This window comes from Castor canadensis, chromosome 2 (assembly GCF_047511655.1).
Source record: "Castor canadensis chromosome 2, mCasCan1.hap1v2, whole genome shotgun sequence".
Lineage (NCBI taxonomy): Eukaryota > Metazoa > Chordata > Mammalia > Rodentia > Castoridae > Castor > Castor canadensis.
In genome coordinates, this window is record NC_133387.1 from 154,512,498 (window position 1) to 154,584,586 (window position 72,089).

The following is a 72,089-nucleotide window of genomic DNA, read 5'->3' on the forward strand; positions in this document are numbered from 1 at the left end:
AGCACAGTGTTTTTATTCGAGAGTTACATGTGTTTCTCAGCCTAGCTGAATAGTCCTATTTGGCACAAAATGAGCTGATATCCACCTTGGAAACTATGATTTTCACCAAGTATTTCTGTCAAAAGCTAACGCAATTCTCACAGTTGCACCATGTGCTACAACTTTCTTCTTCTAAGACAGATGGTTTAAGTCGACAGATTCTTGTGTTCCCTCAACATAGCTGAATAGGCCTTTTTGCAGGGAAATGAGCTATTCTCCACATTGAAAACTATGATTTGCAGGAAGTATTCCTTCCAAAACTAACACAATTCTCACAATGAAACAATGCCCAAATATGGTGCTGATAACATAGATTGTTTTCTTTAGAGAGACACATGTATTTCTTAAACTCAGCTGAATATTCATATTTGGAGCAAACATCACCTATCTCCGCCTTGAAAGACCTAAGCTGTAGGAAGTACTCTTTTAAAAAACACCTCAATTCTCACAGGGAAACAAAGTGCTAGATGCTCTTTCATCTAACACAGATGGTTTTCTTCGAGAGATACATGTGTTTCATCAACTTAGTTGCATAGGTCTATTTGCGGCAAAATTAAAGTATCACCACCTTGAAAACTATGATTTGCAGGAAGCATTCCTTTCAAAAACTGACTCAGTTCTCACATGGAAACAATGTGTTAGATGCTCCTTCCTCTAACACATAGGGTGTTCTTTTAAGAGATATAGGTGTTTCTTCTATTCAGCTGAAGGTGCCTATTTTGATAAACTGCACCTATCTCCACCTTGAAACACCTAAGTTACAGGAAGTATTTCTTTCAAAAACTAACTCAAGATTTGCAGGGAAACAATGTGCTAGATGCTTCTGCTTCTAGCAGAAGTTTTGCAACAAAATGAGCCTTTCTCCACACTGAAAACTATGATTTGCAGGTAGTATTCCTTCCAACACTAACTCAATTCTCACAGGGATACAGTACACTAGTTTCTGTGCTTATAAAATAGATTTTTGTCTTTGGAGAGATACATTTGTCTCTTCAACTCAGCTGAATAGGCCTATTTGGAACAAACAGCACCTATCTCCAATTTGAAATACCTAATCTGTAGCAAGTATTTGTACCAAACACTAACTCAATTCTCACAGAGGAATAATGTGCTAGATGGTCTTGCATCTAACAGAGATGGTTTTCGTTGAGAGATACATGTGTTTTTTCAACATAGCTGAATAGGCCTATTTGAAACAAAATGAGCGTTTCTCCACATTTAAACCTATGATTTGCATGAAGTATTCTTTTTAAAAACTGACTCAATTCTCACAGGGAAACAATGTGCTAGATGCACCTTCTTCTAACACAGATGTTTTTCTTTCAAGAGATACATGTGTTTCAACTCAGATGAATAGGACTGTTGAAACAAACAAAGCCTCTCTCCACCTGGAAACATGTAATTTGTAGGGAGTGTTCCATTCAAAAAGTAACTCTATTCTCACAGAGCAACAATGGACTGGATGCTGCAGCTTCTAGAATACCTTGTTTTCTTTGGAGAAGTACATGTGTTTCTTCAACTTAGCTGTATACACCTATTAGGAACAAAATGAGTTCAATTCAACTCATTTGTGTTCAATTTCACACACATTGTGAGTGTGAAATTTCACACACATTGAACACAATTCAATGTGTTCAATTTCAACACATTGAAAAGTATGATTTGCATTAAGCATTCCTTCCAAAACTTACTTATTCCTCACAGGGAAACAATGCACTAGATGCTGCCGCTTATAACATAGATGGTTTTCTTGGAAGATAGACATGTGTCTCTTCAAATCAGATGAATAGTCCTATATGTAGCGAAAAGTGTCTATCTCAACCTGGAAACACCAAAGTCGGAGGAAGTATTCCTTTCAAAAACTAACTCAGTTCTCACAGGGAAACAATGTGCCAGAGGCTCCTGCTTCTAACACAAAATATTCTCTTCGATAGACACATGTGTTTCTACAACATAGCTGAATAGGCCTTTTTGCAACAAAATGAGGCTTTTTCCACAATGAAAACTATGATTTGCAGGTAGTATTCCTTCCAAAACTAACTCAATTCTCACAGGGATACAGTACACTAGTTTCTGTGCTTATAAAATAGATTGTTGTCTTTGGAGAGATACATTTGTCTCTTCAACTCAGCTGAATAGGCCTATTTGGAACAAACAACACGTATCTCCAACTTGAAATACCTAAGCTGTAGGAAGTATTCCTATCAAAAATTAACTCAATTCTCACAGAGGAATAATGTGCTAGATGGTCTTGCATCTAACAGAGATGGTTTTCTTTGAGAGATACATGTGTTTTTTCAACATAGCTGAATAGGCCTATTTGCAACAAAATGAGCGTTTCTCCACCTTTAAACCTATGATTTCCATGAAGTATTCTTTTGAAAAACTGACTCAATTCTCACAGGGCAACAAAGTGCTAGATGCTCTTTCATTTAACACAGATGGTTTTCTTCGAGAGATACATGTGTTTCATCAACTTAGTTGTACAGGTCTATTAGCAACAAAATGATCATGTCACCACCTTGAAAACTATGATTTGCAGGAAGTATTCCTTTCAAAACCTAACTCAATTCTCACAGGTAAACAATGTGGTAGATGTTAATACTTCTAACACAAATCATTCTCTTCGATAGACACATGTGTTTCTCCAACATAGCTGAATAGGACTTTTTGCAACAAAATGAGCCTTCTCCACACTGAAAACTACCATTTGCAGGTAGTATTCCTTCCAAAACTAACTCAATTCTCACAGAGATACAATATACTACTTTCTGTGCTTGTAAAATAGATTGTTTTTTTGGAGAGATACATTTGTCTCTTCAACTCAGCTAAATAGGCCTATTTGGAACAAACAGCACCTATCTCCAATTTGAAATATGTAAGTTGTAGGAAGTATTCTCTCAAAAACGAACTGAATTCTCAGAGTGTAAAAGTGTGCTAGATGTTTCATCTTCTAACAGAGAGGGTTCCTTGAAGAGATACATGTGTTTCTTCAACTTAGCTGAGTAGGCCTATTTGGAACAATAAGAACATTTTTCCACCTTGAAAACTATGATTTGCAGGAAGTATTCCTTTCAAAACCTAACTCAGTTCTCACAGGTAAACAATGTGCTAGATGCTCCTGCTTCTCACACAAATCTTTCTCTTCGAAAACATATGTGTGTCTACAACATAGCTGAATAGGACATTTTGCAACAAAATGAGCCTTTCTCCACACTGAAAACTATCATTTGCAGGTAGTATTCCTCCAAAAACAAACTCAGTTCTCAAAGGGATACGATACACTAGTTTCTGTGCTTATAAATAGATTGTTTTCTTTGGAGAGATACATTTGTCTCTTCAACTCAGCTGAATCGGCCTGTTTGGAACAAACAGCACCTATGTCCAATTTGAAATACCTAAGCTGTAGGAAGTATTCTTATGAAAATTAACTCAATTCTCAAAGAGGAATAATGTGCAAGATGGTCTTGCACCTAACAGAGATGGTTTTCTTTGAGAGATACATGTGTTTTTTCAACATAGCTGAATAGGCCTATTTGCAACAAAGTAGTGTTTCTCCACCTTTAAACCTATGATTTGCATGAAGTTTTCTTTTTAAAAACTGAATCAATCTCACAGGGAAACAATGTGCTAGATGCTCCTTCTTCTAACACAGATGGTTTTCTTTCAATAGATACATGTGTTTCAACTTAGATGAATAGGCCTATTTGAAGCAAACAAAGCCTCTCTCCATCTTGAAGCATGTAAGTTCCAGGAAGTGTTCCATTCAAAAAGTAACTCTATTCTCACAGAGAAGCAATGGGCTAGATGCTGCCGTTTCTAAAATACATGGTTTTCCTTGGAAAGGTACATGTGTTTCTTCAACTGAACTGTATAGGCCTAGATGCAACAAAATGAGCATTTCACCACATTGAAAACTATGATTTGCAGGAAGCATTCCTTCCAAGACTTACTCATTCCTCACAGGGAAACAATGCACTAGATGTTGCAGCTTATAACACAGATGGTTTTCTTTGGAGAGATACATGTGTGTCTTCAAATCAGATGAACAACCCTATTTGTAACAAAAAGTGTGTATATCCACCTGGAAACACCAAAGTTGGAGGAAGTATTCCTTTCAAAAACTAACTCAGTTCTCACAGGGAAACAATGTGCTAGAGGCTCCTGCTTCTAGCACAGTGTTTTTATTCGAGAGTTACATGTGTTTCTCAGCCTAGCTGAATAGTCCTATTTGGAACAAAATGAGCTGATATCCACCTTGGAAACTATGATTTTCACCAAGTATTTCTGTCAAAAGCTAACGCAATTCTCACAGTTGCACCATGTGCTACAACTTTCTTCTTCTAAGACAGATGGTTTAAGTCGACAGATTCTTGTGTTCCCTCAACATAGCTGAATAGGCCTTTTTGCAGGAAATGAGCTATTCTCCACATTGAAAACTATGATTTGCAGGAAGTATTCCTTCCACAACTAACACAATTCTCACAATGAAACAATGCCCAAATATGGTGCTGATAACATAGATTGTTTTCTTTAGAGAGACACATGTATTTCTTAAACTCAGCTGAATATTCATATTTGGAGCAAACATCACCTATCTCCGCCTTGAAAGACCTAAGCTGTAGGAAGTACTCTTTTAAAAAACACCTCAATTCTCACAGGGAAACAAAGTGCTAGATGCTCTTTCATCTAACACAGATGGTTTTCTTCGAGAGATACATGTGTTTCATCAACTTAGTTGCATAGGTCTATTTGCGGCAAAATTAAAGTATCAGCACCTTGAAAACTATGATTTGCAGGAAGCATTCCTTTCAAAAACTGACTCAGTTCTCACATGGAAACAATGTGTTAGATGCTCCTTCCTCTAACACATAGGGTGTTCTTTTAAGAGATATAGGTGTTTCTTCTATTCAGCTGAAGGTGCCTATTTTGATAAACTGCACCTATCTCCACCTTGAAACACCTAAGTTACAGGAAGTATTTCTTTCAAAAACTAACTCAAGATTTGCAGGGAAACAATGTGCTAGATGCTTCTGCTTCTAGCAGAAGTTTTGCAACAAAATGAGCCTTTCTCCACACTGAAAACTATGATTTGCAGGTAGTATTCCTTCCAACACTAACTCAATTCTCACAGGGATACAGTACACTAGTTTCTGTGCTTATAAAATAGATTTTTGTCTTTGGAGAGATACATTTGTCTCTTCAACTCAGCTGAATAGGCCTATTTGGAACAAACAGCACCTATCTCCAATTTGAAATACCTAATCTGTAGCAAGTATTTGTACCAAACACTAACTCAATTCTCACAGAGGAATAATGTGCTAGATGGTCTTGCATCTAACAGAGATGGTTTTCTTTGAGAGATACATGTGTTTTTTCAACATAGCTGAATAGGCCTATTTGAAACAAAATGAGCGTTTCTCCACATTTAAACCTATGATTTGCATGAAGTATTCTTTTTAAAAACTGACTCAATTCTCACAGGGAAACAATGTGCTAGATGCACCTTCTTCTAACACAGATGTTTTTCTTTCAAGAGATACATGTGTTTCAACTCAGATGAATAGGACTGTTGAAACAAACAAAGCCTCTCTCCACCTGGAAACATGTAATTTGTAGGGAGTGTTCCATTCAAAAAGTAACTCTATTCTCACAGAGCAACAATGGACTGGATGCTGCAGCTTCTAGAATACCTTGTTTTCTTTGGAGAAGTACATGTGTTTCTTCAACTTAGCTGTATAGACCTATTAGGAACAAAATGAGTTCAATTCAACTCATTTGTGTTCAATTTCACACACATTGTGAGTGTGAAATTTCACACACATTGAACACAATTCAATGTGTTCAATTTCAACACATTGAAAAGTATGATTTGCATTAAGCATTCCTTCCAAAACTTACTTATTCCTCACAGGGAAACAATGCACTAGATGCTGCCGCTTATAACATAGATGGTTTTCTTGGAAGATAGACATGTGTCTCTTCAAATCAGATGAATAGTCCTATATGTAGCGAAAAGTGTCTCTCTCAACCTGGAAACACCAAAGTCGGAGGAAGTATTCCTTTCAAAAACTAACTCAGTTCTCACAGGGAAACAATGTGCCAGAGGCTCCTGCTTCTAACACAAAATATTCTCTTCGATAGACACATGTGTTTCTACAACATACCTGAATAGGCCTTTTTGCAACAAAATGAGGCTTTTTCCACAATGAAAACTATGATTTGCAGGTAGTATTCCTTCCAAAACTAACTCAATTCTCACAGGGATACAGTACACTAGTTTCTGTGCTTATAAAATCGATTGTTGTCTTTCGAGAGATACATTTGTCTCTTCAACTCAGCTGAATAGGCCTATTTGGAACAAACAACACCTATCTCCAACTTGAAATACCTAAGCTGTAGGAAGTATTCCTATCAAAAATTAACTCAATTCTCACAGAGGAATAATGTGCTAGATGGTCTTGCATCTAACAGAGATGGTTTTCTTTGAGAGATACATGTGTTTTTTCAACATAGCTGAATAGGCCTATTTGCAACAAAATGAGCGTTTCTCCACCTTTAAACCTATGATTTCCATGAAGTATTCTTTTGAAAAACTGACTCAATTCTCACAGGGCAACAAAGTGCTAGATGCTCTTTCATTTAACACAGATGGTTTTCTTCGAGAGATACATGTGTTTCATCAACTTAGTTGTACAGGTCTATTAGCAACAAAATGATCATGTCACCACCTTGAAAACTATGATTTGCAGGAAGTATTCCTTTCAAAACCTAACTCAATTCTCACAGGTAAACAATGTGGTAGATGTTAATACTTCTAACACAAATCATTCTCTTCGATAGACACATGTGTTTCTCCAACATAGCTGAATAGGACTTTTTGCAACAAAATGAGCCTTCTCCACACTGAAAACTACCATTTGCAGGTAGTATTCCTTCCAAAACTAACTCAATTCTCACAGAGATACAATATACTACTTTCTGTGCTTGTAAAATAGATTGTTGTCTTTGGAGAGATACATTTGTCTCTTCAACTCAGCTGAATAGGCCTATTTGGAACAAACAACACGTATCTCCAACTTGAAATACCTAAGCTGTAGGAAGTATTCCTATCAAAAATTAACTCAATTCTCACAGAGGAATAATGTGCTAGATGGTCTTGCATCTAACAGAGATGGTTTTCTTTGAGAGATACATGTGTTTTTTCAACATAGCTGAATAGGCCTATTTGAAACAAAATGAGCGTTTCTCCACCTTTAAACCTATGATTTCCATGAAGTATTCTTTTGAAAAACTGACTCAATTCTCACAGGGCAACAAAGTGCTAGATGCTCTTTCATTTAACACAGATGGTTTTCTTCGAGAGATACATGTGTTTCATCAACTTAGTTGTACAAGTCTATTAGCAACAAAATGATCATGTCACCACCTTGAAAACTATGATTTGCAGGAAGTATTCCTTTCAAAACCTAACTCAATTCTCACAGGTAAACAATGTGGTAGATGTTAATACTTCTAACACAAATCATTCTCTTCGATAGACACATGTGTTTCTCCAACATAGCTGAATAGGACTTTTTGCAACAAAATGAGCCTTCACACTGAAAACTACCATTTGCAGGTAGTATTCCTTCCAAAACTAACTCAATTCTCACAGAGATACAATATACTACTTTCTGTGCTTGTAAAATAGATTGTTTTTTTGGAGAGATACATTTGTCTCTTCAACTCAGCTAAATAGGCCTATTTGGAACAAACAGCACCTATCTCCAATTTGAAATATGTAAGTTGTAGGAAGTATTCTCTCAAAAACGAACTGAATTCTCAGAGTGTAAAAGTGTGCTAGATGTTTCATCTTCTAACAGAGAGGGTTCCTTGAAGAGATACATGTGTTTCTTCAACTTAGCTGAGTAGGCCTATTTGGAACAATAAGAACATTTTTCCACCTTGAAAACTATGATTTGCAGGAAGTATTCCTTTCAAAACCTAACTCAGTTCTCACAGGTAAACAATGTGCTAGATGCTCCTGCTTCTCACACAAATCATTCTCTTCGAAAACATATGTGTGTCTACAACATAGCTGAATAGGACATTTTGCAACAAAATGAGCCTTTCTCCACACTGAAAACTATCATTTGCAGGTAGTATTCCTCCAAAAACAAACTCAGTTCTCAAAGGGATACGATACACTAGTTTCTGTGCTTATAAATAGATTGTTTTCTTTGGAGAGATACATTTGTCTCTTCAACTCAGCTGAATCGGCCTGTTTGGAACAAACAGCACCTATGTCCAATTTGAAATACCTAAGCTGTAGGAAGTATTCTTATGAAAATTAACTCAATTCTCAAAGAGGAATAATGTGCAAGATGGTCTTGCACCTAACAGAGATGGTTTTCTTTGAGAGATACATGTGTTTTTTCAACATAGCTGAATAGGCCTATTTGCAACAAATTAGTGTTTCTCCACCTTTAAACCTATGATTTGCATGAAGTTTTCTTTTTAAAAACTGAATCAATCTCACAGGGAAACAATGTGCTAGATGCTCCTTCTTCTAACACAGATGGTTTTCTTTCAATAGATACATGTGTTTCAACTTAGATGAATAGGCCTATTTGAAGCAAACAAAGCCTCTCTCCATCTTGAAGCATGTAAGTTCCAGGAAGTGTTCCATTCAAAAAGTAACTCTATTCTCACAGAGAAGCAATGGGCTAGATGCTGCAGTTTCTAAAATACATGGTTTTCTTTGGAAAGGTACATATGTTTCTTCAACTGAGCTGTATAGGCCTATTTGCAACAAAATGAGCATTTCACCACATTGAAAACTATGATTGGCAGGGAGCATTCCTTCCAAAACTTACTCATTCCTCACAGGGAAACAATGCACTAGATGTTGCAGCTTATAACACAGATGGTTTTCTTTGGAGAGATACATGTGTCTCTTCAAATCAGATGAACAACCCTATTTGTAACAAAAAGTGTGTATATCCACCTGGAAACACCAAAGTTGGAGGAAGTATTCCTTTCAAAAACTAACTCAGTTCTCACAGGGAAACAATGTGCTAGAGGCTCCTGCTTCTAGCACAGTGTTTTTATTCGAGAGTTACATGTGTTTCTCAGCCTAGCTGAATAGTCCTATTTGGAACAAAATGAGCTGATATCCACCTTGGAAACTATGATTTTCACCAAGTATTTCTGTCAAAAGCTAACGCAATTCTCACAGTTGCACCATGTGCTACAACTTTCTTCTTCTAAGACAGAGGTTTAAGTCGACAGATTCTTGTGTTCCCTCAACATAGCTGAATAGGCCTTTTTGCAGGGAAATGAGCTATTCTCCACATTGAAAAGTATGATTTGCAGGAAGTATTCCTTCCAAAACTAACACAATTCTCACAATGAAACAATGCCCAAATATGGTGCTGATAACATAGATTGTTTTTTTTAGAGAGACACATGTATTTCTTAAACTCAGCTGAATATTCATATTTGGAGCAAACATCACCTATCTCCGCCTTGAAAGACCTAAGCTGTAGGAAGTACTCTTTTAAAAAACACCTCAATTCTCACAGGGAAACAAAGTGCTAGATGCTCTTTCATCTAACATAGATGGTTTTCTTCGAGAGATACATGTGTTTCATCAACTTAGTTGCATAGGTCTACTTGCGGCAAAATTAAAGTATCACCACCTTGAAAACTATGATTTGCAGGAAGCATTCCTTTCAAAAACTGACTCAGTTCTCACAGGGAAACAATGTGTTAGATGCTCCTTCCTCTAACACATAGGGTTTTCTTTTAAGAGATATAGGTGTTTCTTCTATTCAGCTGAAGGTGCCTATTTTGATAAACTGCACCTATCTCCACCTTGAAACACCTAAGTTACAGGAAGTATTTCTTTCAAAAACTAACTCAAGATTTGCAGGGAAACAATGTGCTAGATGCTTCTGCTTCTAGCAGAAGTTTTGCAACAAAATGAGCCTTTCTCCACACTGAAAACTATGATTGGCAGGTAGTATTCCTTCCAACACTAACTCAATTCTCACAGGGATACAGTACACTAGTTTCTGTGCTTATAAAATAGATTGTTGTCTTTGGAGAGATACATTTGTCTCTTCAACTCAGCTGAATAGGCCTATTTGGAACAAACAGCACCTATCTCCAATTTGAAATACCTAATCTGTAGCAAGTATTTGTACCAAACACTAACTCAATTCTCACAGAGGAATAATGTGCTAGATGGTCTTGCATCTAACAGAGATGGTTTTCTTTGAGAGATACATGTGTTTTTTCAACATAGCTGAATAGGCCTATTTGAAACAAAATGAGCGTTTCTCCACATTTAAACCTATGATTTGCATGAAGTATTCTTTTTAAAAACTGACTCAATTCTCACAGGGAAACAATGTGCTAGATGCACCTTCTTCTAACACAGATGTTTTTCTTTCAAGAGATACATGTGTTTCAACTCAGATGAATAGGACTGTTGAAACAAACAAAGCCTCTCTCCACCTGGAAACATGTAATTTGTAGGGAGTGTTCCATTCAAAAAGTAACTATTCTCACAGAGCAACAATGGACTGGATGCTGCAGCTTCTAGAATACCTTGTTTTCTTTGGAGAAGTACATGTGTTTCTTCAACTTAGCTGTATAGACCTATTTGCAACAAAATGAGTTCAATTCAACTCATTTGTGTTCAATTTCACACACATTGTGTGTGTGAAATTTCACACACATTGAACACAATTCAATGTGTTCAATTTCAACACATTGAGAACTATGATTTGCATTAAGCATTCCTTCCAAAACTTACTTATTCCTCACCGGGAAACAATGCACTAGATGCTGCCGCTTATAACATAGATGGTTTTCTTGGAAGATAGACATGTGTCTCTTCAAATCAGATGAATAGTCCTATATGTAGCGAAAAGTGTCTATCTCAACCTGGAAACACCAAAGTTGGAGGAAGTATTCCTTTCAAAAACTAACTCAGTTCCCAGAGGGAAACAATTTGCCAGAGGCTCCTGCTTCTAACACAAAATATTCTCTTCGATAGACACATGTGTTTCTACAACATAGCTGAATAGGCCTTTTTGCAACAAAAATGAGGCTTTTTCCACAATGAAAACTATGATTTCAGGTAGTATTCCTTCCAAAACTAACTCAATTCTCACAGGGATACAGTACACTAGTTTCTGTGCTTATAAAATAGATTGTTGTCTTTGGAGAGATACATTTGTCTCTTCAACTCAGCTGAATAGGCCTATTTGGAACAAACAACACGTATCTCCAACTTGAAATACCTAAGCTGTAGGAAGTATTCCTATCAAAAATTAACTCAATTCTCACAGAGGAATAATGTGCTAGATGGTCTTGCATCTAACAGAGATGGTTTTCTTTGAGAGATACATGTGTTTTTTCAACATAGCTGAATAGGCCTATTTGCAACAAAATGAGCGTTTCTCCACCTTTAAACCTATGATTTCCATGAAGTATTCTTTTGAAAAACTGACTCAATTCTCACAGGGCAACAAAGTGCTAGATGCTCTTTCATTAACACAGATGGTTTTCTTCGAGAGATACATGTGTTTCATCAACTTAGTTGTACAGGTCTATTAGCAACAAAATGATCATGTCACCACCTTGAAAACTATGATTTGCAGGAAGTATTCCTTTCAAAACCTAACTCAATTCTCACAGGTAAACAATGTGGTAGATGTTAATACTTCTAACACAAATCATTCTCTTCGATAGACACATGTGTTTCTCCAACATAGCTGAATAGGACTTTTTGCAACAAAATGAGCCTTCTCCACACTGAAAACTACCATTTGCAGGTAGTATTCCTTCCAAAACTAACTCAATTCTCACAGAGATACAATATACTAGTTTCTGTGCTTGTAAAATAGATTGTTTTTTTGGAGAGATACATTTGTCTCTTCAACTCAGCTAAATAGGCCTTTTTGGAACAAACAGCACCTATCTCCAATTTGAAATATGTAAGTTGTAGGAAGTATTCTCTCAAAAACGAACTGAATTCTCAGAGTGTAAAAGTGTGCTAGATGTTTCAACTTCTAACAGGGAGGGTTCCTTGAAGAGATACATGTGTTTCTTCAGCTTAGCTGAGTAGGCCTATTTGGAACAATAAGAACATTTTTCCACCTTGAAAACTATGATTTGCAGGAAGTATTCCTTTCAAAACCTAACTCAGTTCTCACAGGTAAACAATGTGCTAGATGCTCCTGCTTCTCACACAAATCATTCTCTTCGAAAACATATGTGTGTCTACAACATAGCTGAATAGGACATTTTGCAACAAAATGAGCCTTTCTCCACACTGAAAACTATCATTTGCAGGTAGTATTCCTCCAAAAACAAACTCAGTTCTCAAAGGGATACGATACACTAGTTTCTGTGCTTATAAATAGATTGTTTTCTTTGGAGAGATACATTTGTCTCTTCAACTCAGCTGAATCGGCCTGTTTGGAACAAACAGCACCTATGTCCAATTTGAAATACCTAAGCTGTAGGAAGTATTCTTATGAAAATTAACTCAATTCTCAAAGAGGAATAATGTGCAAGATGGTCTTGCACCTAACAGAGATGGTTTTCTTTGAGAGATACATGTGTTTTTTCAACATAGCTGAATAGGCCTATTTGCAACAAATTAGTGTTTCTCCACCTTTAAACCTATGATTTGCATGAAGTTTTCTTTTTAAAAACTGAATCAATCTCACAGGGAAACAATGTGCTAGATGCTCCTTCTTCTAACACAGATGGTTTTCTTTCAATAGATACATGTGTTTCAACTTAGATGAATAGGCCTATTTGAAGCAAACAAAGCCTCTCTCCATCTTGAAGCATGTAAGTTCCAGGAAGTGTTCCATTCAAAAAGTAACTCTATTCTCACAGAGAAGCAATGGGCTAGATGCTGCAGTTTCTAAAATACATGGTTTTCTTTGGAAAGGTACATATGTTTCTTCAACTGAGCTGTATAGGCCTATTTGCAACAAAATGAGCATTTCACCACATTGAAAACTATGATTGGCAGGGAGCATTCCTTCCAAAACTTACTCATTCCTCACAGGGAAACAATGCACTAGATGTTGCAGCTTATAACACAGATGGTTTTCTTTGGAGAGATACATGTGTCTCTTCAAATCAGATGAACAACCCTATTTGTAACAAAAAGTGTGTATATCCACCTGGAAACACCAAAGTTGGAGGAAGTATTCCTTTCAAAAACTAACTCAGTTCTCACAGGGAAACAATGTGCTAGAGGCTCCTGCTTCTAGCACAGTGTTTTTATTCGAGAGTTACATGTGTTTCTCAGCCTAGCTGAATAGTCCTATTTGGAACAAAATGAGCTGATATCCACCTTGGAAACTATGATTTTCACCACGTATTTCTGTCAAAAGCTAACGCAATTCTCACAGTTGCACCATGTGCTACAACTTTCTTCTTCTAAGACAGATGGTTTAAGTCGACAGATTCTTGTGTTCCCTCAACATAGCTGAATAGGCCTTTTTGCAGGGAAATGAGCTATTCTCCACATTGAAAAGTATGATTTGCAGGAAGTATTCCTTCCAAAACTAACACAATTCTCACAATGAAACAATGCCCAAATATGGTGCTGATAACATAGATTGTTTTTTTTAGAGAGACACATGTATTTCTTAAACTCAGCTGAATATTCATATTTGGAGCAAACATCACCTATCTCCGCCTTGAAAGACCTAAGCTGTAGGAAGTACTCTTTTAAAAAACACCTCAATTCTCACAGGGAAACAAAGTGCTAGATGCTCTTTCATCTAACATAGATGGTTTTCTTCGAGAGATACATGTGTTTCATCAACTTAGTTGCATAGGTCTACTTGCGGCAAAATTAAAGTATCACCACCTTGAAAACTTTGATTTGCAGGAAGCATTCCTTTCAAAAACTGACTCAGTTCTCACAGGGAAACAATGTGTTAGATGCTCCTTCCTCTAACACATAGGGTTTTCTTTTAAGAGATATAGGTGTTTCTTCTATTCAGCTGAAGGTGCCTATTTTGATAAACTGCACCTATCTCCACCTTGAAACACCTAAGTTACAGGAAGTATTTCTTTCAAAAACTAACTCAAGATTTGCAGGGAAACAATGTGCTAGATGCTCCTGCTTCTAGCAGAAGTTTTGCAACAAAATGAGCCTTTCTCCACACTGAAAACTATGATTTCAGGTAGTATTCCTTCCAACACTAACTCAATTCTCACAGGGATACAGTACACTAGTTTCTGTGCTTATAAAATAGATTGTTGTCTTTGGAGAGATACATTTGTCTCTTCAACTCAGCTGAATAGGCCTATTTGGAACAAACAGCACCTATCTCCAATTTGAAATACCTAATCTGTAGCAAGTATTTGTACCAAACACTAACTCAATTCTCACAGAGGAATAATGTGCTAGATGGTCTTGCATCTAACAGAGATGGTTTTCTTTGAGAGATACATGTGTTTTTTCAACATAGCTGAATAGGCCTATTTGAAACAAAATGAGCGTTTCTCCACATTTAAACCTATGATTTGCATGAAGTATTCTTTTTAAAAACTGACTCAATTCTCACAGGGAAACAATGTGCTAGATGCACCTTCTTCTAACACAGATGTTTTTCTTTCAAGAGATACATGTGTTTCAACTCAGATGAATAGGACTGTTGAAACAAACAAAGCCTCTCTCCACCTGGAAACATGTAATTTGTAGGGAGTGTTCCATTCAAAAAGTAACTATTCTCACAGAGCAACAATGGACTGGATGCTGCAGCTTCTAGAATACCTTGTTTTCTTTGGAGAAGTACATGTGTTTCTTCAACTTAGCTGTATAGACCTATTTGCAACAAAATGAGTTCAATTCAACTCATTTGTGTTCAATTTCACACACATTGTGTGTGTGAAATTTCACACACATTGAACACAATTCAATGTGTTCAATTTCAACACATTGAGAACTATGATTTGCATTAAGCATTCCTTCCAAAACTTACTTATTCCTCACCGGGAAACAATGCACTAGATGCTGCCGCTTATAACATAGATGGTTTTCTTGGAAGATAGACATGTGTCTCTTCAAATCAGATGAATAGTCCTATATGTAGCGAAAAGTGTCTATCTCAACCTGGAAACACCAAAGTTGGAGGAAGTATTCCTTTCAAAAACTAACTCAGTTCCCAGAGGGAAACAATTTGCCAGAGGCTCCTGCTTCTAACACAAAATATTCTCTTCGATAGACACATGTGTTTCTACAACATAGCTGAATAGGCCTTTTTGCAACAAAAATGAGGCTTTTTCCACAATGAAAACTATGATTTCAGGTAGTATTCCTTCCAAAACTAACTCAATTCTCACAGGGATACAGTACACTAGTTTCTGTGCTTATAAAATAGATTGTTGTCTTTGGAGAGATACATTTGTCTCTTCAACTCAGCTGAATAGGCCTATTTGGAACAAACAACACCTATCTCCAACTTGAAATACCTAAGCTGTAGGAAGTATTCCTATCAAAAATTAACTCAATTCTCACAGAGGAATAATGTGCTAGATGGTCTTGCATCTAACAGAGATGGTTTTCTTTGAGAGATACATGTGTTTTTTCAACATAGCTGAATAGGCCTATTTGCAACAAAATGAGCGTTTCTCCACCTTTAAACCTATGATTTCCATGAAGTATTCTTTTGAAAAACTGACTCAATTCTCACAGGGCAACAAAGTGCTAGATGCTCTTTCATTTAACACAGATGGTTTTCTTCGAGAGATGCATGTGTTTCATCAACTTAGTTGTACAGGTCTATTAGCAACAAAATGATCATGTCACCACCTTGAAAACTATGATTTGCAGGAAGTATTCCTTTCAAAACCTAACTCAATTCTCACAGGTAAACAATGTGGTAGATGTTAATACTTCTAACACAAATCATTCTCTTCGATAGACACATGTGTTTCTCCAACATAGCTGAATAGGACTTTTTGCAACAAAATGAGCCTTCTCCACACTGAAAACTACCATTTGCAGGTAGTATTCCTTCCAAAACTAACTCAATTCTCACAGAGATACAATATACTAGTTTCTGTGCTTGTAAAATAGATTGTTTTTTTGGAGAGATACATTTGTCTCTTCAACTCAGCTAAATAGGCCTTTTTGGAACAAACAGCACCTATCTCCAATTTGAAATATGTAAGTTGTAGGAAGTATTCTCTCAAAAACGAACTGAATTCTCAGAGTGTAAAAGTGTGCTAGATGTTTCAACTTCTAACAGGGAGGGTTCCTTGAAGAGATACATGTGTTTCTTCAGCTTAGCTGAGTAGGCCTATTTGGAACAATAAGAACATTTTTCCACCTTGAAAACTATGATTTGCAGGAAGTATTCCTTTCAAAACCTAACTCAGTTCTCACAGGTAAACAATGTGCTAGATGCTCCTGCTTCTCACACAAATCATTCTCTTCGAAAACATATGTGTGTCTACAACATAGCTGAATAGGACATTTTGCAACAAAATGAGCCTTTCTCCACACTGAAAACTATCATTTGCAGGTAGTATTCCTCCAAAAACAAACTCAGTTCTCAAAGGGATACGATACACTAGTTTCTGTGCTTATAAATAGATTGTTTTCTTTGGAGAGATACATTTGTCTCTTCAACTCAGCTGAATCGGCCTGTTTGGAACAAACAGCACCTATGTCCAATTTGAAATACCTAAGCTGTAGGAAGTATTCTTATGAAAATTAACTCAATTCTCAAAGAGGAATAATGTGCAAGATGGTCTTGCACCTAACAGAGATGGTTTTCTTTGAGAGATACATGTGTTTTTTCAACATAGCTGAATAGGCCTATTTGCAACAAATTAGTGTTTCTCCACCTTTAAACCTATGATTTGCATGAAGTTTTCTTTTTAAAAACTGAATCAATCTCACAGGGAAACAATGTGCTAGATGCTCCTTCTTCTAACACAGATGGTTTTCTTTCAATAGATACATGTGTTTCAACTTAGATGAATAGGCCTATTTGAAGCAAACAAAGCCTCTCTCCATCTTGAAGCATGTAAGTTCCAGGAAGTGTTCCATTCAAAAAGTAACTCTATTCTCACAGAGAAGCAATGGGCTAGATGCTGCAGTTTCTAAAATACATGGTTTTCTTTGGAAAGGTACATATGTTTCTTCAACTGAGCTGTATAGGCCTATTTGCAACAAAATGAGCATTTCACCACATTGAAAACTATGATTGGCAGGGAGCATTCCTTCCAAAACTTACTCATTCCTCACAGGGAAACAATGCACTAGATGTTGCAGCTTATAACACAGATGGTTTTCTTTGGAGAGATACATGTGTCTCTTCAAATCAGATGAACAACCCTATTTGTAACTAAAAGTGTGTATATCCACCTGGAAACACCAAAGTTGGAGGAAGTATTCCTTTCAAAAACTAACTCAGTTCTCACAGGGAAACAATGTGCTAGAGGCTCCTGCTTCTAGCACAGTGTTTTTATTCGAGAGTTACATGTGTTTCTCAGCCTAGCTGAATAGTCCTATTTGGAACAAAATGAGCTGATATCCACCTTGGAAACTATGATTTTCACCAAGTATTTCTGTCAAAAGCTAACGCAATTCTCACAGTTGCACCATGTGCTACAACTTTCTTCTTCTAAGACAGATGGTTTAAGTCGACAGATTCTTGTGTTCCCTCAACATAGCTGAATAGGCCTTTTTGCAGGGAAATGAGCTATTCTCCACATTGAAAAGTATGATTTGCAGGAAGTATTACTTCCAAAACTAACACAATTCTCACAATGAAACAATGCCCAAATATGGTGCTGATAACATAGATTGTTTTCTTTAGAGAGACACATGTATTTCTTAAACTCAGCTGAATATTCATATTTGGAGCAAACATCACCTATCTCCGCCTTGAAAGACCTAAGCTGTAGGAAGTACTCTTTTAAAAAACACCTCAATTCTCACAGGGAAACAAAGTGCTAGATGCTCTTTCATCTAACACAGATGGTTTTCTTCGAGAGATACATGTGTTTCATCAACTTAGTTGCATAGGTCTATTTGCGGCAAAATTAAAGTATCAGCACCTTGAAAACTATGATTTGCAGGAAGCATTCCTTTCAAAAACTGACTCAGTTCTCACATGGAAACAATGTGTTAGATGCTCCTTCCTCTAACACATAGGGTTTTCTTTTAAGAGATATAGGTGTTTCTTCTATTCAGCTGAAGGTGCCTATTTTGATAAACTGCACCTATCTCCACCTTGAAACACCTAAGTTACAGGAAGTATTTCTTTCAAAAACTAACTCAAGATTTGCAGGGAAACAATGTGCTAGATGCTTCTGCTTCTAGCAGAAGTTTTGCAACAAAATGAGCCTTTCTCCACACTGAAAACTATGATTTGCAGGTAGTATTCCTTCCAACACTAACTCAATTCTCACAGGGATACAGTACACTAGTTTCTGTGCTTATAAAATAGATTTTTGTCTTTGGAGAGATACATTTGTCTCTTCAACTCAGCTGAATAGGCCTATTTGGAACAAACAGCACCTATCTCCAATTTGAAATACCTAATCTGTAGCAAGTATTTGTACCAAACAATAACTCAATTCTCACAGAGGAATAATGTGCTAGATGGTCTTGCATCTAACAGAGATGGTTTTCTTTGAGAGATACATGTGTTTTTTCAACATAGCTGAATAGGCCTATTTGAAACAAAATGAGCGTTTCTCCACATTTAAACCTATGATTTGCATGAAGTATTCTTTTTAAAAACTGACTCAATTCTCACAGGGAAACAATGTGCTAGATGCACCTTCTTCTAACACAGATGTTTTTCTTTCAAGAGATACATGTGTTTCAACTCAGATGAATAGGACTGTTGAAACAAACAAAGCCTCTCTCCACCTTGAAACATGTAATTTGTAGGGAGTGTTCCATTCAAAAAGTAACTCTATTCTCACAGAGCAACAATGGACTGGATGCTGCAGCTTCTAGAATACCTTGTTTTCTTTGGAGAAGTACATGTGTTTCTTCAACTTAGCTGTATAGACCTATTAGGAACAAAATGAGTTCAATTCAACTCATTTGTGTTCAATTTCACACACATTGTGAGTGTGAAATTTCACACACATTGAACACAATTCAATGTGTTCAATTTCAACACATTGAAAAGTATGATTTGCATTAAGCATTCCTTCCAAAACTTACTTATTCCTCACAGGGAAACAATGCACTAGATGCTGCCGCTTATAACACAGATGGTTTTCTTGGAAGATAGACATGTGTCTCTTCAAATCAGATGAATAGTCCTATATGTAGCGAAAAGTGTCTATCTCAACCTGGAAACACCAAAGTCGGAGGAAGTATTCCTTTCAAAAACTAACTCAGTTCTCACAGGGAAACAATGTGCCAGAGGCTCCTGCTTCTAACACAAAATATTCTCTTCGATAGACACATGTGTTTCTACAACATAGCTGAATAGGCCTTTTTGCAACAAAATGAGGCTTTTTCCACAATGAAAACTATGATTTGCAGGTAGTATTCCTTCCAAAACTAACTCAATTCTCACAGGGATACAGTACACTAGTTTCTGTGCTTATAAAATAGATTGTTGTCTTTGGAGAGATACATTTGTCTCTTCAACTCAGCTGAATAGGCCTATTTGGAACAAACAACACGTATCTCCAACTTGAAATACCTAAGCTGTAGGAAGTATTCCTATCAAAAATTAACTCAATTCTCACAGAGGAATAATGTGCTAGATGGTCTTGCATCTAACAGAGATGGTTTTCTTTGAGAGATACATGTGTTTTTTCAACATAGCTGAATAGGCCTATTTGCAACAAAATGAGCGTTTCTCCACCTTTAAACCTATGATTTCCATGAAGTATTCTTTTGAAAAACTGACTCAATTCTCACAGGGCAACAAAGTGCTAGATGCTCTTTCATTTAACACAGATGGTTTTCTTCGAGAGATACATGTGTTTCATCAACTTAGTTGTACAGGTCTATTAGCAACAAAATGATCATGTCACCACCTTGAAAACTATGATTTGCAGGAAGTATTCCTTTCAAAACCTAACTCAATTCTCACAGGTAAACAATGTGGTAGATGTTAATACTTCTAACACAAATCATTCTCTTCGATAGACACATGTGTTTCTCCAACATAGCTGAATAGGACTTTTTGCAACAAAATGAGCCTTCACACTGAAAACTACCATTTGCAGGTAGTATTCCTTCCAAAACTAACTCAATTCTCACAGAGATACAATATACTACTTTCTGTGCTTGTAAAATAGATTGTTTTTTTGGAGAGATACATTTGTCTCTTCAACTCAGCTAAATAGGCCTATTTGGAACAAACAGCACCTATCTCCAATTTGAAATATGTAAGTTGTTGGAAGTATTCTCTCAAAAACGAACTGAATTCTCAGAGTGTAAAAGTGTGCTAGATGTTTCATCTTCTAACAGAGAGGGTTCCTTGAAGAGATACATGTGTTTCTTCAACTTAGCTGAGTAGGCCTATTTGGAACAATAAGAACATTTTTCCACCTTGAAAACTATGATTTGCAGGAAGTATTCCTTTCAAAACCTAACTCAGTTCTCACAGGTAAACAATGTGCTAGATGCTCCTGCTTCTCACACAAATCATTCTCTTCGAAAACATATGTGTGTCTACAACATAGCTGAATAGGACATTTTGCAACAAAATGAGCCTTTCTCCACACTGAAAACTATCATTTGCAGGTAGTATTAGTCCAAAAACAAACTCAGTTCTCAAAGGGATACGATACACTAGTTTCTGTGCTTATAAATAGATTGTTTTCTTTGGAGAGATACATTTGTCTCTTCAACTCAGCTGAATCGGCCTGTTTGGAACAAACAGCACCTATGTCCAATTTGAAATACCTAAGCTGTAGGAAGTATTCTTATGAAAATTAACTCAATTCTCAAAGAGGAATAATGTGCAAGATGGTCTTGCACCTAACAGAGATGGTTTTCTTTGAGAGATACATGTGTTTTTTCAACATAGCTGAATAGGCCTATTTGCAACAAAGTAGTGTTTCTCCACCTTTAAACCTATGATTTGCATGAAGTTTTCTTTTTAAAAACTGAATCAATCTCACAGGGAAACAATGTGCTAGATGCTCCTTCTTCTAACACAGATGGTTTTCTTTCAATAGATACATGTGTTTCAACTTAGATGAATAGGCCTATTTGAAGCAAACAAAGCCTCTCTCCACCTTGAAGCATGTAAGTTCCAGGAAGTGTTCCATTCAAAAAGTAACTCTATTCTCACAGAGAAGCAATGGGCTAGATGCTGCAGTTTCTAAAATACATGGTTTTCCTTGGAAAGGTACATGTGTTTCTTCAACTGAGCTGTATAGGCCTAGATGCAACAAAATGAGCATTTCACCACATTGAAAAGTATGATTTGCAGGAAGCATTCCTTCCAAGACTTACTCATTCCTCACAGGGAAACAATGCGCTAGATGTTGCAGCTTATAACACAGATGGTTTTCTTTGGAGAGATACATGTGTCTCTTCAAATCAGATGAACAACCCTATTTGTAACAAAAAGTGTGTATATCCACCTGGAAACACCAAAGTTGGAGGAAGTATTCCTTTCAAAAACTAACTCAGTTCTCACAGGGAAACAATGTGCTAGAGGCTCCTGCTTCTAGCACAGTGTTTTTATTCGAGAGTTACATGTGTTTCTCAGCCTAGCTGAATAGTCCTATTTGGAACAAAATGAGCTGATATCCACCTTGGAAACTATGATTTTCACCAAGTATTTCTGTCAAAAGCTAACGCAATTCTCACAGTTGCACCATGTGCTACAACTTTCTTCTTCTAAGACAGATGGTTTAAGTCGACAGATTCTTGTGTTCCCTCAACATAGCTGAATAGGCCTTTTTGCAGGGAAATGAGCTATTCTCCACATTGAAAACTATGATTTGCAGGAAGTATTCCTTCCAAAACTAACACAATTCTCACAATGAAACAATGCCCAAATATGGTGCTGATAACATAGATTGTTTTCTTTAGAGAGACACATGTATTTCTTAAACTCAGCTGAATATTCATATTTGGAGCAAACATCACCTATCTCCGCCTTGAAAGACCTAAGCTGTAGGAAGTACTCTTTTAAAAAACACCTCAATTCTCACAGGGAAACAAAGTGCTAGATGCTCTTTCATCTAACACAGATGGTTTTCTTCGAGAGATACATGTGTTTCATCAACTTAGTTGCATAGGTCTATTTGCGGCAAAATTAAAGTATCAGCACCTTGAAAACTATGATTTGCAGGAAGCATTCCTTTCAAAAACTGACTCAGTTCTCACATGGAAACAATGTGTTAGATGCTCCTTCCTCTAACACATAGGGTTTTCTTTTAAGAGATATAGGTGTTTCTTCTATTCAGCTGAAGGTGCCTATTTTGATAAACTGCACCTATCTCCACCTTGAAACACCTAAGTTACAGGAAGTATTTCTTTCAAAAACTAACTCAAGATTTGCAGGGAAACAATGTGCTAGATGCTTCTGCTTCTAGCAGAAGTTTTGCAACAAAATGAGCCTTTCTCCACACTGAAAACTATGATTTGCAGGTAGTATTCCTTCCAACACTAACTCAATTCTCACAGGGATACAGTACACTAGTTTCTGTGCTTATAAAATAGATTTTTGTCTTTGGAGAGATACATTTGTCTCTTCAACTCAGCTGAATAGGCCTATTTGGAACAAGCAGCACCTATCTCCAATTTGAAATACCTAATCTGTAGCAAGTATTTGTACCAAACAATAACTCAATTCTCACAGAGGAATAATGTGCTAGATGGTCTTGCATCTAACAGAGATGGTTTTCTTTGAGAGATACATGTGTTTTTTCAACATAGCTGAATAGGCCTATTTGAAACAAAATGAGCGTTTCTCCACATTTAAACCTATGATTTGCATGAAGTATTCTTTTTAAAAACTGACTCAATTCTCACAGGGAAACAATGTGCTAGATGCACCTTCTTCTAACACAGATGTTTTTCTTTCAAGAGATACATGTGTTTCAACTCAGATGAATAGGACTGTTGAAACAAACAAAGCCTCTCTCCACCTTGAAACATGTAATTTGTAGGGAGTGTTCCATTCAAAAAGTAACTCTATTCTCACAGAGCAACAATGGACTGGATGCTGCAGCTTCTAGAATACCTTGTTTTCTTTGGAGAAGTACATGTGTTTCTTCAACTTAGCTGTATAGACCTATTAGGAACAAAATGAGTTCAATTCAACTCATTTGTGTTCAATTTCACACACATTGTGAGTGTGAAATTTCACACACATTGAACACAATTCAATGTGTTCAATTTCAACACATTGAAAAGTATGATTTGCATTAAGCATTCCTTCCAAAACTTACTTATTCCTCACAGGGAAACAATGCACTAGATGCTGCCGCTTATAACATAGATGGTTTTCTTGGAAGATAGACATGTGTCTCTTCAAATCAGATGAATAGTCCTATATGTAGCGAAAAGTGTCTATCTCAACCTGGAAACACCAAAGTCGGAGGAAGTATTCCTTTCAAAAACTAACTCAGTTCTCACAGGGAAACAATGTGCCAGAGGCTCCTGCTTCTAACACAAAATATTCTCTTCGATAGACACATGTGTTTCTACAACATAGCTGAATAGGCCTTTTTGCAACAAAATGAGGCTTTTTCCACAATGAAAACTATGATTTGCAGGTAGTATTCCTTCCAAAACTAACTCAATTCTCACAGGGATACAGTACACTAGTTTCTGTGCTTATAAAATAGATTGTTGTCTTTGGAGAGATACATTTGTCTCTTCAACTCAGCTGAATAGGCCTATTTGGAACAAACAACACGTATCTCCAACTTGAAATACCTAAGCTGTAGGAAGTATTCCTATCAAAAATTAACTCAATTCTCACAGAGGAATAATGTGCTAGATGGTCTTGCATCTAACAGAGATGGTTTTCTTTGAGAGATACATGTGTTTTTTCAACATAGCTGAATAGGCCTATTTGCAACAAAATGAGCGTTTCTCCACCTTTAAACCTATGATTTCCATGAAGTATTCTTTTGAAAAACTGACTCAATTCTCACAGGGCAACAAAGTGCTAGATGCTCTTTCATTTAACACAGATGGTTTTCTTCGAGAGATACATGTGTTTCATCAACTTAGTTGTACAGGTCTATTAGCAACAAAATGATCATGTCACCACCTTGAAAACTATGATTTGCAGGAAGTATTCCTTTCAAAACCTAACTCAATTCTCACAGGTAAACAATGTGGTAGATGTTAATACTTCTAACACAAATCATTCTCTTCGATAGACACATGTGTTTCTCCAACATAGCTGAATAGGACTTTTTGCAACAAAATGAGCCTTCACACTGAAAACTACCATTTGCAGGTAGTATTCCTTCCAAAACTAACTCAATTCTCACAGAGATACAATATACTACTTTCTGTGCTTGTAAAATAGATTGTTTTTTTGGAGAGATACATTTGTCTCTTCAACTCAGCTAAATAGGCCTATTTGGAACAAACAGCACCTATCTCCAATTTGAAATATGTAAGTTGTAGGAAGTATTCTCTCAAAAACGAACTGAATTCTCAGAGTGTAAAAGTGTGCTAGATGTTTCATCTTCTAACAGAGAGGGTTCCTTGAAGAGATACATGTGTTTCTTCAACTTAGCTGAGTAGGCCTATTTGGAACAATAAGAACATTTTTCCACCTTGAAAACTATGATTTGCAGGAAGTATTCCTTTCAAAACCTAACTCAGTTCTCACAGGTAAACAATGTGCTAGATGCTCCTGCTTCTCACACAAATCATTCTCTTCGAAAACATATGTGTGTCTACAACATAGCTGAATAGGACATTTTGCAACAAAATGAGCCTTTCTCCACACTGAAAACTATCATTTGCAGGTAGTATTCCTCCAAAAACAAACTCAGTTCTCAAAGGGATACGATACACTAGTTTCTGTGCTTATAAATAGATTGTTTTCTTTGGAGAGATACATTTGTCTCTTCAACTCAGCTGAATCGGCCTGTTTGGAACAAACAGCACCTATGTCCAATTTGAAATACCTAAGCTGTAGGAAGTATTCTTATGAAAATTAACTCAATTCTCAAAGAGGAATAATGTGCAAGATGGTCTTGCACCTAACAGAGATGGTTTTCTTTGAGAGATACATGTGTTTTTTCAACATAGCTGAATAGGCCTATTTGCAACAAATTAGTGTTTCTCCACCTTTAAACCTATGATTTGCATGAAGTTTTCTTTTTAAAAACTGAATCAATCTCACAGGGAAACAATGTGCTAGATGCTCCTTCTTCTAACACAGATGGTTTTCTTTCAATAGATACATGTGTTTCAACTTAGATGAATAGGCCTATTTGAAGCAAACAAAGCCTCTCTCCATCTTGAAGCATGTAAGTTCCAGGAAGTGTTCCATTCAAAAAGTAACTCTATTCTCACAGAGAAGCAATGGGCTAGATGCTGCAGTTTCTAAAATACATGGTTTTCCTTGGAAAGGTACATGTGTTTCTTCAACTGAGCTGTATAGGCCTAGATGCAACAAAATGAGCATTTCACCACATTGAAAAGTATGATTTGCAGGAAGCATTCCTTCCAAGACTTACTCATTCCTCACAGGGAAACAATGTGCTAGATGTTGCAGCTTATAACACAGATGGTTTTCTTTGGAGAGATACATGTGTCTCTTCAAATCAGATGAACAACCCTATTTGTTACAAAAAGTGTGTATATCCACCTGGAAACACCAAAGTTGGAGGAAGTATTCCTTTCAAAAACTAACTCAGTTCTCACAGGGAAACAATGTGCTAGAGGCTCCTGCTTCTAGCACAGTGTTTTTATTCGAGAGTTACATGTGTTTCTCAGCCTAGCTGAATAGTCCTATTTGGAACAAAATGAGCTGATATCCACCTTGGAAACTATGATTTTCACCAAGTATTTCTGTCAAAAGCTAACGCAATTCTCACAGTTGCACCATGTGCTACAACTTTCTTCTTCTAAGACAGATGGTTTAAGTCGACAGATTCTTGTGTTCCCTCAACATAGCTGAATAGGCCTTTTTGCAGGGAAATGAGCTATTCTCCACATTGAAAAGTATGATTTGCAGGAAGTATTCCTTCCAAAACTAACACAATTCTCACAATGAAACAATGCCCAAATATGGTGCTGATAACATAGATTGTTTTCTTTAGAGAGACACATGTATTTCTTAAACTCAGCTGAATATTCATATTTGGAGCAAACATCACCTATCTCCGCCTTGAAAGACCTAAGCTGTAGGAAGTACTCTTTTAAAAAACACCTCAATTCTCACAGGGAAACAAAGTGCTAGATGCTCTTTCATCTAACACAGATGGTTTTCTTCGAGAGATACATGTGTTTCATCAACTTAGTTGCATAGGTCTATTTGCGGCAAAATTAAAGTATCAGCACCTTGAAAACTATGATTTGCAGGAAGCATTCCTTTCAAAAACTGACTCAGTTCTCACATGGAAACAATGTGTTAGATGCTCCTTCCTCTAACACATAGGGTTTTCTTTTAAGAGATATAGGTGTTTCTTCTATTCAGCTGAAGGTGCCTATTTTGATAAACTGCACCTATCTCCACCTTGAAACACCTAAGTTACAGGAAGTATTTCTTTCAAAAACTAACTCAAGATTTGCAGGGAAACAATGTGCTAGATGCTTCTGCTTCTAGCAGAAGTTTTGCAACAAAATGAGCCTTTCTCCACACTGAAAACTATGATTTGCAGGTAGTATTCCTTCCAACACTAACTCAATTCTCACAGGGATACAGTACACTAGTTTCTGTGCTTATAAAATAGATTTTTGTCTTTGGAGAGATACATTTGTCTCTTCAACTCAGCTGAATAGGCCTATTTGGAACAAACAGCACCTATCTCCAATTTGAAATACCTAATCTGTAGCAAGTATTTGTACCAAACACTAACTCAATTCTCACAGAGGAATAATGTGCTAGATGGTCTTGCATCTAACAGAGATGGTTTTCTTTGAGAGATACATGTGTTTTTTCAACATAGCTGAATAGGCCTATTTGAAACAAAATGAGCGTTTCTCCACATTTAAACCTATGATTTGCATGAAGTATTCTTTTTAAAAACTGACTCAATTCTCACAGGGAAACAATGTGCTAGATGCACCTTCTTCTAACACAGATGTTTTTCTTTCAAGAGATACATGTGTTTCAACTCAGATGAATAGGACTGTTGAAACAAACAAAGCCTCTCTCCACCTTGAAACATGTAATTTGTAGGGAGTGTTCCATTCAAAAAGTAACTCTATTCTCACAGAGCAACAATGGACTGGATGCTGCAGCTTCTAGAATACCTTGTTTTCTTTGGAGAAGTACATGTGTTTCTTCAACTTAGCTGTATAGACCTATTAGGAACAAAATGAGTTCAATTCAACTCATTTGTGTTCAATTTCACACACATTGTGAGTGTGAAATTTCACACACATTGAACACAATTCAATGTGTTCAATTTCAACACATTGAAAAGTATGATTTGCATTAAGCATTCCTTCCAAAACTTACTTATTCCTCACAGGGAAACAATGCACTAGATGCTGCCGCTTATAACATAGATGGTTTTCTTGGAAGATAGACATGTGTCTCTTCAAATCAGATGAATAGTCCTATATGTAGCGAAAAGTGTCTATCTCAACCTGGAAACACCAAAGTCGGAGGAAGTATTCCTTTCAAAAACTAACTCAGTTCTCACAGGGAAACAATGTGCCAGAGGCTCCTGCTTCTAACACAAAATATTCTCTTCGATAGACACATGTGTTTCTACAACATAGCTGAATAGGCCTTTTTGCAACAAAATGAGGCTTTTTCCACAATGAAAACTATGATTTGCAGGTAGTATTCCTTCCAAAACTAACTCAATTCTCACAGGGATACAGTACACTAGTTTCTGTGCTTATAAAATAGATTGTTGTCTTTGGAGAGATACATTTGTCTCTTCAACTCAGCTGAATAGGCCTATTTGGAACACACAACACCTATCTCCAACTTGAAATACCTAAGCTGTAGGAAGTATTCCTATCAAAAATTAACTCAATTCTCACAGAGGAATAATGTGCTAGATGGTCTTGCATCTAACAGAGATGGTTTTCTTTGAGAGATACATGTGTTTTTTCAACATAGCTGAATAGGCCTATTTGCAACAAAATGAGCGTTTCTCCACCTTTAAACCTATGATTTCCATGAAGTATTCTTTTGAAAAACTGACTCAATTCTCACAGGGCAACAAAGTGCTAGATGCTCTTTCATTTAACACAGATGGTTTTCTTCGAGAGATACATGTGTTTCATCAACTTAGTTGTACAGGTCTATTAGCAACAAAATGATCATGTCACCACCTTGAAAACTATGATTTGCAGGAAGTATTCCTTTCAAAACCTAACTCAATTCTCACAGGTAAACAATGTGGTAGATGTTAATACTTCTAACACAAATCATTCTCTTCGATAGACACATGTGTTTCTCCAACATAGCTGAATAGGACTTTTTGCAACAAAATGAGCCTTCACACTGAAAACTACCATTTGCAGGTAGTATTCCTTCCAAAACTAACTCAATTCTCACAGAGATACAATATACTACTTTCTGTGCTTGTAAAATAGATTGTTTTTTTGGAGAGATACATTTGTCTCTTCAACTCAGCTAAATAGGCCTATTTGGAACAAACAGCACCTATCTCCAATTTGAAATATGTAAGTTGTAGGAAGTATTCTCTCAAAAACGAACTGAATTCTCAGAGTGTAAAAGTGTGCTAGATGTTTCATCTTCTAACAGAGAGGGTTCCTTGAAGAGATACATGTGTTTCTTCAACTTAGCTGAGTAGGCCTATTTGGAACAATAAGAACATTTTTCCACCTTGAAAACTATGATTTGCAGGAAGTATTCCTTTCAAAACCTAACTCAGTTCTCACAGGTAAACAATGTGCTAGATGCTCCTGCTTCTCACACAAATCATTCTCTTCGAAAACATATGTGTGTCTACAACATAGCTGAATAGGACATTTTGCAACAAAATGAGCCTTTCTCCACACTGAAAACTATCATTTGCAGGTAGTATTCCTCCAAAAACAAACTCAGTTCTCAAAGGGATACGATACACTAGTTTCTGTGCTTATAAATAGATTGTTTTCTTTGGAGAGATACATTTGTCTCTTCAACTCAGCTGAATCGGCCTGTTTGGAACAAACAGCACCTATGTCCAATTTGAAATACCTAAGCTGTAGGAAGTATTCTTATGAAAATTAACTCAATTCTCAAAGAGGAATAATGTGCAAGATGGTCTTGCACCTAACAGAGATGGTTTTCTTTGAGAGATACATGTGTTTTTTCAACATAGCTGAATAGGCCTATTTGCAACAAATTAGTGTTTCTCCACCTTTAAACCTATGATTTGCATGAAGTTTTCTTTTTAAAAACTGAATCAATCTCACAGGGAAACAATGTGCTAGATGCTCCTTCTTCTAACACAGATGGTTTTCTTTCAATAGATACATGTGTTTCAACTTAGATGAATAGGCCTATTTGAAGCAAACAAAGCCTCTCTCCATCTTGAAGCATGTAAGTTCCAGGAAGTGTTCCATTCAAAAAGTAACTCTATTCTCACAGAGAAGCAATGGGCTAGATGCTGCAGTTTCTAAAATACATGGTTTTCCTTGGAAAGGTACATGTGTTTCTTCAACTGAGCTGTATAGGCCTAGATGCAACAAAATGAGCATTTCACCACATTGAAAAGTATGATTTGCAGGAAGCATTCCTTCCAAGACTTACTCATTCCTCACAGGGAAACAATGTGCTAGATGTTGCAGCTTATAACACAGATGGTTTTCTTTGGAGAGATACATGTGTCTCTTCAAATCAGATGAACAACCCTATTTGTAACAAAAAGTGTGTATATCCACCTGGAAACACCAAAGTTGGAGGAAGTATTCCTTTCAAAAACTAACTCAGTTCTCACAGGGAAACAATGTGCTAGAGGCTCCTGCTTCTAGCACAGTGTTTTTATTCGAGAGTTACATGTGTTTCTCAGCCTAGCTGAATAGTCCTATTTGGAACAAAATGAGCTGATATCCACCTTGGAAACTATGATTTTCACCAAGTATTTCTGTCAAAAGCTAACGCAATTCTCACAGTTGCACCATGTGCTACAACTTTCTTCTTCTAAGACAGATGGTTTAAGTCGACAGATTCTTGTGTTCCCTCAACATAGCTGAATAGGCCTTTTTGCAGGGAAATGAGCTATTCTCCACATTGAAAAGTATGATTTGCAGGAAGTATTCCTTCCAAAACTAACACAATTCTCACAATGAAACAATGCCCAAATATGGTGCTGATAACATAGATTGTTTTCTTTAGAGAGACACATGTATTTCTTAAACTCAGCTGAATATTCATATTTGGAGCAAACATCACCTATCTCCGCCTTGAAAGACCTAAGCTGTAGGAAGTACTCTTTTAAAAAACACCTCAATTCTCACAGGGAAACAAAGTGCTAGATGCTCTTTCATCTAACACAGATGGTTTTCTTCGAGAGATACATGTGTTTCATCAACTTAGTTGCATAGGTCTATTTGCGGCAAAATTAAAGTATCAGCACCTTGAAAACTATGATTTGCAGGAAGCATTCCTTTCAAAAACTGACTCAGTTCTCACATGGAAACAATGTGTTAGATGCTCCTTCCTCTAACACATAGGGTTTTCTTTTAAGAGATATAGGTGTTTCTTCTATTCAGCTGAAGGTGCCTATTTTGATAAACTGCACCTATCTCCACCTTGAAACACCTAAGTTACAGGAAGTATTTCTTTCAAAAACTAACTCAAGATTTGCAGGGAAACAATGTGCTAGATGCTTCTGCTTCTAGCAGAAGTTTTGCAACAAAATGAGCCTTTCTCCACACTGAAAACTATGATTTGCAGGTAGTATTCCTTCCAACACTAACTCAATTCTCACAGGGATACAGTACACTAGTTTCTGTGCTTATAAAATAGATTTTTGTCTTTGGAGAGATACATTTGTCTCTTCAACTCAGCTGAATAGGCCTATTTGGAACAAACAGCACCTATCTCCAATTTGAAATACCTAATCTGTAGCAAGTATTTGTACCAAACACTAACTCAATTCTCACAGAGGAATAATGTGCTAGATGGTCTTGCATCTAACAGAGATGGTTTTCTTTGAGAGATACATGTGTTTTTTCAACATAGCTGAATAGGCCTATTTGAAACAAAATGAGCGTTTCTCCACATTTAAACCTATGATTTGCATGAAGTATTCTTTTTAAAAACTGACTCAATTCTCACAGGGAAACAATGTGCTAGATGCACCTTCTTCTAACACAGATGTTTTTCTTTCAAGAGATACATGTGTTTCAACTCAGATGAATAGGACTGTTGAAACAAACAAAGCCTCTCTCCACCTGGAAATATGTAATTTGTAGGGAGTGTTCCATTCAAAAAGTAACTCTATTCTCACAGAGCAACAATGGACTGGATGCTGCAGCTTCCAGAATACCTTGTTTTCTTTGGAGAAGTACATGTGTTTCTTCAACTTAGCTGTATAGACCTATTTGCAACAAAATGAGTTCAATTCAACTCATTTGTGTTCAATTTCACACACATTGTGAGTGTGAAATTTCACACACATTGAACACAATTCAATGTGTTCAATTTCAACACATTGAGAACTATGATTTGCATTAAGCATTCCTTCCAAAACTTACTTATTCCTCACAGGGAAACAATGCACTAGATGCTGCCGCTTATAACATAGATGGTTTTCTTGGAAGATAGACATGTGTCTCTTCAAATCAGATGAATAGTCCTATATGTAGCGAAAAGTGTCTATCTCAACCTGGAAACACCAAAGTTGGAGGAAGTATTCCTTTCAAAAACTAACTCAGTTCTCACAGGGAAACAATGTGCCAGAGGCTCCTGCTTCTAACACAAAATATTCTCTTCGATAGACACATGTGTTTCGACAACATAGCTGAATAGGCCTTTTTGCAACAAAGTGAGGCTTTTTCCACAATGAAAACTATGATTTGCAGGTAGTATTCCTTCCAAAACTAACTCAATTCTCACAGGGATACAGTCCGCTAGTTTCTGTGCTTATAAAATAGGTTGTTGTCTTTGGAGAGATACATTTGTCTCTTCAACTCAGCTGAATAGGCCTATTTGGAACAAACAACACCTATCTCCAACTTGAAATACCTAAGCTGTAGGAAGTATTCCTATCAAAAATTAACTCAATTCTCACAGAGGAATAATGTGCTAGATGGTCTTGCATCTAACAGAGATGGTTTTCTTTGAGAGATACATGTGTTTTTTCAACATAGCTGAATAGGCCTATTTGCAACAAAATGAGCGTTTCTCCACCTTTAAACCTATGATTTCCATGAAGTATTCTTTTGAAAAACTGACTCAGTTCTCACAGGGCAACAAAGTGCTAGATGCTCTTTCATTTAACACAGATGGTTTTCTTCGAGAGGTACATGTGTTTCATCAACTTAGTTGTACAGGTCTATTAGCAACAAAATGATCATGTCACCACCTTGAAAACTATGATTTGCAGGAAGTATTCCTTTCAAAACCTAACTCAATTCTCACAGGTAAACAATGTGGTAGATGTTAATACTTCTAACACAAATCATTCTCTTCGATAGACACATGTGTTTCTCCAACATAGCTGAATAGGACTTTTTGCAACAAAATGAGCCTTCTCCACACTGAAAACTACCATTTGCAGGTAGTATTCCTTCCAAAACTAACTCAATTCTCACAGAGATACAATATACTACTTTCTGTGCTTGTAAAATAGATTGTTTTTTTGGAGAGATACATTTGTCTCTTCAACTCAGCTGAATAGGCCTATTTGGAACAAACAGCACCTATCTCCAATTTGAAATATGTAAGTTGTAGGAAGTATTCTCTCAAAAACGAACTGAATTCTCAGAGTGTAAAAGTGTGCTAGATGTTTCAACTTCTAACAGAGAGGTTTCCTTGAAGAGATACATGTGTTTCTTCAGCTTAGCTGAGTAGGCCTATTTGGAACAATAAGAACATTTTTCCACCTTGAAAACTATGATTTGCAGGAAGTATTCCTTTCAAAACCTAATTCAGTTCTCACAGGTAAACAATGTGCTAGATGCTCCTGCTTCTCACACAAATCATTCTCTTCGAAAACATATGTGTGTCTACAACATAGCTGAATATGACATTTTGCAACAAAATGAGCCTTTCTCCACACTGAAAACTATCATTTGCAGGTAGTATTCCTCCAAAAACAAACTCAGTTCTCAAAGGGATACGATACACTAGTTTCTGTGCTTATAAATAGATTGTTTTCTTTGGAGAGATACATTTGTCTCTTCAACTCAGCTGAATCGGCCTGTTTGGAACAAACAGCACCTATGTCCAATTTGAAATACCTAAGCTGTAGGAAGTATTCTTATGAAAATTAACTCAATTCTCAAAGAGGAATAATGTGCAAGATGGTCTTGCACCTAACAGAGATGGTTTTCTTTGAGAGATACATGTGTTTTTTCAACATAGCTGAATAGGCCTATTTGCAACAAATTAGTGTTTCTCCACCTTTAAACCTATGATTTGCATGAAGTTTTCTTTTTAAAAACTGAATCAATCTCACAGGGAAACAATGTGCTAGATGCTCCTTCTTCTAACACAGATGGTTTTCTTTCAATAGATACATGTGTTTCAACTTAGATGAATAGGCCTATTTGAAGCAAACAAAGCCTCTCTCCATCTTGAAGCATGTAAGTTCCAGGAAGTGTTCCATTCAAAAAGTAACTCTATTCTCACAGAGAAGCAATGGGCTAGATGCTGCAGTTTCTAAAATACATGGTTTTCCTTGGAAAGGTACATGTGTTTCTTCAACTGAGCTGTATAGGCCTAGATGCAACAAAATGAGCATTTCACCACATTGAAAACTATGATTTGCAGGAAGCATTCCTTCCAAGACTTACTCATTCCTCACAGGGAAACAATGCACTAGATGTTGCAGCTTATAACACAGATGGTTTTCTTTGGAGAGATACATGTGTCTCTTCAAATCAGATGAACAACCCTATTTGTAACAAAAAGTGTGTATATCCACCTGGAAACACCAAAGTTGGAGGAAGTATTCCTTTCAAAAACTAACTCAGTTCTCACAGGGAAACAATGTGCTAGAGGCTCCTGCTTCTAGCACAGTGTTTTTATTCGAGAGTTACATGTGTTTCTCAGCCTAGCTGAATAGTCCTATTTGGAACAAAATGAGCTGATATCCACCTTGGAAACTATGATTTTCACCAAGTATTTCTGTCAAAAGCTAACGCAATTCTCACAGTTGCACCATGTGCTACAACTTTCTTCTTCTAAGACAGATGGTTTAAGTCGACAGATTCTTGTGTTCCCTCAACATAGATGAATAGGCCTTTTTGCAGGGAAATGAGCTATTCTCCACATTGAAAAGTATGATTTGCAGGAAGTATTCCTTCCAAAACTAACACAATTCTCACAATGAAACAATGCCCAAATATGGTGCTGATAACATAGATTGTTTTCTTTAGAGAGACACATGTATTTCTTAAACTCAGCTGAATATTCATATTTGGAGCAAACATCACCTATCTCCGCCTTGAAAGACCTAAGCTGTAGGAAGTACTCTTTTAAAAAACACCTCAATTCTCACAGGGAAACAAAGTGCTAGATGCTCTTTCATCTAACACAGATGGTTTTCTTCGAGAGATACATGTGTTTCATCAACTTAGTTGCATAGGTCTATTTGCGGCAAAATTAAAGTATCAGCACCTTGAAAACTATGATTTGCAGGAAGCATTCCTTTCAAAAACTGACTCAGTTCTCACATGGAAACAATGTGTTAGATGCTCCTTCCTCTAACACATAGGGTTTTCTTTTAAGAGATATAGGTGTTTCTTCTATTGAGCTGAAGGTGCCTATTTTGATAAACTGCACCTATCTCCACCTTGAAACACCTAAGTAACAGGAAGTATTTCTTTCAAAAACTAACTCAAGATTTGCAGGGAAACAATGTGCTAGATGCTTCTGCTTCTAGCAGAAGTTTTGCAACAAAATGAGCCTTTCTCCACACTGAAAACTATGATTTGCAGGTAGTATTCCTTCCAACACTAACTCAATTCTCACAGGGATACAGTACATTAGTTTCTGTGCTTATAAAATAGATTTTTGTCTTTGGAGAGATACATTTGTCTCTTCAACTCAGCTGAATAGGCCTATTTGGAACAAACAGCACCTATCTCCAATTTGAAATACCTAATCTGTAGCAAGTATTTGTACCAAACACTAACTCAATTCTCACAGAGGAATAATGTGCTAGATGGTCTTGCATCTAACAGAGATGGTTTTCTTTGAGAGATACATGTGTTTTTTCAACATAGCTGAATAGGCCTATTTGAAACAAAATGAGCGTTTCTCCACATTTAAACCTATGATTTGCATGAAGTATTCTTTTTAAAAACTGACTCAATTCTCACAGGGAAACAATGTGCTAGATGCACCTTCTTCTAACACAGATGTTTTTCTTTCAAGAGATACATGTGTTTCAACTCAGATGAATAGGACTGTTGAAACAAACAAAGCCTCTCTCCACCTGGAAACATGTAATTTGTAGGGAGTGTTCCATTCAAAAAGTAACTCTATTCTCACAGAGCAACAATGGACTGGATGCTGCAGCTTCCAGAATACCTTGTTTTCTTTGGAGAAGTACATGTGTTTCTTCAACTTAGCTGTATAGACCTATTTGCAACAAAATGAGTTCAATTCAACTCATTTGTGTTCAATTTCACACACATTGTGAGTGTGAAATTTCACACACATTGAACACAATTCAATGTGTTCAATTTCAACACATTGAGAACTATGATTTGCATTAAGCATTCCTTCCAAAACTTACTTATTCCTCACAGGGAAACAATGCACTAGATGCTGCCGCTTATAACATAGATGGTTTTCTTGGAAGATAGACATGTGTCTCTTCAAATCAGATGAATAGTCCTATATGTAGCGAAAAGTGTCTATCTCAACCTGGAAACACCAAAGTTGGAGGAAGTATTCCTTTCAAAAACTAACTCAGTTCTCACAGGGAAACAATGTGCCAGAGGCTCCTGCTTCTAACACAAAATATTCTCTTCGATAGACACATGTGTTTCGACAACATAGCTGAATAGGCCTTTTTGCAACAAAGTGAGGCTTTTTCCACAATGAAAACTATGATTTGCAGGTAGTATTCCTTCCAAAACTAACTCAATTCTCACAGGGATACAGTCCGCTAGTTTCTGTGCTTATAAAATAGGTTGTTGTCTTTGGAGAGATACATTTGTCTCTTCAACTCAGCTGAATAGGCCTATTTGGAACAAACAACACCTATCTCCAACTTGAAATACCTAAGCTGTAGGAAGTATTCCTATCAAAAATTAACTCAATTCTCACAGAGGAATAATGTGCTAGATGGTCTTGCATCTAACAGAGATGGTTTTCTTTGAGAGATACATGTGTTTTTTCAACATAGCTGAATAGGCCTATTTGCAACAAAATGAGCGTTTCTCCACCTTTAAACCTATGATTTCCATGAAGTATTCTTTTGAAAAACTGACTCAGTTCTCACAGGGCAACAAAGTGCTAGATGCTCTTTCATTTAACACAGATGGTTTTCTTCGAGAGATACATGTGTTTCATCAACTTAGTTGTACAGGTCTATTAGCAACAAAATGATCATGTCACCACATTGAAAACTATGATTTGCAGGAAGTATTCCTTTCAAAACCTAACTCAATTCTCACAGGTAAACAATGTGGTAGATGTTAATACTTCTAACACAAATCATTCTCTTCGATAGACACATGTGTTTCTCCAACATAGCTGAATAGGACTTTTTGCAACAAAATGAGCCTTCTCCACACTGAAAACTACCATTTGCAGGTAGTATTCCTTCCAAAACTAACTCAATTCTCACAGAGATACAATATACTAGTTTCTGTGCTTGTAAAATAGATTGTTTTTTTGGAGAGATACATTTGTCTCTTCAACTCAGCTGAATAGGCCTATTTGGAACAAACAGCACCTATCTCCAATTTGAAATATGTAAGTTGTAGGAAGTATTCTCTCAAAAACGAACTGAATTCTCAGAGTGTAAAAGTGTGCTAGATGTTTCAACTTCTAACAGAGAGGTTTCCTTGAAGAGATACATGTGTTTCTTCAGCTTAGCTGAGTAGGCCTATTTGGAACAATAAGAACATTTTTCCACCTTGAAAACTATGATTTGCAGGAAGTATTCCTTTCAAAACCTAATTCAGTTCTCACAGGTAAACAATGTGCTAGATGCTCCTGCTTCTCACACAAATCATTCTCTTCGAAAACATATGTGTGTCTACAACATAGCTGAATATGACATTTTGCAACAAAATGAGCCTTTCTCCACACTGAAAACTATCATTTGCAGGTAGTATTCCTCCAAAAACAAACTCAGTTCTAACAGGGATACGATACACTAGTTTCTGTGCTTATAAATAGATTGTTTTCTTTGGAGAGATACATTTGTCTCTTCAACTCAGCTGAATCGGCCTGTTTGGAACAAACAGCACCTATCTCCAATTTGAAATACCTAATCTGTAGCAAGTATTTGTACCAAACACTAACTCAGTTCTCACAGAGGAATAATGTGCTAGATGGTCTTGCATCTAACAGAGATGGTTTTCTTTGAGAGATACATGTGTTTTTTCAACATAGCTGAATAGGCCTATTTGAAACAAAATGAGCGTTTCTCCACGTTTAAACCTATTATTTGCATGAAGTATTTTTAAAAACTGACTCAATTCTCACAGGGAAACAATGTGCTAGATGCACCTTCTTCTAACACAGATGTTTTTCTTTCAAGAGATACATGTGTTTCAACTCAGATGAATAGGATTGTTGAAACAAACAAAGCCTCTCTCCACCTTGAAACATGTAATTTGTACGCAGTGTTCCATTCAAAAAGTAACTCTATTCTCACAGAGCAACAATGGACTGGATGCTGCAGCTTCTAGAATACCTTGTTTTCTTGGAGAAGTACATGTGTTTCTTCAACTAAGCTGTATAGACATATTTGCAATGAAATGAGCATTTCAACACATTGAAAACTATGATTTGCAGGAAGCATTCCTTCCAAAACTTACTTATTCCTCACAGGGAAACAATGCACTAGATGCTGCCGCTTATAACATAGATCTTTTTCTTGGAAGATAGACATGTGTCTCTTCAAATCAGATGAATAGTCCTATATGTAGCGAAAAGTGTCTATCTCAACCTGGAAACACCAAAGTAGGAGGAAGTATTCCTTTTAAAAACTAACTCAGCTCGCACAGGGAAACAATGTGCCAGAGGCTCCTGCTTCTAACACAAAATATTCTCTTCGATAGACACATGTGTTTCTACAACATAGCTGAATAGGCCTTTTTGCAACAAAGTAAGGCTTTTTCCACAATGAAAACTATGATTTGCAGGTAGTATTCCTTCCAAAACTAACTCAATTCTCACAGGGATACAGTACACTACTTTCTGTGCTTATAAAATAGATTGTTGTCTTTGGAGAGATACATTTGTCTCTTCAACTCAGCTGAATAGGCCTATTTGGAACAAACAACACCTATCTCCAACTTGAAATACCTAAGCTGTAGGAAGTATTCCTATCAAAAATTAACTCAATTCTCACAGAGGAAAAATGTGCTAGATGGTCTTGCATCTAACAGAGATGGTTTTCTTTGAGAGATACATGTGTTTTTTCAACATAGCTGAATAGGCCTATTTGCAACAAAATGAGCGTTTCTCCACCTTTAAACCTATGATTTCCATGAAGTATTCTTTTGAAAAACTGACTCAGTTCTCACAGGGCAACAAAATGCTAGATGCACTTTCATTTAACACAGATGGTTTTCTTCGAAAGATACATGTGTTTCCTCAACTTATTTGTACAGGTCTATTAGCAACAAAATGATCATGTCACCACCTTGAAAACTATGATTTGCAGGAAGTATTCCATTCAAAAACTAACTCAATTCTCACAGGTAAACCATGTGGTAGATGTTAATGCTTCTAACACAAATCATTCTCTTCGAAAACATATGTGTTTCTCCAACATAGCTGAATAGGACTTTTTGCAACAAAATGAGCCTTTCTCCACACTGAAAACTATCATTTGCAGGTAGTATTCCTCCGAAAACAAGCTCAGTTCTCATAGGGATACAATACACTAGTTTCTGTGCTTATAAAATAGATTGTTTTCTTTAGAGAGATACATTTGTCTCTTCAACTCAGCTGAACTGGCCTGTTTGGAACAAACAGCACCTATGTCCAATTTGAAATACCTAAGCTGTAGGAAGTATTCCTATGAAAATTAACTCAATTCTCAAAGAGGAATAATGTGCTAGATGGTCTTGCATGTAACAGAGATGGTTTTCTTTGAGAGATACATGTGTTTTTTCAACATAGCTGAATAGGCCTATTTGCAACAAAATGAGCGTTTCTCCACCTTTAAACCTATGATTTCCATGAAGTATTCTTTTGAAAAACTGACTCAATTCTCACAGGGCAACAAAGTGCTAGATGCTCTTTCATTTAACACAGATGGTTTTCTTCGAGAGATACATGTGTTTCATCAACTTAGTTGTACAGGTCTATTAGCAACAAAATGATCATGTCACCACCTTGAAAACTATGATTTGAAGGAAGTATTCCTTTCAAAACCTAACTCAATTCTCACAGGTAAACAATGTGGTAGATGTTAATACTTCTAACACAAATCATTCTCTTCGATAGACACATGTGTTTCTCCAATATAGCTGAATAGGACTTTTTGCAACAAAATGAGCCTTTCTCCACACTGAAAACTACCATTTGCAGGTAGTATTCCTTCCAAAACTGACTCAATTCTCACAGAGATACAATATACTAGTTTCTGTGCTTGTAAAATAGATTGTTTTTTTGGAGAGATACATTTGTCTCTTCAACTCAGCTGAATAGGCCTATTTGGAACAAACAGCACCTATCTCCAATTTGAAATATGTAAGTTGTAGGAAGTATTCTCTCAAAAACGAACTGAATTCTCAGAGTGTAAAAGTGTGCTAGATGTTTCAACTTCTAACAGAGAGGGTTCCTTGAAGAGATACATGTGCTTCTTCAGCTTAGCTGAGTAGGCCTATTTGGAACAATAAGAACATTTTTCCACCTTGAAAACTATGATTTGCAGGAAGTATTCCTTTCAAAACCTAACTCAGTTCTCACAGGTAAACAATGTGCTAGATGCTCCTGCTTCTCACACAAATCATTCTCTTCGAAAACATATGTGTGTCTACAACATAGCTGAATAGGACATTTTGCAACAAAATGAGCCTTTCTCCACACTGAAAACTATCATTTGCAGGTAGTATTCCTCCAAAAACAAACTCAGTTCTCAAAGGGATACGATACACTAGTTTCTGTGCTTATAAATAGATTGTTTTCTTTGGAGAGATACATTTGTCTCTTCAACTCAGCTGAATCGGCCTGTTTGGAACAAACAGCACCTATGTCCAATTTGAAATACCTAAGCTGTAGGAAGTATTCTTATGAAAATTAACTCAATTCTCAAAGAGAAATAATGTGCAAGATGGTCTTGCACCTAACAGAGATGGTTTTCTTTGAGAGATACATGGGTTTTTTCAACATAGCTGAATAGGCCTATTTGCAACAAAGTAGTGTTTCTCCACCTTTAAACCTATGATTTGCATGAAGTTTTCTTTTTAAAAACTGAATCAATCTCACAGGGAAACAATGTGCTAGATGCTCTTTCTTCTAACACAGATGGTTTTCTTTCAATAGATACATGTGTTTCAACTTAGATGAATAGGCCTATTTGAAGCAAACAAAGCCTCTCTCCATCTTGAAGCATGTAAGTTCCAGGAAGTGTTCCATTCAAAAAGTAACTCTATTCTCACAGAGAAGCAATGGGCTAGATGCTGCAGTTTCTAAAATACATGGTTTTCCTTGGAAAGGTACATGTGTTTCTTCAACTGAGCTGTATAGGCCTAGATGCAACAAAATGAGCATTTCACCACATTGAAAACTATGATTTGCAGGAAGCATTCCTTCCAAAACTTAGTCTTTCCTCACAGGGAAACAATGCACTAGATGCTGCAGCTTATAACACAGATGGTTTTCCTTGGAGAGATACATGTGTCTCTTCAAATCAGATGAACAACCCTATTTGTAACAAAAAGTGTGTATATCCACCTGGAAACACCAAAGTTGGAGGAAGTATTCCTTTCAAAAACTAACTCAGTTCTCACAGGGAAACAATGTGCTAGAGGCTCCTGCTTCTAGCACAGTGTTTTTATTCGAGAGTTACATGTGTTTCTCAGCCTAGCTGAATAGTCCTATTTGGAACAAAATGAGCTGATATCCACCTTGGAAACTATGATTTTCACCAAGTATTTCTGTCAAAAGCTAACGCAATTCTCACAGTTGCACCATGTGCTGCAACTTTCTTCTTCTAAGACAGATGGTTTAAGTCGATAGATTCTTGTGTTCCCTCAACATAGCTGAATAGGCCTTTTTGCAGGGAAATGAGCTATTCTCCACATTGAAAACTGTGATTTGCAGGAAGTATTCCTTCCAAAACTAACACAATTCTCACAATGAAACAATGCCCAAATATGGTGCTGATAACAGAGATGGTTTTCTTTAGAGAGATACATGTATTTCTTAAACTCAGCTGAATATTCATATTTGGAGCAAACATCACCTATCTCCGCCTTGAAAGACCTAAGCTGTAGGAAGTACTCCTTTAAAAAACACCTCAATTCTCACAGGGAACAAAGTGCTAGATGCTCTTTCACCTAACACATATGGTTTTCTTCGAGAGATACATGTGTTTCATCAACTTAGTTGCATAGGTCTATTTGCGGCAAAATTAAAGTATCACCACCTTGAAAACTATGATTTGCAGGAAGCATTCCTTTCAAAATCTGACTCAGTTCTCACATGGAAACAATGTGTTAGATGCTCCTTCCTCTAACACATAGGGTTTTCTTTTAAGAGATATAGGTGTTTCTTCTATTCTGCTGAAGGTGCCTATTTTGATAAACTGCACCTATCTCCACCTTGAAACACCTAAGTTACAGGAAGTATTTCTTTCAAAAACTAACTCAAGATTTGCAGGGAAACAATGTGCTAGATGCTTCTGCTTCTAGCAGAAGTTTTGCAACAAAATGAGCCTTTCTCCACAGTGAAAACTATGATTGGCAGGTAGTATTCCTTCCAACACTAACGCAATTCTAACAGGGATACAGAACACTAGTTTCTGTGCTTATAAAATAGATTTTTGTCTTTGGAGAGATACATTTGTCTCTTCAACTCAGCTGAATAGGCCTATTTGGAACACACAACACCTATCTCCAACTTGAAATACCTAAGCTGTAGGAAGTATTCCTATCAAAAATTAACTCAATTCTCACAGAGGAATAATGTGCTAGATGGTCTTGCATCTAACAGAGATGGTTTTCTTTGAGAGATACATGTGTTTTTTCAACATAGCTGAATAGGCCTATTTGCAACAAAATGAGCGTTTCTCCACCTTTAAACCTATGATTTCCATGAAGTATTCTTTTGAAAAACTGACTCAGTTCTCACAGGGCAACAAAGTGCTAGATGCTCTTTCATTTAACACAGATGGTTTTCTTCGAGAGATGCATGTGTTTCATCAACTTAGTTGTACAGGTCTATTAGCAACAAAATGATCATGTCACCACCTTGAAAACTATGATTTGCAGGAAGTATTCCTTTCAAAACCTAACTCAATTCTCACAGGTAAACAATGTGGTAGATGTTAATACTTCTAACACAAATCATTCTCTTCGATAGACACATGTGTTTCTCCAACATAGCTGAATAGGACTTTTTGCAACAAAATGAGCCTTCTCCACACTGAAAACTACCATTTGCAGGTAGTATTCCTTCCAAAACTAACTCAATTCTCACAGAGATACAATATACTAGTTTCTGTGCTTGTAAAATAGATTGTTTTTTTGGAGAGATACATTTGTCTCTTCAACTCAGCTGAATAGGCCTATTTGGAACAAACAGCACCTATCTCCAATTTGAAATATGTAAGTTGTAGGAAGTATTCTCTCAAAAACGAACTGAATTCTCAGAGTGTAAAAGTGTGCTAGATGTTTCAACTTCTAACAGAGAGGGTTCCTTGAAGAGATACATGTGTTTCTTCAGCTTAGCTGAGTAGGCCTATTTGGAACAATAAGAACATTTTTCCACCTTGAAAACTATGATTTGCAGGAAGTATTCCTTTCAAAACCTAATTCAGTTCTCACAGGTAAACAATTTGCTAGATGCTCCTGCTTCTCACACAAATCATTCTCTTCGAAAACATATGTGTGTCTACAACATAGCTGAATATGACATTTTGCAACAAAATGAGCCTTTCTCCACACTGAAAACTATCATTTGCAGGTAGTATTCCTCCAAAAACAAACTCAGTTCTCAAAGGGATACGATACACTAGTTTCTGTGCTTATAAATAGATTGTTTTCTTTGGAGAGATACATTTGTCTCTTCAACTCAGCTGAATCGGCCTGTTTGGAACAAACAGCACCTATGTCCAATTTGAAATACCTAAGCTGTAGGAAGTATTCTTATGAAAATTAACTCAATTCTCAAAGAGGAATAATGTGCAAGATGGTCTTGCACCTAACAGAGATGGTTTTCTTTGAGAGATACATGTGTTTTTTCAACATAGCTGAATAGGCCTATTTGCAACAAAGTAGTGTTTCTCCACCTTTAAACCTATGATTTGCATGAAGTTTTCTTTTTAAAAACTGAATCAATCTCACAGGGAAACAATGTGCTAGATGCTCCTTCTTCTAACACAGATGGTTTTCTTTCAATAGATACATGTGTTTCAACTTAGATGAATAGGCCTATTTGAAGCAAACAAAGCCTCTCTCCATCTTGAAGCATGTAAGTTCCAGGAAGTGTTCCATTCAAAAAGTAACTCTATTCTCACAGAGAAGCAATGGGCTAGATGCTGCAGTTTCTAAAATACATGGTTTTCTTTGGAAAGGTACATATGTTTCTTCAACTGAGCTGTATAGGCCTATTTGCAACAAAATGAGCATTTCACCACATTGAAAACTATGATTGGCAGGGAGCATTCCTTCCAAAACTTACTCATTCCTCACAGGGAAACAATGCACTAGATGTTGCAGCTTATAACACAGATGGTTTTCTTTGGAGAGATACATGTGTCTCTTCAAATCAGATGAACAACCCTATTTGTAACTAAAAGTGTGTATATCCACCTGGAAACACCAAAGTTGGAGGAAGTATTCCTTTCAAAAACTAACTCAGTTCTCACAGGGAAACAATGTGCTAGAGGCTCCTGCTTCTAGCACAGTGTTTTTATTCGAGAGTTACATGTGTTTCTCAGCCTAGCTGAATAGTCCTATTTGGAACAAAATGAGCTGATATCCACCTTGGAAACTATGATTTTCACCAAGTATTTCTGTCAAAAGCTAACGCAATTCTCACAGTTGCACCATGTGCTACAACTTTCTTCTTCTAAGACAGATGGTTTAAGTCGACAGATTCTTGTGTTCCCTCAACATAGCTGAATAGGCCTTTTTGCAGGGAAATGAGCTATTCTCCACATTGAAAACTATGATTTGCAGGAAGTATTCCTTCCAAAACTAACACAATTCTCACAATGAAACAATGCCCAAATATGGTGCTGATAACATAGATTGTTTTCTTTAGAGAGACACATGTATTTCTTAAACTCAGCTGAATATTCATATTTGGAGCAAACATCACCTATCTCCGCCTTGAAAGACCTAAGCTGTAGGAAGTACTCTTTTAAAAAACACCTCAATTCTCACAGGGAAACAAAGTGCTAGATGCTCTTTCATCTAACACAGATGGTTTTCTTCGAGAGATACATGTGTTTCATCAACTTAGTTGCATAGGTCTATTTGCGGCAAAATTAAAGTATCACCACCTTGAAAACTATGATTTGCAGGAAGCATTCCTTTCAAAAACTGACTCAGTTCTCACATGGAAACAATGTGTTAGATGCTCCTTCCTCTAACACATAGGGTTTTCTTTTAAGAGATATAGGTGTTTCTTCTATTCAGCTGAAGGTGCCTATTTTGATAAACTGCACCTATCTCCACCTTGAAACACCTAAGTTACAGGAAGTATTTCTTTCAAAAACTAACTCAAGATTTGCAGGGAAACAATGTGCTAGATGCTTCTGCTTCTAGCAGAAGTTTTGCAATAAAATGAGCCTTTCTCCACACTGAAAACTATGATTTGCAGGTAGTATTCCTTCCAACACTAACTCAATTCTCACAGGGATACAGTACACTAGTTTCTGTGCTTATAAAATAGATTTTTGTCTTTGGAGAGATACATTTGTCTCTTCAACTCAGCTGAATAGGCCTATTTGGAACAAACAGCACCTATCTCCAATTTGAAATACCTAATCTGTAGCAAGTATTTGTACCAAACACTAACTCAATTCTCACAGAGGAATAATGTGCTAGATGGTCTTGCATCTAACAGAGATGGTTTTCTTTGAGAGATACATGTGTTTTTTCAACATAGCTGAATAGGCCTATTTGAAACAAAATGAGCGTTTCTCCACATTTAAACCTATGATTTGCATGAAGTATTCTTTTTAAAAACTGACTCAATTCTCACAGGGAAACAATGTGCTAGATGCACCTTCTTCTAACACAGATGTTTTTCTTTCAAGAGATACATGTGTTTCAACTCAGATGAATAGGACTGTTGAAACAAACAAAGCCTCTCTCCACCTGGAAACATGTAATTTGTAGGGATTGTTCCATTCAAAAAGTAACTCTATTCTCACAGAGCAACAATGGACTGGATGCTGCAGCTTCTAGAATACCTTGTTTTCTTTGGAGAAGTACATGTGTTTCTTCAACTTAGCTGTATAGACCTATTAGGAACAAAATGAGTTCAATTCAACTCATTTGTGTTCAATTTCACACACATTGTGAGTGTGAAATTTCACACACATTGAACACAATTCAATGTGTTCAATTTCAACACATTGAAAAGTATGATTTGCATTAAGCATTCCTTCCAAAACTTACTTATTCCTCACAGGGAAACAATGCACTAGATGCTGCCGCTTATAACATAGATGGTTTTCTTGGAAGATAGACATGTGTCTCTTCAAATCAGATGAATAGTCCTATATGTAGCGAAAAGTGTCTATCTCAACCTGGAAACACCAAAGTCGGAGGAAGTATTCCTTTCAAAAACTAACTCAGTTCTCACAGGGAAACAATGTGCCAGAGGCTCCTGCTTCTAACACAAAATATTCTCTTCGATAGACGCATGTGTTTCTACAACATGGCTGAATAGGCCTTTTTGCAACAAAATGAGGCTTTTTCCACAATGAAAACTATGATTTGCAGGTAGTATTCCTTCCAAAACTAACTCAATTCTCACAGGGATACAGTACACTAGTTTCTGTGCTTATAAAATAGATTGTTGTCTTTGGAGAGATACATTTGTCTCTTCAACTCAGCTGAATAGGCCTATTTGGAACAAACAACACGTATCTCCAACTTGAAATACCTAAGCTGTAGGAAGTATTCCTATCAAAAATTAACTCAATTCTCACAGAGGAATAATGTGCTAGATGGTCTTGCATCTAACAGAGATGGTTTTCTTTGAGAGATACATGTGTTTTTTCAACATAGCTGAATAGGCCTATTTGCAACAAAATGAGCGTTTCTCCACCTTTAAACCTATGATTTCCATGAAGTATTCTTTTGAAAAACTGACTCAATTCTCACAGGGCAACAAAGTGCTAGATGCTCTTTCATTTAACACAGATGGTTTTCTTCGAGAGATACATGTGTTTCATCAACTTAGTTGTACAGGTCTATTAGCAACAAAATGATCATGTCACCACCTTGAAAACTATGATTTGCAGGAAGTATTCCTTTCAAAACCTAACTCAATTCTCACAGGTAAACAATGTGGTAGATGTTAATACTTCTAACACAAATCATTCTCTTCGATAGACACATGTGTTTCTCCAACATAGCTGAATAGGACTTTTTGCAACAAAATGAGCCTTCTCCACACTGAAAACTACCATTTGCAGGTAGTATTCCTTCCAAAACTAACTCAATTCTCACAGAGATACAATATACTACTTTCTGTGCTTGTAAAATAGATTGTTTTTTTGGAGAGATACATTTGTCTCTTCAACTCAGCTAAATAGGCCTATTTGGAACAAACAGCACCTATCTCCAATTTGAAATATGTAAGTTGTAGGAAGTATTCTCTCAAAAACGAACTGAATTCTCAGAGTGTAAAAGTGTGCTAGATGTTTCATCTTCTAACAGAGAGGGTTCCTTGAAGAGATACATGTGTTTCTTCAACTTAGCTGAGTAGGCCTATTTGGAACAATAAGAACATTTTTCCACCTTGAAAACTATGATTTGCAGGAAGTATTCCTTTCAAAACCTAACTCAGTTCTCACAGGTAAACAATGTGCTAGATGCTCCTGCTTCTCACACAAATCATTCTCTTCGAAAACATATGTGTGTCTACAACATAGCTGAATAGGACATTTTGCAACAAAATGAGCCTTTCTCCACACTGAAAACTATCATTTGCAGGTAGTATTCCTCCAAAAACAAACTCAGTTCTCAAAGGGATACGATACACTAGTTTCTGTGCTTATAAATAGATTGTTTTCTTTGGAGAGATACATTTGTCTCTTCAACTCAGCTGAATCGGCCTGTTTGGAACAAACAGCACCTATGTCCAATTTGAAATACCTAAGCTGTAGGAAGTATTCTTATGAAAATTAACTCAATTCTCAAAGAGGAATAATGTGCAAGATGGTCTTGCACCTAACAGAGATGGTTTTCTTTGAGAGATACATGTGTTTTTTCAACATAGCTGAATAGGCCTATTTGCAACAAAGTAGTGTTTCTCCACCTTTAAACCTATGATTTGCATGAAGTTTTCTTTTTAAAAACTGAATCAATCTCACAGGGAAACAATGTGCTAGATGCTCCTTCTTCTAACACAGATGGTTTTCTTTCAATAGATACATGTGTTTCAACTTAGATGAATAGGCCTATTTGAAGCAAACAAAGCCTCTCTCCATCTTGAAGCATGTAAGTTCCAGGAAGTGTTCCATTCAAAAAGTAACTCTATTCTCACAGAGAAGCAATGGGCTAGATGCTGCCGTTTCTAAAATACATGGTTTTCCTTGGAAAGGTACATGTGTTTCTTCAACTGAGCTGTATAGGCCTAGATGCAACAAAATGAGCATTTCACCACATTGAAAACTATGATTTGCAGGAAGCATTCCTTCCAAGACTTACTCATTCCTCACAGGGAAACAATGCACTAGATGTTGCAGCTTATAACACAGATGGTTTTCTTTGGAGAGATACATGTGTCTCTTCAAATCAGATGAACAACCCTATTTGTAACAAAAAGTGTGTATATCCACCTGGAAACACCAAAGTTGGAGGAAGTATTCCTTTCAAAAACTAACTCAGTTCTCACAGGGAAACAATGTGCTAGAGGCTCCTGCTTCTAGCACAGTGTTTTTATTCGAGAGTTACATGTGTTTCTCAGCCTAGCTGAATAGTCCTATTTGGAACAAAATGAGCTGATATCCACCTTGGAAACTATGATTTTCACCAAGTATTTCTGTCAAAAGCTAACGCAATTCTCACAGTTGCACCATGTGCTACAACTTTCTTCTTCTAAGACAGATGGTTTAAGTCGACAGATTCTTGTGTTCCCTCAACATAGCTGAATAGGCCTTTTTGCAGGGAAATGAGCTATTCTCCACATTGAAAAGTATGATTTGCAGGAAGTATTACTTCCAAAACTAACACAATTCTCACAATGAAACAATGCCCAAATATGGTGCTGATAACATAGATTGTTTTCTTTAGAGAGACACATGTATTTCTTAAACTCAGCTGAATATTCATATTTGGAGCAAACATCACCTATCTCCGCCTTGAAAGACCTAAGCTGTAGGAAGTACTCTTTTAAAAAACACCTCAATTCTCACAGGGAAACAAAGTGCTAGATGCTCTTTCATCTAACACAGATGGTTTTCTTCGAGAGATACATGTGTTTCATCAACTTAGTTGCATAGGTCTATTTGCGGCAAAATTAAAGTATCAGCACCTTGAAAACTATGATTTGCAGGAAGCATTCCTTTCAAAAACTGACTCAGTTCTCACATGGAAACAATGTGTTAGATGCTCCTTCCTCTAACACATAGGGTTTTCTTTTAAGAGATATAGGTGTTTCTTCTATTCAGCTGAAGGTGCCTATTTTGATAAACTGCACCTATCTCCACCTTGAAACACCTAAGTTACAGGAAGTATTTCTTTCAAAAACTAACTCAAGATTTGCAGGGAAACAATGTGCTAGATGCTTCTGCTTCTAGCAGAAGTTTTGCAACAAAATGAGCCTTTCTCCACACTGAAAACTATGATTGGCAGGTAGTATTCCTTCCAACACTAACTCAATTCTCACAGGGATACAGTACACTAGTTTCTGTGCTTATAAAATAGATTTTTGTCTTTGGAGAGATACATTTGTCTCTTCAACTCAGCTGAATAGGCCTATTTGGAACAAACAGCACCTATCTCCAATTTGAAATACCTAATCTGTAGCAAGTATTTGTACCAAACACTAACTCAATTCTCACAGAGGAATAATGTGCTAGATGGTCTTGCATCTAACAGAGATGGTTTTCTTTGAGAGATACATGTGTTTTTTCAACATAGCTGAATAGGCCTATTTGAAACAAAATGAGCGTTTCTCCACATTTAAACCTATGATTTGCATGAAGTATTCTTTTTAAAAACTGACTCAATTCTCACAGGGAAACAATGTGCTAGATGCACATTGTTCTAACACAGATGTTTTTCTTTCAAGAGATACATGTGTTTCAACTCAGATGAATAGGACTGTTGAAACAAACAAAGCCTCTCTCCACCTTGAAACATGTAATTTGTAGGGAGTGTTCCATTCAAAAAGTAACTCTATTCTCACAGAGCAACAATGGACTGGATGCTGCAGCTTCTAGAATACCTTGTTTTCTTTGGAGAAGTACATGTGTTTCTTCAACTTAGCTGTATAGACCTATTAGGAACAAAATGAGTTCAATTCAACTCATTTGTGTTCAATTTCACACACATTGTGAGTGTGAAATTTCACACACATTGAACACAATTCAATGTGTTCAATTTCAACACATTGAAAAGTATGATTTGCATTAAGCATTCCTTCCAAAACTTACTTATTCCTCACAGGGAAACAATGCACTAGATGCTGCCGCTTATAACATAGATGGTTTTCTTGGAAGATAGACATGTGTCTCTTCAAATCAGATGAATAGTCCTATATGTAGCGAAAAGTGTCTATCTCAACCTGGAAACACCAAAGTCGGAGGAAGTATTCCTTTCAAAAACTAACTCAGTTCTCACAGGGAAACAATGTGCCAGAGGCTCCTGCTTCTAACACAAAATATTCTCTTCGATAGACACATGTGTTTCTACAACATAGCTGAATAGGCCTTTTTGCAACAAAATGAGGCTTTTTCCACAATGAAAACTATGATTTGCAGGTAGTATTCCTTCCAAAACTAACTCAATTCTCACAGGGATACAGTACACTAGTTTCTGTGCTTATAAAATAGATTGTTGTCTTTGGAGAGATACATTTGTCTCTTCAACTCAGCTGAATAGGCCTATTTGGAACACACAACACCTATCTCCAACTTGAAATACCTAAGCTGTAGGAAGTATTCCTATCAAAAATTAACTCAATTCTCACAGAGGAATAATGTGCTAGATGGTCTTGCATCTAACAGAGATGGTTTTCTTTGAGAGATACATGTGTTTTTTCAACATAGCTGAATAGGCCTATTTGCAACAAAATGAGCGTTTCTCCACCTTTAAACCTATGATTTCCATGAAGTATTCTTTTGAAAAACTGACTCAATTCTCACAGGGCAACAAAGTGCTAGATGCTCTTTCATTTAACACAGATGGTTTTCTTCGAGAGATACATGTGTTTCATCAACTTAGTTGTACAGGTCTATTAGCAACAAAATGATCATGTCACCACCTTGAAAACTATGATTTGCAGGAAGTATTCCTTTCAAAACCTAACTCAATTCTCACAGGTAAACAATGTGGTAGATGTTAATACTTCTAACACAAATCATTCTCTTCGATAGACACATGTGTTTCTCCAACATAGCTGAATAGGACTTTTTGCAACAAAATGAGCCTTCTCCACACTGAAAACTACCATTTGCAGGTAGTATTCCTTCCAAAACTAACTCAATTCTCACAGAGATACAATATACTACTTTCTGTGCTTGTAAAATAGATTGTTTTTTTGGAGAGATACATTTGTCTCTTCAACTCAGCTAAATAGGCCTATTTGGAACAAACAGCACCTATCTCCAATTTGAAACATGTAAGTTGTAGGAAGTATTCTCTCAAAAACGAACTGAATTCTCAGAGTGTAAAAGTGTGCTAGATGTTTCATCTTCTAACAGAGAGGGTTCCTTGAAGAGATACATGTGTTTCTTCAACTTAGCTGAGTAGGCCTATTTGGAACAATAAGAACATTTTTCCACCTTGAAAACTATGATTTGCAGGAAGTATTCCTTTCAAAACCTAACTCAGTTCTCACAGGTAAACAATGTGCTAGATGCTCCTGCTTCTCACACAAATCATTCTCTTCGAAAACATATGTGTGTCTACAACATAGCTGAATAGGACATTTTGCAACAAAATGAGCCTTTCTCCACACTGAAAACTATCATTTGCAGGTAGTATTCCTCCAAAAACAAACTCAGTTCTCAAAGGGATACGATACACTAGTTTCTGTGCTTATAAATAGATTGTTTTCTTTGGAGAGATACATTTGTCTCTTCAACTCAGCTGAATCGGCCTGTTTGGAACAAACAGCACCTATGTCCAATTTGAAATACCTAAGCTGTAGGAAGTATTCTTATGAAAATTAACTCAATTCTCAAAGAGGAATAATGTGCAAGATGGTCTTGCACCTAACAGAGATGGTTTTCTTTGAGAGATACATGTGTTTTTTCAACATAGCTGAATAGGCCTATTTGCAACAAATTAGTGTTTCTCCACCTTTAAACCTATGATTTGCATGAAGTTTTCTTTTTAAAAACTGAATCAATCTCACAGGGAAACAATGTGCTAGATGCTCCTTCTTCTAACACAGATGGTTTTCTTTCAATAGATACATGTGTTTCAACTTAGATGAATAGGCCTATTTGAAGCAAACAAAGCCTCTCTCCATCTTGAAGCATGTAAGTTCCAGGAAGTGTTCCATTCAAAAAGTAACTCTATTCTCACAGAGAAGCAATGGGCTAGATGCTGCCGTTTCTAAAATACATGGTTTTCCTTGGAAAGGTACATGTGTTTCTTCAACTGAACTGTATAGGCCTAGATGCAACAAAATGAGCATTTCACCACATTGAAAACTATGATTGGCAGGAAGCATTCCTTCCAAGACTTACTCATTCCTCACAGGGAAACAATGCACTAGATGTTGCAGCTTATAACACAGATGGTTTTCTTTGGAGAGATACATGTGTCTCTTCAAATCAGATGAACAACCCTATTTGTAACAAAAAGTGTGTATATCCACCTGGAAACACCAAAGTTGGAGGAAGTATTCCTTTCAAAAACTAACTCAGTTCTCACAGGGAAACAATGTGCTAGAGGTTCCTGCTTCTAGCACAGTGTTTTTATTCGAGAGTTACATGTGTTTCTCAGCCTAGCTGAATAGTCCTATTTGGAACAAAATGAGCTGATATCCACCTTGGAAACTATGATTTTCACCAAGTATTTCTGTCAAAAGCTAACGCAATTCTCACAGTTGCACCATGTGCTACAACTTTCTTCTTCTAAGACAGATGGTTTAAGTCGACAGATTCTTGTGTTCCCTCAACATAGCTGAATAGGCCTTTTTGCAGGGAAATGAGCTATTCTCCACATTGAAAACTATGATTTGCAGGAAGTATTCCTTCCACAACTAACACAATTCTCACAATGAAACAATGCCCAAATATGGTGCTGATAACATAGATTGTTTTCTTTAGAGAGACACATGTATTTCTTAAACTCAGCTGAATATTCATATTTGGAGCAAACATCACCTATCTCCGCCTTGAAAGACCTAAGCTGTAGGAAGTACTCTTTTAAAAAACACCTCAATTCTCACAGGGAAACAAAGTGCTAGATGCTCTTTCATCTAACACAGATGGTTTTCTTCGAGAGATACATGTGTTTCATCAACTTAGTTGCATAGGTCTATTTGCGGCAAAATTAAAGTATCAGCACCTTGAAAACTATGATTTGCAGGAAGCATTCCTTTCAAAAACTGACTCAGTTCTCACATGGAAACAATGTGTTAGATGCTCCTTCCTCTAACACATAGGGTTTTCTTTTAAGAGATATAGGTGTTTCTTCTATTCTGCTGAAGGTGCCTATTTTGATAAACTGCACCTATCTCCACCTTGAAACACCTAAGTTACAGGAAGTATTTCTTTCAAAAACTAACTCAAGATTTTCAGGGAAACAATGTGCTAGATGCTTCTGCTTCCAGCAGAAGTTTTGCAACAAAATGAGCCTTTCTCCACACTGAAAACTCTGATTTGCAGGTAGTATTCCTTCCAACACTAACTCAATTCTCACAGGGATACAGTACACTAGTTTCTGTGCTTATAAAATAGATTGTTGTCTTTGGAGAGATACATTTGTCTCTTCAACTCAGCTGAATAGGCCTATTTGGAACAAACAGCACCTATCTCCAATTTGAAATACCTAATCTGTAGCAAGTATTTGTACCAAACACTAACTCAATTCTCACAGAGGAATAATGTGCTAGATGGTCTTGCATCTAACAGAGATGGTTTTCTTTGAGAGATACATGTGTTTTTTCAACATAGCTGAATAGGCCTATTTGAAACAAAATGAGCGTTTCTCCACATTTAAACCTATGATTTGCATGAAGTATTCTTTTTAAAAACTGACTCAATTCTCACAGGGAAACAATGTGCTAGATGCACATTGTTCTAACACAGATGTTTTTCTTTCAAGAGATACATGTGTTTCAACTCAGATGAATAGGACTGTTGAAACAAACAAAGCCTCTCTCCACCTGGAAACATGTAATTTGTAGGGAGTGTTCCATTCAAAAAGTAACTCTATTCTCACAGAGCAACAATGGACTGGATGCTGCAGCTTCTAGAATACCTTGTTTTCTTTGGAGAAGTACATGTGTTTCTTCAACTTAGCTGTATAGACCTATTAGGAACAAAATGAGTTCAATTCAACTCATTTGTGTTCAATTTCACACACATTGTGAGTGTGAAATTTCACACACATTGAACACAATTCAATGTGTTCAATTTCAACACATTGAAAAGTATGATTTGCATTAAGCATTCCTTCCAAAACTTACTTATTCCTCACCGGGAAACAATGCACTAGATGCTGCCGCTTATAACATAGATGGTTTTCTTGGAAGATAGACATGTGTCTCTTCAAATCAGATGAATAGTCCTATATGTAGCGAAAAGTGTCTATCTCAACCTGGAAACACCAAAGTTGGAGGAAGTATTCCTTTCAAAAACTAACTCAGTTCCCAGAGGGAAACAATTTGGAAGAGGCTCCTGCTTCTAACACAAAATATTCTCTTCGATAGACACATGTGTTTCTACAACATAGCTGAATAGGCCTTTTTGCAACAAAAATGAGGCTTTTTCCACAATGAAAACTATGATTTCAGGTAGTATTCCTTCCAAAACTAACTCAATTCTCACAGGGATACAGTACACTAGTTTCTGTGCTTATAAAATAGATTGTTGTCTTTGGAGAGATACATTTGTCTCTTCAACTCAGCTGAATAGGCCTATTTGGAACAAACAACACCTATCTCCAACTTGAAATACCTAAGCTGTAGGAAGTATTCCTATCAAAAATTAACTCAATTCTCACAGAGGAATAATGTGCTAGATGGTCTTGCATCTAACAGAGATGGTTTTCTTTGAGAGATACATGTGTTTTTTCAACATAGCTGAATAGGCCTATTTGCAACAAAATGAGCGTTTCTCCACCTTTAAACCTATGATTTCCATGAAGTATTCTTTTGAAAAACTGACTCAATTCTCACAGGGCAACAAAGTGCTAGATCCTCTTTCATTTAACACAGATGGTTTTCTTCGAGAGATACATGTGTTTCATCAACTTAGTTGTACAGGTCTATTAGCAACAAAATGATCATGTCACCACCTTGAAAACTATGATTTGCAGGAAGTATTCCTTTCAAAACCTAACTCAATTCTCACAGGTAAACAATGTGGTAGATGTTAATACTTCTAACACAAATCATTCTCTTCGATAGACACATGTGTTTCTCCAACATAGCTGAATAGGACTTTTTGCAACAAAATGAGCCTTCTCCACACTGAAAACTACCATTTGCAGGTAGTATTCCTTCCAAAACTAACTCAATTCTCACAGAGATACAATATACTACTTTCTGTGCTTGTAAAATAGATTGTTTTTTTGGAGAGATACATTTGTCTCTTCAACTCAGCTAAATAGGCCTATTTGGAACAAACAGCACCTATCTCCAATTTGAAATATGTAAGTTGTAGGAAGTATTCTCTCAAAAACGAACTGAATTCTCAGAGTGTAAAAGTGTGCTAGATGTTTCAACTTCTAACAGGGAGGGTTCCTTGAAGAGATACATGTGCTTCTTCAGCTTAGCTGAGTAGGCCTATTTGGAACAATAAGAACATTTTTCCACCTTGAAAACTATGATTTGCAGGAAGTATTCCTTTCAAAACCTAACTCAGTTCTCACAGGTAAACAATGTGCTAGATGCTCCTGCTTCTCACACAAATCATTCTCTTCGAAAACATATGTGTGTCTACAACATAGCTGAATAGGACATTTTGCAACAAAATGAGCCTTTCTCCACACTGAAAACTATCATTTGCAGGTAGTATTCCTCCAAAAACAAACTCAGTTCTCAAAGGGATACGATACACTAGTTTCTGTGCTTATAAATAGATTGTTTTCTTTGGAGAGATACATTTGTCTCTTCAACTCACCTGAATCGGCCTGTTTGGAACAAACAGCACCTATGTCCAATTTGAAATACCTAAGCTGTAGGAAGTATTCTTATGAAAATTAACTCAATTCTCAAAGAGGAATAATGTGCAAGATGGTCTTGCACCTAACAGAGATGGTTTTCTTTGAGAGATACATGTGTTTTTTCAACATAGCTGAATAGGCCTATTTGCAACAAATTAGTGTTTCTCCACCTTTAAACCTATGATTTGCATGAAGTTTTCTTTTTAAAAACTGAATCAATCTCACAGGGAAACAATGTGCTAGATGCTCCTTCTTCTAACACAGATGGTTTTCTTTCAATAGATACATGTGTTTCAACTTAGATGAATAGGCCTATTTGAAGCAAACAAAGCCTCTCTCCATCTTGAAGCATGTAAGTTCCAGGAAGTGTTCCATTCAAAAAGTAACTCTATTCTCACAGAGAAGCAATGGGCTAGATGCTGCAGTTTCTAAAATACATGGTTTTCTTTGGAAAGGTACATATGTTTCTTCAACTGAGCTGTATAGGCCTAGATGCAACAAAATGAGCATTTCACCACATTGAAAACTATGATTGGCAGGGAGCATTCCTTCCAAAACTTACTCATTCCTCACAGGGAAACAATGCACTAGATGTTGCAGCTTATAACACAGATGGTTTTCTTTGGAGAGATACATGTGTCTCTTCAAATCAGATGAACAACCCTATTTGTAACTAAAAGTGTGTATATCCACCTGGAAACACCAAAGTTGGAGGAAGTATTCCTTTCAAAAACTAACTCAGTTCTCACAGGGAAACAATGGGCTAGAGGCTCCTGCTTCTAGCACAGTGTTTTTATTCGAGAGTTACATGTGTTTCTCAGCCTAGCTGAATAGTCCTATTTGGAACAAAATGAGCTGATATCCACCTTGGAAACTATGATTTTCACCAAGTATTTCTGTCAAAAGCTAACACAATTCTCACAGTTGCACCATGTGCTACAACTTTCTTCTTCTAAGACAGATGGTTTAAGTCGACAGATTCTTGTGTTCCCTCAACATAGCTGAATAGGCCTTTTTGCAGGGAAATGAGCTATTCTCCACATTGAAAACTATGATTTGCAGGAAGTATTCCTTCCAAAACTAACACAATTCTCACAATGAAACAATGCCCAAATATGGTGCTGATAACATAGATTGTTTTCTTTAGAGAGACACATGTATTTCTTAAACTCAGCTGAATATTCATATTTGGAGCAAACATCACCTATCTCCGCCTTGAAAGACCTAAGCTGTAGGAAGTACTCTTTTAAAAAACACCTCAATTCTCACAGGGAAACAAAGTGCTAGATGCTCTTTCATCTAACACAGATGGTTTTCTTCGAGAGATACATGTGTTTCATCAACTTAGTTGCATAGGTCTATTTGCGGCAAAATTAAAGTATCACCACCTTGAAAACTATGATTTGCAGGAAGCATTCCTTTCAAAAACTGACTCAGTTCTCACATGGAAACAATGTGTTAGATGCTCCTTCCTCTAACACATAGGGTTTTCTTTTAAGAGATATAGGTGTTTCTTCTATTGAGCTGAAGGTGCCTATTTTGATAAACTGCACCTATCTCCACCTTGAAACACCTAAGTTACAGGAAGTATTTCTTTCAAAAACTAACTCAAGATTTGCAGGGAAACAATGTGCTAGATGCTTCTGCTTCTAGCAGAAGTTTTGCAATAAAATGAGCCTTTCTCCACACTGAAAACTATGATTTGCAGGTAGTATTCCTTCCAACACTAACTCAATTCTCACAGGGATACAGTACACTAGTTTCTGTGCTTATAAAATAGATTGTTGTCTTTGGAGAGATACATTTGTCTCTTCAACTCAGCTGAATAGGCCTATTTGGAACAAACAGCACCTATCTCCAATTTGAAATACCTAATCTGTAGCAAGTATTTGTACCAAACACTAACTCAATTCTCACAGAGGAATAATGTGCTAGATGGTCTTGCATCTAACAGAGATGGTTTTCTTTGAGAGATACATGTGTTTTTTCAACATAGCTGAATAGGCCTATTTGAAACAAAATGAGCGTTTCTCCACATTTAAACCTATGATTTGCATGAAGTATTCTTTTTAAAAACTGACTCAATTCTCACAGGGAAACAATGTGCTAGATGCACCTTCTTCTAACACAGATGTTTTTCTTTCAAGAGATATATGTGTTTCAACTCAGATGAATAGGACTGTTGAAACAAACAAAGCCTCTCTCCACCTGGAAACATGTAATTTGTAGGGAGTGTTCCATTCAAAAAGTAACTCTATTCTCACAGAGCAACAATGGACTGGATGCTGCAGCTTCTAGAATACCTTGTTTTCTTTGGAGAAGTACATGTGTTTCTTCAACTTAGCTGTATAGACCTATTAGGAACAAAATGAGTTCAATTCAACTCATTTGTGTTCAATTTCACACACATTGTGAGTGTGAAATTTCACACACATTGAACACAATTCAATGTGTTCAATTTCAACACATTGAAAAGTATGATTTGCATTAAGCATTCCTTCCAAAACTTACTTATTCCTCACAGGGAAACAATGCACTAGATGCTGCCGCTTATAACATAGATGGTTTTCTTGGAAGATAGACATGTGTCTCTTCAAATCAGATGAATAGTCCTATATGTAGCGAAAAGTGTCTATCTCAACCTGGAAACACCAAAGTAGGAGGAAGTATTCCTTTTAAAAACTAACTCAGCTCGCACAGGGAAACAATGTGCCAGAGGCTCCTGCTTCTAACACAAAATATTCTCTTCGATAGACACATGTGTTTCTACAACATAGCTGAATAGGCCTTTTTGCAACAAAGTAAGGCTTTTTCCACAATGAAAACTATGATTTGCAGGTAGTATTCCTTCCAAAACTAACTCAATTCTCACAGGGATACAGTACACTACTTTCTGTGCTTATAAAATAGATTGTTGTCTTTGGAGAGATACATTTGTCTCTTCAACTCAGCTGAATAGGCCTATTTGGAACAAACAACACCTATCTCCAACTTGAAATACCTAAGCTGTAGGAAGTATTCCTATCAAAAATTAACTCAATTCTCACAGAGGAAAAATGTGCTAGATGGTCTTGCATCTAACAGAGATGGTTTTCTTTGAGAGATACATGTGTTTTTTCAACATAGCTGAATAGGCCTATTTGCAACAAAATGAGCGTTTCTCCACCTTTAAACCTATGATTTCCATGAAGTATTCTTTTGAAAAACTGACTCAGTTCTCACAGGGCAACAAAATGCTAGATGCACTTTCATTTAACACAGATGGTTTTCTTCGAAAGATACATGTGTTTCCTCAACTTATTTGTACAGGTCTATTAGCAACAAAATGATCATATCACCACCTTGAAAACTATGATTTGCAGGAAGTATTCCATTCAAAAACTAACTCAACTCTCACAGGTAAACCATGTGGTAGATGTTAATGCTTCTAACACAAATCATTCTCTTCGAAAACATATGTGTTTCTCCAACATAGCTGAATAGGACTTTTTGCAACAAAATGAGCCTTTCTCCACACTGAAAACTATCATTTGCAGGTAGTATTCCTCCGAAAACAAGCTCAGTTCTCATAGGGATACAATACACTAGTTTCTGTGCTTATAAAATAGATTGTTTTCTTTAGAGAGATACATTTGTCTCTTCAACTCAGCTGAATTGGCCTGTTTGGAACAAACAGCACCTATGTCCAATTTGAAATACCTAAGCTGTAGGAAGTATTCCTATGAAAATTAACTCAATTCTCAAAGAGGAATAATGTGCTAGATGGTCTTGCATGTAACAGAGATGGTTTTCTTTGAGAGATACATGTGTTTTTTCAACATAGCTGAATAGGCCTATTTGCAACAAAATGAGCGTTTCTCCACCTTTAAACCTATGATTTCCATGAAGTATTCTTTTGAAAAACTGACTCAATTCTCACAGGGCAACAAAGTGCTAGATGCTCTTTCATTTAACACAGATGGTTTTCTTCGAGAGATACATGTGTTTCATCAACTTAGTTGTACAGGTCTATTAGCAACAAAATGATCATGTCACCACCTTGAAAACTATGATTTGAAGGAAGTATTCCTTTCAAAACCTAACTCAATTCTCACAGGTAAACAATGTGGTAGATGTTAATACTTCTAACACAAATCATTCTCTTCGATAGACACATGTGTTTCTCCAATATAGCTGAATAGGACTTTTTGCAACAAAATGAGCCTTTCTCCACACTGAAAACTACCATTTGCAGGTAGTATTCCTTCCAAAACTGACTCAATTCTCACAGAGATACAATATACTAGTTTCTGTGCTTGTAAAATAGATTGTTTTTTTGGAGAGATACATTTGTCTCTTCAACTCAGCTGAATAGGCCTATTTGGAACAAACAGCACCTATCTCCAATTTGAAATATGTAAGTTGTAGGAAGTATTCTCTCAAAAACGAACTGAATTCTCAGAGTGTAAAAGTGTGCTAGATGTTTCAACTTCTAACAGAGAGGGTTCCTTGAAGAGATACATGTGCTTCTTCAGCTTAGCTGAGTAGGCCTATTTGGAACAATAAGAACATTTTTCCACCTTGAAAACTATGATTTGCAGGAAGTATTCCTTTCAAAACCTAACTCAGTTCTCACAGGTAAACAATGTGCTAGATGCTCCTGCTTCTCACACAAATCATTCTCTTCGAAAACATATGTGTGTCTACAACATAGCTGAATAGGACATTTTGCAACAAAATGAGCCTTTCTCCACACTGAAAACTATCATTTGCAGGTAGTATTCCTCCAAAAACAAACTCAGTTCTCAAAGGGATACGATACACTAGTTTCTGTGCTTATAAATAGATTGTTTTCTTTGGAGAGATACATTTGTCTCTTCAACTCAGCTGAATCGGCCTGTTTGGAACAAACAGCACCTATGTCCAATTTGAAATACCTAAGCTGTAGGAAGTATTCTTATGAAAATTAACTCAATTCTCAAAGAGAAATAATGTGCAAGATGGTCTTGCACCTAACAGAGATGGTTTTCTTTGAGAGATACATGGGTTTTTTCAACATAGCTGAATAGGCCTATTTGCAACAAAGTAGTGTTTCTCCACCTTTAAACCTATGATTTGCATGAAGTTTTCTTTTTAAAAACTGAATCAATCTCACAGGGAAACAATGTGCTAGATGCTCTTTCTTCTAACACAGATGGTTTTCTTTCAATAGATACATGTGTTTCAACTTAGATGAATAGGCCTATTTGAAGCAAACAAAGCCTCTCTCCATCTTGAAGCATGTAAGTTCCAGGAAGTGTTCCATTCAAAAAGTAACTCTATTCTCACAGAGAAGCAATGGGCTAGATGCTGCAGTTTCTAAAATACATGGTTTTCCTTGGAAAGGTACATGTGTTTCTTCAACTGAGCTGTATAGGCCTAGATGCAACAAAATGAGCATTTCACCACATTGAAGACTATGATTTGCAGGAAGCATTCCTTCCAAAACTTACTCATTCCTCACAGGGAAACAATGCACTAGATGCTGCAGCTTATAACACAGATGGTTTTCCTTAGAGAGATACATGTGTCTCTTCAAATCAGATGAACAACCCTATTTGTAACAAAAAGTGTGTATATCCACCTGGAAACACCAAAGTTGGAGGAAGTATTCCTTTCAAAAACTAACTCAGTTCTCACAGGGAAACAATGTGCTAGAGGCTCCTGCTTCTAGAACAGTGTTTTTATTCGAGAGTTACATGTGTTTCTCAGCCTAGCTGAATAGTCCTATTTGGAACAAAATGAGCTGATATCCACCTTGGAAACTATGATTTTCACCAAGTATTTCTGCCAAAAGCTAACGCAATTCTCACAGTTGCACCATGTGCTGCAACTTTCTTCTTCTAAGACAGATGGTTTAAGTCGATAGATTCTTGTGTTCCCTCAACATAGCTGAATAGGCCTTTTTGCAGGGAAATGAGCTATTCTCCACATTGAAAACTGTGATTTGCAGGAAGAATTCCTTCCAAAACTAACACAATTCTCACAATGAAACAATGCCCAAATATGGTGCTGATAACAGAGATGGTTTTCTTTAGAGAGATACATGTATTTCTTAAACTCAGCTGAATATTCATATTTGGAGCAAACATCACCTATCTCCGCCTTGAAAGGCCTAAGCTGTAGGAAGTACTCCTTTAAAAAACACCTCAATTCTCACAGGGAACAAAGTGCTAGATGCTCTTTCACCTAACACAGATGGTTTTCTTCGAGAGATACATGTGTTTTATCAACTTAGTTGCATAGGTCTATTTGCGGCAAAATTAAAGTATCACCACCTTGAAAACTATGATTTGCAGGAAGCATTCCTTTCAAAATCTGACTCAGTTCTCACATGGAAACAATGTGTTAGATGCTCCTTCCTCTAACACATAGGGTTTTCTTTTAAGAGATATAGGTGTTTCTTCTATTCTGCTGAAGGTGCCTATTTTGATAAACTGCACCTATCTCCACCTTGAAACACCTAAGTTACAGGAAGTATTTCTTTCAAAAACTAACTCAAGATTTGCAGGGAAACAATGTGCTGGATGCTTCTGCTTCTAGCAGAAGTTTTGCAACAAAATGAGCCTTTCTCCACACTGAAAACTATGATTTGCAGGTAGTATTCCTTCCAACACTAACGCAATTCTAACAGGGATACAGTACACTAGTTTCTGTGCTTATAAAATAGATTTTTGTCTTTGGAGAGATACATTTGTCTCTTCAACTCAGCTGAATAGGCCTATTTGGAACAAACAACACCTATCTCCAACTTGAAATACCTAAGCTGTAGGAAGTATTCCTATCAAAAATTAACTCAATTCTCACAGAGGAATAATGTGTAGATGGTCTTGCATCTAACAGAGATGGTTTTCTTTGAGAGATACATGTGTTTTTTCAACATAGCTGAATAGGCCTATTTGCAACAAAATGAGCGTTTCTCCACCTTTAAACCTATGATTTCCATGAAGTATTCTTTTGAAAAACTGACTCAGTTCTCACAGGGCAACAAAGTGCTAGATGCTCTTTCATTTAACACAGATGGTTTTCTTCGAGAGATACATGTGTTTCATCAACTTAGTTGTACAGGTCTATTAGCAACAAAATGATCATGTCACCACCTTGAAAACTATGATTTGCAGGAAGTATTCCTTTCAAAACCTAACTCAATTCTCACAGGTAAACAGTGTGGTAGATGTTAATACTTCTAACACAAATCATTCTCTTCGATAGACACATGTGTTTCTCCAACATAGCTGAATAGGACTTTTTGCAACAAAATGAGCCTTCTCCACACTGAAAACTACCATTTGCAGGTAGTATTCCTTCCAAAACTACCTCAATTCTCACAGAGATACAATATACTAGTTTCTGTGCTTGTAAAATAGATTGTTTTTTTGGAGAGATACATTTGTCTCTTCAACTCAGCTGAATAGGCCTATTTGGAACAAACAGCACCTATCTCCAATTTGAAATATGTAAGTTGTAGGAAGTATTCTCTCAAAAACGAACTGAATTCTCAGAGTGTAAAAGTGTGCTAGATGTTTCAACTTCTAACAGAGAGGGTTCCTTGAAGAGATACATGTGTTTCTTCAGCTTAGCTGAGTAGGCCTATTTGGAACAATAAGAACATTTTTCCACCTTGAAAACTATGATTTGCAGGAAGTATTCCTTTCAAAACCTAATTCAGTTCTCACAGGTAAACAATGTGCTAGATGCTCCTGCTTCTCACACAAATCATTCTCTTCGAAAACATATGTGTGTCTACAACATAGCTGAATATGACATTTTGCAACAAAATGAGCCTTTCTCCACACTGAAAACTATCATTTGCAGGTAGTATACCTCCAAAAACAAACTCAGTTCTAAAAGGGATACGATACACTAGTTTCTGTGCTTATAAATAGATTGTTTTCTTTGGAGAGATACATTTGTCTCTTCAACTCAGCTGAATCGGCCTGTTTGGAACAAACAGCACCTATCTCCAATTTGAAATACCTAATCTGTAGCAAGTATTTGTACCAAACACTAACTCAGTTCTCACAGAGGAATAATGTGCTAGATGGTCTTGCATCTAACAGAGATGGTTTTCTTTGAGAGATACATGTGTTTTTTCAACATAGCTGAATAGGCCTATTTGAAACAAAATGAGCGTTTCTCCACGTTTAAACCTATTATTTGCATGAAGTATTTTTAAAAACGGACTCAATTCTCACAGGGAAACAATGTGCTAGATGCACCTTCTTCTAACACAGATGTTTTTCTTTCAAGAGATACATGTGTTTCAACTCAGATGAATAGGATTGTTGAAACAAAGAAAGCCTCTCTCCACCTTGAAACATGTAATTTGTAGGCAGTGTTCCATTCAAAAAGTAACTCTATTCTCACAGAGCAACAATGGACTGGATGCTGCAGCTTCTAGAATACCTTGTTTTCTTTGGAGAAGTACATGTGTTTCTTCAACTAAGCTGTATAGACCTATTTGCAACGAAATGAGCATTTCAACACATTGAAAACTATGATTTGCAGGAAGCATTCCTTCCAAAACTTACTTATTCCTCACAGGGAAACAATGCACTAGATGCTGCCGCTTATAACATAGATCTTTTTCTTGGAAGATAGACATGTGTCTCTTCAAATCAGATGAATAGTCCTATATGTAGCGAAAAGTGTCTATCTCAACCTGGAAACACCAAAGTAGGAGGAAGTATTCCTTTTAAAAACTAACTCAGCTCGCACAGGGAAACAATGTGCCAGAGGCTCCTGCTTCTAACACAAAATATTCTCTTCGATAGACACATGTGTTTCTACAACATAGCTGAATAGGCCTTTTTGCAACAAAGTAAGGCTTTTTCCACAATGAAAACTATGATTTGCAGGTAGTATTCCTTCCAAAACTAACTCAATTCTCACAGGGATACAGTACACTACTTTCTGTGCTTATAAAATAGATTGTTGTCTTTGGAGAGATACATTTGTCTCTTCAACTCAGCTGAATAGGCCTATTTGGAACAAACAACACCTATCTCCAACTTGAAATACCTAAGCTGTAGGAAGTATTCCTATCAAAAATTAACTCAATTCTCACAGAGGAAAAATGTGCTAGATGGTCTTGCATCTAACAGAGATGGTTTTCTTTGAGAGATACATGTGTTTTTTCAACATAGCTGAATAGGCCTATTTGCAACAAAATGAGCGTTTCTCCACCTTTAAACCTATGATTTCCATGAAGTATTCTTTTGAAAAACTGACTCAGTTCTCACAGGGCAACAAAATGCTAGATGCACTTTCATTTAACACAGATGGTTTTCTTCGAAAGATACATGTGTTTCCTCAACTTATTTGTACAGGTCTATTAGCAACAAAATGATCATGTCACCACCTTGAAAACTATGATTTGCAGGAAGTATTCCATTCAAAAACTAACTCAATTCTCACAGGTAAACCATGTGGTAGATGTTAATGCTTCTAACACAAATCATTCTCTTCGAAAACATATGTGTTTCTCCAACATAGCTGAATAGGACTTTTTGCAACAAAATGAGCCTTTCTCCACACTGAAAACTATCATTTGCAGGTAGTATTCCTCCGAAAACAAGCTCAGTTCTCATAGGGATACAATACACTAGTTTCTGTGCTTATAAAATAGATTGTTTTCTTTAGAGAGATACATTTGTCTCTTCAACTCAGCTGAACTGGCCTGTTTGGAACAAACAGCACCTATGTCCAATTTGAAATACCTAAGCTGTAGGAAGTATTCCTATGAAAATTAACTCAATTCTCAAAGAGGAATAATGTGCTAGATGGTCTTGCATGTAACAGAGATGGTTTTCTTTGAGAGATACATGTGTTTTTTCAACATAGCTGAATAGGCCTATTTGCAACAAAATGAGCGTTTCTCCACCTTTAAACCTATGATTTCCATGAAGTATTCTTTTGAAAAACTGACTCAATTCTCACAGGGCAACAAAGTGCTAGATGCTCTTTCATTTAACACAGATGGTTTTCTTCGAGAGATACATGTGTTTCATCAACTTAGTTGTACAGGTCTATTAGCAACAAAATGATCATGTCACCACCTTGAAAACTATGATTTGAAGGAAGTATTCCTTTCAAAACCTAACTCAATTCTCACAGGTAAACAATGTGGTAGATGTTAATACTTCTAACACAAATCATTCTCTTCGATAGACACATGTGTTTCTCCAATATAGCTGAATAGGACTTTTTGCAACAAAATGAGCCTTTCTCCACACTGAAAACTACCATTTGCAGGTAGTATTCCTTCCAAAACTGACTCAATTCTCACAGAGATACAATATACTAGTTTCTGTGCTTGTAAAATAGATTGTTTTTTTGGAGAGATACATTTGTCTCTTCAACTCAGCTGAATAGGCCTATTTGGAACAAACAGCACCTATCTCCAATTTGAAATATGTAAGTTGTAGGAAGTATTCTCTCAAAAACGAACTGAATTCTCAGAGTGTAAAAGTGTGCTAGATGTTTCAACTTCTAACAGAGAGGGTTCCTTGAAGAGATACATGTGCTTCTTCAGCTTAGCTGAGTAGGCCTATTTGGAACAATAAGAACATTTTTCCACCTTGAAAACTGATTTGCAGGAAGTATTCCTTTCAAAACCTAACTCAGTTCTCACAGGTAAACAATGTGCTAGATGCTCCTGCTTCTCACACAAATCATTCTCTTCGAAAACATATGTGTGTCTACAACATAGCTGAATAGGACATTTTGCAACAAAATGAGCCTTTCTCCACACTGAAAACTATCATTTGCAGGTAGTATTCCTCCAAAAACAAACTCAGTTCTCAAAGGGATACGATACACTAGTTTCTGTGCTTATAAATAGATTGTTTTCTTTGGAGAGATACATTTGTCTCTTCAACTCACCTGAATCGGCCTGTTTGGAACAAACAGCACCTATGTCCAATTTGAAATACCTAAGCTGTAGGAAGTATTCTTATGAAAATTAACTCAATTCTCAAAGAGGAATAATGTGCAAGACGGTCTTGCACCTAACAGAGATGGTTTTCTTTGAGAGATACATGGGTTTTTTCAACATAGCTGAATAGGCCTATTTGCAACAAAGTAGTGTTTCTCCACCTTTAAACCTATGATTTGCTTGAAGTTTTCTTTTTAAAAACTGAATCAATCTCACAGGGAAACAATGTGCTAGATGCTCTTTCTTCTAACACAGATGGTTTTCTTTCAATAGATACATGTGTTTCAACTTAGATGAATAGGCCTATTTGAAGCAAACAAAGCCTCTCTCCATCTTGAAGCATGTAAGTTCCAGGAAGTGTTCCATTCAAAAAGTAACTATATTCTCACAGAGAAGCAATGGGCTAGATGCTGCAGTTTCTAAAATACATGGTTTTCCTTGGAAAGGTACATGTGTTTCTTCAACTGAGCTGTATAGGCCTAGATGCAACAAAATGAGCATTTCACCACATTGAAAACTATGATTTGCAGGAAGCATTCCTTCCAAAACTTAGTCATTCCTCACAGGGAAACAATGCACTAGATGCTGCAGCTTATAACACAGATGGTTTTCCTTGGAGAGATACATGTGTCTCTTCAAATCAGATGAACAACCCTATTTGTAACAAAAAGTGTGTATATCCACCTGGAAACACCAAAGTTGGAGGAAGTATTCCTTTCAAAAACTAACTCAGTTCTCACAGGGAAACAATGTGCTAGAGGCTCCTGCTTCTAGAACAGTGTTTTTATTCGAGAGTTACATGTGTTTCTCAGCCTAGCTGAATAGTCCTATTTGGAACAAAATGAGCTGATATCCACCTTGGAAACTATGATTTTCACCAAGTATTTCTGCCAAAAGCTAACGCAATTCTCACAGTTGCACCATGTGCTACAACTTTCTTCTTCTAAGACAGATGGTTTAAGTCGATAGATTCTTGTGTTCCCTCAACATAGCTGAATAGGCCTTTTTGCAGGGAAATGAGCTATTCTCCACATTGAAAACTGTGATTTGCAGGAAGTATTCCTTCCAAAACTAACACAATTCTCACAATGAAACAATGCCCAAATATGGTGCTGATAACAGAGATGGTTTTCTTTAGAGAGATACATGTATTTCTTAAACTCAGCTGAATATTCATATTTGGAGCAAACATCACCTATCTCCGCCTTGAAAGACCTAAGCTGTAGGAAGTACTCCTTTAAAAAACACCTCAATTCTCACAGGGAACAAAGTGCTAGATGCTCTTTCACCTAACACAGATGGTTTTCTTCGAGAGATACATGTGTTTCATCAACTTAGTTGCATAGGTCTATTTGCGGCAAAATTAAAGTATCACCACCTTGAAAACTATGATTTGCAGGAAGCATTCCTTTCAAAATCTGACTCAGTTCTCACATGGAAACAATGTGTTAGATGCTCCTTCCTCTAACACATAGGGTTTTCTTTTAAGAGATATAGGTGTTTCTTCTATTCTGCTGAAGGTGCCTATTTTGATAAACTGCACCTATCTCCACCTTGAAACACCTAAGTTACAGGAAGTATTTCTTTCAAAAACTAACTCAAGATTTGCAGGGAAACAATGTGCTAGATGCTTCTGCTTCTAGCAGAAGTTTTGCAACAAAATGAGCCTTTCTCCACACTGAAAACTATGATTGGCAGGTAGTATTCCTTCCAACACTAACGCAATTCTAACAGGGATACAGTACACTAGTTTCTGTGCTTATAAAATAGATTTTTGTCTTTGGAGAGATACATTTGTCTCTTCAACTCAGCTGAATAGGCCTATTTGGAACAAACAGCACCTATCTCCAATTTGAAATACCTAATCGGTAGCAAGTATTTGTACCAAACACTAACTCAATTCTCACAGAGGAATAATGTGCTAGATGGTCTTGCATCTAACAGAGATGGTTTTCTTTGAGAGATACATGTGTTTTTTCAACATAGCTGAATACGCCTATTTGAAACAAAATGAGCGTTTCTCCACGTTTAAACCTATGATTTGCATGAAGTATTCTTTTTAAAAACTGACTCAATTCTCACAGGGAAACAATGTGCTAGATGCACCTTCTTCTAACACAGATGTTTTTCTTTCAAGAGATACATGTATTTCAACTCAGATGAATAGGACTGTTGAAACAAACAAAGCCTCTCTCCACCTTGAAACATGTAATTTGTAGGCAGTGTTCCATTCAAAAAGTAACTCTATTCTCACAGAGAAACAATGGACTGGATGCTGCAGCTTCTAGAATACCTTGTTTTCTTTGGAGAAGTACATGTGTTTCTTCAACTAAGCTGTATAGACCTATTTGCAACGAAATGAGCATTTCAACACATTGAAAACTATGATTTGCAGGAAGCATTCCTTCCAAAACTTACTTATTCCTCACAGGGAAACAATGCACTAGATGCTGCCGCTTATAACATAGATGGTTTTCTTGGAAGATAGACATGTGTCTCTTCAAATCAGATGAATAGTCCTATATGTAGCGAAAAGTGTCTATCTCAACCTGGAAACACCAAGTTGGAGGAAGTATTCCTTTTAAAAACTAACTCAGCTCGCACAGGGAAACAATGTGCCAGAGGCTCCTGCTTCTAACACAAAATATTCTCTTCGATAGACACATGTGTTTCTACAATATAGCTGAATAGGACTTTTTGCAACAAAATGAGGCTTTTTCCACAATGAAAACTATGATTCGCAGGTAGTATTCCTTCCAAAATTAACTCAATTCTCACAGGGATACAGTACACTAGTTTCTGTGCTTATAAAATAGATTGTTGTCTTTGGAGAGATACATTTGTCTCTTCAACTCAGCTGAATAGGCCTATTTGGAACAAACAACACCTATCTCCAATTTGAAAAACCTAAGCTGTAGGAAGTATTCCTATCAAAAATTAACTCAATTCTCACAGAGGAATAATGTGCTAGATGGTCTTGCATCTAACAGAGATGGTTTTCTTTGAGAGATACATGTGTTTTTTCAACATAGCTGAATAGGCCTATTTGCAACAAAATGAGCGTTTCTCCACCTTTAAAGCTATGATTTCCATGAAGTATTCTTTTGAAAAACTGACTCAATTCTCACAGGGCAACAAAGTGCTAGATGCTCTTTCATTTAACACAGATGGTTTTCTTCGAGAGATACATGTGTTTCATCAACTTAGTTGTACAGGACTGTTTGCAACAAAATGATCATGTCACCACCTTGAAAATTATGATTTGCAGGAAGTATTCCTTTCAAAACCTAACTCAATTCTCACAGGTAAACAATGTGGTAGATGTTAATGCTTCTAGCACAAATCATTCTATTCGATAGACACATGTGTTTCTTCAACATAGCTAAATAGAACTTTTTGCAACAAAATGAGCCTTTCTCCACACTGAAAACTATCATTTGCAGGTAGTATTCCTTCCAAAACTAACTCAATTCTCAGAGAGATACAATACATTAGTTTCTGTGCTTATAAAATAGATTGTTTTCTTTGGAGAGATACATTTGTCTCTTCAACTCAGCTAAATCGGCCTGTTTGGAACAAACAGCACCTATCTCCACTTTGAAATATATAAGTTGTAGTAAGTATTCCTGTCAAAAACTATCTCAATTCTCCCAGAGGAATAATGTGCTAGATGGTCTTGCATCTAACACAGATGGTTTTCTTTGAGAGATAATGTGTTTTTTCAACATAGTTGAATAGGCCTATTTGCAACAAAATGAGCATTTCTCAAACTTTAAACCTATGAATTGCATCAAGTATTCTTTTTAAAAAGTGACTCAATTCTCACAGGGAAACAATGTGCTAGATGGTCCTTCTTCTAACACAGATGGTTTTCTTTGAAGAGATACATGTGTTTCAAGTCAGATGAATAGGCCTCTTTGAAACAAACAAAGCCTCTCTCCACCTTGAAACATGTCAGTTGCAGGAAGTGTTGCATTCAAAAAGTAACACTATTCTCACAGAAAAACAAAGGGCTGGATGCTGCAGTTTCTAAAATACGTGGTTTTCCTTGGAGAGGTACATGCGTTTCTTCAACTTAGCTGTATAGCCCTATTTGGAACAAAATGAGCATTTCACTACATTGAAAATTATGATTTGCAGGAAGCATTCCTTCCAGAACTAACACAATTCTCACAGTGAAACAATGCCCAAAATATGGTGCTGATAACAGAGATGGTTTTCTTTGGAGAGATACATGTATTTCTTAAACTCAGCTCAATAGGCATATTTGGAGCAAACATCGCCCATCTCCACCTTGAAAGACCTAAGCTGTAGGAAGTATTCCTTTAAAAAAAACCTCAATTCTCACAGGGAAACAAAGTGCTAGATGCTCATTCATCTAACACAGATGGTTTTCTTCGAGAGATACATGTGTTTCATCAACTTAGTTTTATAGGTCTATTTGCAACAAAATGAATGTACCACCACCTTGAAAAGTATGATTTGCAGTAAGTATTCCTTACGAAGTCTAACTCAATTCCCACAAGAAAACAAATACTAGATGCTGCTCCTTCTACACAGATGGTTTTCTATCGAGAGGTACCTGTGTTTCAACAAATCAGCTGAATAGGCCTATTGGAGCACAGTGAGCCTTTCCCACTTTGAAAAATCTGATTTGGAGGACGTATG